We start from the raw sequence: 72,089 nt of genomic DNA, 5'->3' as shown, positions 1-72,089 counted from the left end.
GACTGACTACGTGTCATTTCAATCTCTTCATTCAAACACCGCGTGTAATCATCAAACGTTATCGTTCTCGCGAAAACGTTACTCTTGACACCTTTTACTTTTTTCGTATCTTTCTTGCCATCCACTCGCAAGGCATACATTTTTGCTCTAAGCCCTACAAATTCGGTCATAATCACACTGTTGTTTTCATCTTTCATTAGACCGGGTACCGTTTTATTCATGAGCGGTATACCGTACACATTGTCCGCAGTGTAATCGCTCGTATCAAATTTGTCGAGGTTGCGCTTTATGTTCTCGTACACATCTTCGCATTCGATGTGGTATATTAGGCTGTCTGTGTCGGTGTACATTACTCGGCATCTGTCACGATACAGCGGTGACATGTACTCATGATGAAATTCATATAAACATGTTTTGGAGATGTCGAGTATGCACATGCCAACATAGATTGGTTTATAAAATTTTACCTCGAGTTTGCGTAATTCGACAGCGATTAGATTTTCAGAAAAGATGCTTCTACTGTAGAAATTTAGTTTCGCAATCATTGCCTCTGCACCGTATCTTCCTTCCCAATGTGTGATAAGTTTTACATCAACCCGATTACGCACATTTTCCATCGCTTTGCCGAATACTGCATTATTCATCAATTTATATACATTTTTTTCAAAATCATTTTTTGCTTGCGTTCTAAATTGTGTATTTAGTTCGATATAATTTCGAAGCCATGGAGATTGCGCGAATTGTAATATGCGATGTATTTTTGCAACGCGAAGGCCGTGACGCGTACATTGTTGCAGGTTGCGGTAGTGTATCACATATCGCTTCTTGTCGTATAGCGTTGCGAGAAGCTTATCTTCCCGCTTGCCTGGCGGCTTGTCGCGTGTCGGGCAAAACGGTAGGTCAGTGTGCGTGTCGTGAAGATGTCGCGGATATTCTAAATCTACCTCGAGAATGTAGCCTGTGGGTGAATCGAGCGCGATAGATGATGTGTCGAAATTAGATACATCGTCGACCCATTGAAAATCAGTATAAGGCAATGGTTGACACATTGCCCATCCATACAAATTATTTACATCGAAATTCATTAGATATGAAGATGGTTTCAATGGATCGTACGACTGCATGTACTTGTTATTAGCGTGTGCATATCTGTTTGAACATTGACTCAGACCGCCGCGTATACCCCGTTCGATAAACATTACCATATCAATGTCTGTGAGCAGTTCGAAATTTACACGTGTATGCTTTAACATGGCGTCCCACGTATACCCGGGGAGAGTATAGTAATACGCGGGGTCGAGCCCATAACTCTCGATACATTTATCCCGGAAATGTTCAAAAATGTCAGCTAATAACATAACATCAGTTTTTAAATATAAGTCGCTATATTCGCCCAGCGTTCGAATGGAGAACCGCTCCCAGACGTTTTCGGCGTGCGCGTAATCGTTCTCGGATACAGTCTCGCCGGTCAATGAACTGTAAAATGATTCGCGCGGTGGTAGACATGTATCATGTAACCTTTCAAAACAGTCAATGTATTCGTATGGAAAGACACCTTTCCGTGTTAATAATTCGAAATTTTCGGTGGATAAATTTTGAAATTTCAATTGTAAATTTTTGAGTTTATCTTAACTTAGAAATGATGCCAATTTGTCGAGACTAGTATTGAGAAATTTATATGAATCAATAAAACGTAATTTTATGCAAGCTTTCCAATCTTTGTCATCGTTGGTACTATTGACAGTTTTTGTAAATGATATATATTTTTCTTTAGTTATTGGAAGTAATTCGATTCCCCCTTCGAACGCTGTAGCTATTTCCTTAATTATGAAATGTGAGTCGTAACCGGATAAATTATGAAATACTATTGGAATACAAAAAGAGTTTTTATAATTTAAGTTGCAATTTGAGTGTGCTGGACCTCTGTACCGCCCGGTCAGATGGCAATGATCGCGTACGTGTATCGTTATCTTGCGTGAATGGTTTCTCACATATATGACAATGCGTCGCGCTATGAAATTTTTCCCACTCGTCTGATGTTAAATTTACCATGGGGACGTTAGTTACTAAAATATTCTTTACGCGTATCGCTAAATTTTGTAGTTGTTCGGAAAACCACGAAACGCAATCTACATTACGACGAGAATAATACTCGGATAATGAATCGTCATATGAGCGATGTACATAATATGCTATACTAAATACTTGGTGATGTTGATATAAATTCTTTTCTTCTTTCTTCTTATCCGTCTTTGTCAGCACACATTCGAGGTCTGCGTATACGACAAAAGGAAGTCGCTCTTTGCGATTAAAGTTGTTGAACGCGAGCCACTTGTCCTTATCGCTCGGTAACCGGATAACGCAGTCATTCATCTTTCCGCAGTCTACTGTATGTGACTGCAACTTGTCTTCCGAACCGAAATAATGCAGACATCTGTAAAATAACAATTATAAACAATTGCACATTTATTTATATAATTTGCAATAAATTTACATACCGATCGCAGATATATTTTCTGTCGTTGTTTTTGCTCAATTGCGAGCTCACGAGCCGGGATAGATTCTTGATCCAGGCGAAATGTCCAACGCTGTTGCTATCTTGCACGTACAGCAAGTTTACATGTATGTCTTTCTTCTGCTCGCTGAGACGTATCGAGACAATGTTCTTTTCTTCGATGCTGTACACATTTATCGAAATGTTGTTTGATAGTTCAAACTTTTTAATTTGATTCACAGTCACTGGAAACTCAAAGTCCTGGAAATTTAGCACTTCCTTGTAATGAGGATATGAAGATTCCCGTTCCACTTTTCTTTCAACAGGATATAGAGCAGCGACAACTGCCCATGCAAAACATGCATTGTATTTTGATTGCACATTCACCACTGCTCTTTTGTTCATTATTTCTCGCGGTAATTTAACATGGCATCCCGCGCGCATTGAATTATACTTGTTTATATTTACAATTAAATTGATTATTCGCAACAATGCCCAACCACTATCGCGTTCCTGAAATTCTTCTAGTGATGCTAGCGTGGGCTCGATAATGCGGCGCTCGTACCATTCACGCAAATCGGAGGTGCGAAAGATTTCAAAGTTTTTCGCATTGATAGTTTATTAGCACGCTTATCGCCCGACACGAACTCGCCATTAAACATAGTGTTCACTTTCACACTAGGGTATTTTTGCAATACTTTTTGCACGTGTCTGATCACAATGTCTTTGGCATCTTCGAGAAATTGACGAGGTTCGATGTGGTTGCTGTTTATCACCGCACCAGTCAAGATGCGGCTCTCGAACGCCGTATCAATCTCTCGCCATATGAGTCTATCTTCTCGCGCACTGCTTCCGGTACCTGCGTGTACAAAACGTCTGCGTACCGAATTCTTCAACCCTTCGAGACGCGCGATTTGGGAGACAAGCGATTGTCGAACTCCGATCGGTAATCGTAGACGTTTTATTCGACTTTGTTCTTCCAGTGATTCGATGTATTCGTCACATTGCTGCTCCCACACAATATATTCTTCCACCGAATTCACCCTTGTGGCTTGCTCCAACAAACTTGCTTCCAATTGTGCTATATTTCTTTACTCGAGATGCACTTCTTGAACCTCTGACAAAGATACTGACAGAGTATGCCTCCTTACCAGCATTTTTATTTGATCACTGACACTTGAAAAACTCGAATATTTTGCGATTTTGTCACGTGCGGCTCATCGGCCTTGAAATTGATACATTTTGCGTTTAATATTTCATTAAGGATGATGTCATAGCAGCCGTGCATCGGCGCTTGAAAATTTTGAATATGTTGCATTTTGAACACCTGGGACTGATGTCATAGCAGCAGCTGTGCATTAGCGCTTAAAATTTTGAATATGTTGCATTTTGTGCATTTTAACCTTGACAATAATTCTAACATTTCATCTGAGGATGATGTCACTAGCAGCCGTGCATCGGCGCTTGAAAATTTTGAATATGTTGCATTTTGCACATTTTGACCTTGACAATAATTCTAACATTTCATTTGAGGATGATGTCATAGCAGCCGCGCATCGGCGCTTGAAAATTTTGAATATGTTGCATTTTGAACACCTGGGACTGATGTCATAGCAGCAGCTGTGCATTAGCGCTTAAAATTTTGAATATGTTGCATTTTGTGCATTTTAATCTTGACAATAATTCTGACATTTCATTTGAGGATGATGTCATAGCAGCAGCCGTGCATCGGTGCTTTGATTGGTTGAAAATAATATCGGATCAGCAATAATCCCCACCCCATCACAATGGATATTATGGATAAAATTTAAAAATAATTTAGTATCACATTGATCACTCGATTGAAAAGGTTCTTTTAAAATGTACTCCGACAGCATGAATTATTACGTTCCAGTACAAAAGAGCAATGTTTTGTGCAAGAAGAAATGTGACAAGTAAGTTTCAATATTATCTGTTAAATGAATTTTTCAATAAACAACTTTTTTTTGTTAAATAATTATTTTCAATAAAATTTTTGTAGCGCTTCATCTCATCGTGCGGCTCGTATACTTGGAAGAAGATACGTCTTAACCCCAACATCATACAAATATTTGGAAATAGGAATCAGTGTCGGAATAATATCCTATGTGGAATTGGCTCTCGGTGATAATCGAGGCAATCAAATAATATTGCCCATTGAAACATGGAAATCTCTAATGCGGAAACAAGCAGACATTGAGCAGCTAACTGAAACTCCGCTATGGATTAGTGATCTGACACTCGAAGCGGTTAACATGTATACTTCAAAAATTATAGAAATTACATCATCTGATAATTCTTTGTACATGAAACCATCAACGTTACTACATTTATTCGATTTCGAAAAATATATTGATCATATGTATTCCTGGCTGTGTGAGAATACTCATAGTGTTAATGAAAAATTTAAGCAATTTGTAAATATTTTACAATGTGATAATATCCGTGATGTGAGCAATGCCGCAAAGGCGATACGTGATAGTAATATGTTTAATAGCGAATCACTTATAGATTGTGAATTGATAACTTGTGCTATAAATGAAATTATTTATAATGCTTGCAACAAATAAATTATTTTACTGTTAAACTGTGTTAATTATTTCTTCCCTGTCTGATATACATAGTCGACAAAACTCTCTGGAGATATAGAAAAATGATGAGCTAGATGATACTCCAGTTAGAACAGAGAGATGAAGAGATGAAGAGAGATGTAGAATTAAAATCAAGAGGGGAGCAACATTATAATATATGTGTCGTGTCATAGAGTAGCAGACTTATATTCGCATGCTCGTGCTGTGCGGTTGCATGAAACTGTAAGATATACTCTAATTGAAGGGAAAACGTGTTGCAACTGTAGATGCTCCCTAAATCAAATTTTATCGTGCAGTGTGACAGTCCTATTTGCACACATTAAACTGTTAAAAATTAAAACACTTAAAGTGCTGTGAAAATGGCGAGTGATGTGAAGATGCTAACTCAGGACGAATACATTGCATCGCTGGAAAAAGATGTGTTAGAAATTGCTGCTGCGTTGGAAAAAGAAAATTTTGCAGTGTGTCCGACTGAAAGTGATAAAGTGAGTTATCTGTTCTGGGAGTTGGAGTGCGATGGATGTATCGATTTGCTGAAAGGACAATACCCACAACCATGGAGATTTTTTTGGAAATTTTATGAAATAAAAATAAATCCAAAATTATTGATCGGAGATTTGCAGTCACGGACCGCTCGAATCGCGCGACTTGAAGAAATAAGAAGATTGCTACGCAGACGTTACTTAAGCGTAGATACCAATGTTCCAGCACTATCGACAAACACTCCAGTAAATTCAATCGTGCAGGCAATACACGGGCGCGAAATAGGTTTCAAAAAACGTCACATGAAAAACCTGTATGATTGCATCTTTACGCATAATTTGTATCATTCTCCACTAGATTTTTTTGAATGGCAAGTTCAAAATTTCTATGTAACAGAACTCAATCCTAGTTGTATTGCAAACGAGTTTTCTTGGTAATCTGTGTAAGTCTCTTTATTTTTATAATAATAAATAAATTAAAATATTTAAAAATTATTAAATTAATTAATAAAAAACTTTTTTCTGTTATGCAGGAGCCTTTCACGGCCGCTGCACCATCGTGCCGCGCCGACGTCCGCCGACACCCATCACCTCATCATCACCATCACCATCGCTCAACACCGCCCCACATCCCCTATTTATATTTTACATTTTATATTAATTTATATTTTATATATTGTATATTTTATATTTTAAATTCACACACACACACATCACTATACTGTATACACATACCTATTTTATAAATAAACATTATTTTAAATATTAATTAAAAATATTAAATAAATGTATTTATTTTAGAATAAATCCTCTCTCCTTTCCTCCTATTAAAATCTTATTATTAATTAAAAATTACTATAAATATTATTATAAAAAAAAGTCTCTCTCGCGTCCGCCTCTCGCGCTCTCCTTCGCTGCATCAGCTCTCGCGCTCTCCATCACCGCATCATCTGGCGACCGCTATCTCTCTCGCTCTTGCATATACGCCTCGCTTGCGTCATCTCTCTCGCGTGCGCCTCGCGCTCTCCTTCGCGAACGCCTCGCGTCATCTCGCTACCTAGTCATCTCGCACTATCTCGTGACCGCTATCTCTCTCCTTCGCGTGCGTCATCTCTCTCTCGCGTTCGCCTCGCGCTCTCCTTCGCGTTCCTCTCTCCGCGCGGACCCCTCGCGGACCCGGCACCAAAATCGCGGACGCTTCCCCCTCCCCGCGGACCCCTGGCGGACCCGGCACAAAAATCGCGGACGCCTCCCCCTCCCCGCGGACCCCTCGCGGACCCGGCACCTAAATCGCGGACACTTCCCCCTCTCCCGCGGACCCCTCGCGGACCCAGCACCTAAATCGCGGACGCTTCCCCCTCCCCGCGGCCCCCTCGCGGTACATCGCGGTACATCGCGGACGCCTCCCGCGTGACGTCATTCCCCCGCGCCATGGGTTCCCCTCGCCCCTCACCCCCCCTCATTGCCCCTGGGTTAGAACCCGCCTAGTATATCTACTTATATACTAGGTAATATTACTGTCTCACAACTAGATAACTGAAGTAAGTTTGTGGCTAGCAAGTAAAAATTATTTAAATAAAAGATTAAAAAAATTGATTTCTCGAATTTTTACATTTTACACACCATATACCTATATTTTTTTTTTAATTTTTGATTATTGCTGTAACTGTAAATTTTTTTTATTAGTCTATTAATTATTAATATATTAATATAATATTTTTTTACTTTACCTTTTCAATCGCTGAAAAATCTCGGTACCTTCGAAGATTCGATCCTGAAATCTTCACATTATGATCTGTGCGCGTTATTCACTGCGCCAAATTCGAATTGATACATTCAGTAAATTTGTTACTTATATAAAAAGTTTAAATGGTATACAAAATGATTTTCATTTTTAATTAAAGTTTTTTGCTAGACGAGTATGAGGTGATAATTAGATAAGTTTTAAATAACGCCATCTATAAATTAGAATAACTAGATAATATATAGGTAGAAATTGGATGCGGGGGCGGGTGTCGCCCGGCTGGCGGCCGCACGGTGAAAGCCCTGCGGCCGGGAGTCGGGGGGCATCCGTCCCCGCCCCTGCCGAGTTCCTCCCCTAGAGGAAGGCCTCGGCGATGCCCCCGGGCCGATGGTCGAATCCCGTAAAGGGTGGGAACCGCGGCCCGGGGGCACGGGGGGATCACAGGGACTCAGATACACCGAGTCCCATTGCACGTGATCCCCCCGGGAAGGAACGCGGTAGTGGCAGCCCTCTCACCGGTGCCCTAGAGCGCCGGGGGGAGGGCAACACTGCCTGCGGCGAGGGTTCCCCCCCTTCTGGGGGGAGCTCTCGGAGAAGAGCTCCCGGAGCGTCGGCCGAATCTCTCGTCCCTTTGGGAGGGAGAGGGAGCCCCGTTCCGGGAGCGGGGGGTGGCGGCTCGTGCGAGAAGACTCGAGCCGTGACCCCGCCCCCCAAACTTTCTGGGAGGGCGTGACGTGGAGGCGGTGCCCCTCTGTGTCACAACCGGGAGGGACCGCACGAACAATATGCGGGGGAGAGCATCCTCCTCTCGGGGAGGATGCTCTCCTGAGAAGGTAGGGCCAGGGGATGGCAAGAAGTAATGCTTCGGCAGTTCCTTGCCATCCCCGTAAGCGCCAGCGAAGACACCCGCTGTGGTTTTAGTGAGGTAGGTCTTGGACCCCATCTCCGATCCATACGTGGATCGGTGATGGGGGACAAGGAGTCCCACATAACCCTCATCCCCTACCCGGGGGGTGAGTGGTACCATGAGGTTTCCACAGTGCAAAAAAAAAAAAAAAAAAAAGGTAGAAATTGGATATGTAAACATGATTTTTTTTTTACTTAAAACTAACTAGTATTTAGCTAGAAGATATCTAATAACTATATAATTTTTGTAGTTGAATACGATATCATGGTTAACTCCAAATAACAATGTAATCACTGACTAAGCATTTAAAGTATGACATACATCGAAAAATCTGGCAAGTGATAATAATATTACTAGCTAGATATTCAATATAGTTTAGAATAGCTAGCCACAAGCATTTGCCTCAGTTTCATGAGACAATTTTCCACACGGGAGTAGTAGTAAATACATAATAAGAATACAAATATTGTAACAAAAATTACTTAATTAATATCTTGCAGATAGAGTCATGGGGCCCTGATGATTCCCCGGTCAGAAATATATTACCGGAAATATTCTTTTTTTACGTAAGGTATACCTAATAGGGTACCGATGAAGTACTACTGGGGTTACTCTGTTCGGTAATACCCGGCGTCAATTCTATCAAAAACCGATTACTATTTTTTCAACTAGGGTTGACCTGAAGAAGAACCGATAAGATTCACATTAGGTAAAACCCGTTAGTTGATACCCTACAACAACCATATCGGGTCCCGATGCATGTTGGGTAAATCCGACGAAATTTCTACTCGGGAGGAGGCCTAATAGAAAACACGCGCATTCGAGTTCGCATTCTAGTAAACGATACGTAGGAACAGATAGGAAGGGTAGCATTCGCTGACAATGGGCGGGTAATAAAACAAAATATGTTCGGGCATCGGAGACTGAGACGCAATATTTAGACAAATGTCGTTGCCGAGACCGTAAATTACGCTAAAGTTCTTAAAAAGATCGAGTTTCTATTTCGCTATGAGGTAAAGGGTAGAAGATGTGGGAAAAATATAAAAGAATTCAAGTAAAAAAGTTTCACACACATTTATTATAAATTTTTCATATATATTGATATTACAAATACATAAAGTTAAAAGCGATACATAAAGTATGTTATTAAAATTACTGAATTAAATATGATATCGGTTAGCAACTACGTTAACACGTTTCTTATTTCAACGAAGAAAGATTTTGCGAAATAAATGTACGATTAATCGGTCGTTGTATTCACAATTTTCGGTAAATAGAGTAAGAAATTGATTAAGATCGTAACCGACAGACATGTAATATAGAAATACAGCTATATTGTCCGCAAGTTTGTGAGAAAAATCCTTGTAGTTGTCGGGTATTCCATCGATGGATGATGGAGTTTCGTCGAAGACGAAGGAGAAATCCGGGCTCCAGAGGCGGTATTCCGTAGCTGTCGAAGTAGGTGCCTGTTCCGTGTTCATCGAGGAAAAAGGCGATCCAATGTTCTCCAGGTCGTTTATGATCGTCTGTATTAGCGACGATAGCCGTCGACTTCGTCCACCCTCGGAACTCTGTTGGCGGGATAGACATCCACATGCTTGGCATCGATATGGCGCAATGCTCGTAGAATTTCGCAAGAGTTCATTTTTTCGACACAAAGACGAACGCGTCGATCCTGGTATTATTTGAATAACTTCGGTTTTTATTTCTCCCGCAAATCTTTCTTCTTTTTCTTCTTCTTTTTTAATTGTCTGCTCGACGCTTGACAAATTTTTTGTCTCTATTATATTATCCGTTTGAGTTTGAATATTACGAATTAGAACGGGATTGACATTTATGTTGCTAGCAGCGTAATCCTTGTCGCAGTCAGTTTTCACGTTTTCGTAACCATCATCATCGTCGTCGTCGTCGTCGTCACTCAAATGATAATTTTCGGGAGAACTACAAGTAGTGGGCTGACTAACGCTGAGAGTATCGCTGCTGCCGGTATTATTTTGATCGAGTAGCCAGCGTTTCAATTTGTAAGCGTTATGTAAGGCGCAATGAAATATCTGTCGAAATCCGTGATGAGCGCAATATTGTCCACACTCTTCCTCCAACAATAGATTTTTGAATGCTGGAGAGATACCTTCCAAATTATATATCTCTCTGGAAAGTAGATTTCGCAAGTAATGTGCTTTTTCACTGCCTCTAACGTAAATGTGACGCGTGTGCCTTATAATTTCACGTAAATGCCGCGTAAAATATTTTGGATTAGCCTCGCCATCGAACCATTCGATCCCATGATAATTTCGTGCGAGCCAGCAGTTTTGTAGTCTTACTTTTTCGGGTAATTCAGCGAACGGATAGGGCGGTATCCATAATCCAATGGTCGATGATCGGTGCGTCAATCGCGACAACCTTAGGACTTCCTTAGGAAGAAACTTCTCGCTCGCATCGCAGAAGCCTTGAATGTCAATGATTATATTCATATTGCGAAGAAAAACTTATACGCTTTCGTTGGCGAGGTTTAAGTTTTTCACGAACCGTCGACGAACGCGTTTCGAAGGAAACTGATATTTCTTTTTGTTACAAGTTGTTATAAGTTTTTCTTCTCGTGAAACACGTGGGCGAGTGGAAGTGGAAGAGAGCGGGGATAAGAAAAATACAAAAAATTTTGTATCGTACGTTGCGACGAGAGACATATAAATACCGCAATAAAAAATTTAACCGTAAAAATCGACGATGACTTGACGAGACGAGTCTATTTCTATTACATTATCAAATTCGCCGTAAACAATACAGTTAATTGTCTCGGTGAGCGCTTTTTCGAATCGTACCTCTAATCGTAAACTGCCGTGTCTCACAAGATTCCAATCCCCGGCGCAATTAGCGGACAAATCGGGTGTGAGATCAAAAGCGAAAAGCGTGTATCCTTTGGAATAATCGTCTCTACTTATGGAATTTCTCTCGTTTAAGAAATGGGTGCCCGTTCCCGAGAAGAGCGTTTGATAAGCATCGACGTAAAGCGGTTCTTCCGGCGAGAAAACCGGTTGTAACGGCCTACTAGGAATTTGCGTGCCGTCGACGTACAAAGAGAAGAAATTTATGCCATAATTTTTAAAATTAAACGGATTTAATTTTCTATCCCCGTTAAATGCTTTATTATTAACAAATCCGACTATTATTCGTTTCGGTAGTTGTCGGAGTATTACGTTATCTAATGATTTGCCCACAACACCGCTGTGAATCGTGAATGTTTTAACCTTGACTCTCGTAAGCGGATATTTAGCTGTAACTTTACTCAGCATTCTAGCATGCGCGAGTAACACGCCGGCGCTTATTTTCGCCCTTCTCACTAGCAAGCTGGCATCGAGAATATGTATTTTTGACGCGCTGTTGCTTTCCATGAGGCAAAATTAATCTTTGGAGCGGACGAGTCTCAGTCGTACTTCCACTCCGTTAATTAAGAATTTGTCTTGATTGAAAACGTCGCAATGGAGATGTCCTATAAGATCTATCGCTCGCCCGTCGCGAATGTAATGGGCGCGTCTCGCGAGAGCGGTATTGCCTTTCGATTCCAGCGATTCGGCCATGCGACCCGGTGTATCCGCGTCCCATAGACATGACGTTAGATGGGAAGTTTTTGCGGGTGAAGAATAATTTAACAATGCCACGATGTACGCGCGGTACGCGTAAGCGTTGTTTGGAGGCGACACGAGCTTTTGATTGAAATACACGTCGACCTGATTGAAGATGGAATGAAGAAAATGATTTACGGGACCTACGGCAGTATCTGCTGTTGTGCCGCTTGTTCCTGGAGCTCGAGCCGCTGATTCGTCGCCCGATTTCACGCGTACGCGAAGACTCAGCAGAGTATGCGTGAGATCTAGATATTCTTCTCCGTGACCGGGGACGACGAATTCTATCGGTGAATCGTCCGAGAGAGAGGTCACGGGCTTGTAATGAATCCATTGTGAACTCTCGATACTAGTTTGTGTGGGCGGCAGGAAAAAGAGATCGAGTTCAGTTTTAAACACTCGCTCGAATGTGTGTGAAGAAAAGACATACTTATTCTCCGACAATTGTTTCGTCGTCGCTGTCCTCGTCGCGGTTAAATGCGTGTAAATTAAAATAGATTAAGAAAATATATCGGATACGGTACGTTTCTTGCCGATTTTATGTCGTTTCGTGGACGTCTTAAGTCTTTTTACCGTCGTACGGGCTTTCTTCCTCTTATTCTTCGATGATTTTGTATTCATCTTCTTTTTCGTCTTGCTTTTCGATAAACTTTTCTTACTCGAGCGACGGCGTTTAACGATGCGCGTGTCAAGCCCAACAAAGGGAAAATGAGCTACGTGCATTTTCGCATCCAATTTATATCCCGAACCTTTTATGAGGCTAGTTATTTTTTCTTTAGCTTGTCTTTTAAGATTGTTACGCGATTCTTTAAAGCGATGTTTGGCCGCTACCTTAAACGGAGTATTGTTTTCTTTACCCACAGCCCGCGCAGCAGTACCTAAAAAAGGCAGCACGCGTCTGAATAATCCTCCGAGAAAACTTCCGATACCGTGCCCTCGTTGATAGGGCGATCCGACGAAAACTCGTGGAATTCCACCACCGCGAGCTCCTCCGTTCTGTAATTCGTCGTAATACGTCGAGTAATAATCCATCAACAGAGAACGAACGAACGAATATTTTTTTTCTTTTCTTTTCTCTTTCTCGTTTTCTCTATCATAGACACCGAGTATTCTTACGATATCTATTCGATACGTCTAAAGTGCAATGTCTCCGTCAGCGTCCCGAATTCGAATGGTATACTTTGGCCCAGCTGATCTCTTATATCTATTTCGATCGTACGGAAAATCGTTTGACGCAGCGTGATGTATTGAGCGGGCGAGAAATGTCTTATCTGAGTTGATGCGAACGCGTAATCATTTCGCGAGTCAAGCGCGACTATTCGAAGAAGGGGAGATTGTACATCGCCGGTAATGCAAGGTTCGCAAATGTCGCAATAGACAAAGAGATTGTCGGAAATACCTCGCAACAAACTACCCGGTTCGTCGGCTATTATCATACGGAAGTGCGTGAGTTCGTAAAATAGCAGAGAATGCATCTCTTCATCATAGACCCACGAAGGTAAAACGTCGGGTATAACGGAATTACTTTCGATTTTAACTAGCTTTTCGTTGTTATTGTACATTTCGATACCGATTTCATTATAAAACCATGCGGGTAACGGAGATGGTACAATGGGTTCGCTATCGAGTTGAACAAGATCTCTGCGCTTGATGTGTATATCAAAGCCGAGTATGCGGCGAAGTTTGTCGGATAAATTTACATAATGTGTCATACTACATTTATTTTCTTCGCAGGCAAGTTTCATGAAAACTTTACCACCCATGAAGACGTTGAAATGCCAAACGATATGCGAATCGACAGATTTAGCGGCGTAATTCACACTCTCGATAATATCGCGCATACTTAAGTAAATACCCGCGGGTACCTGAGATTTCATAGCCTTAACCGCCTTATCGCGCTCGTTTATATCGATGAATCTGATTAAACCTTCATTATTTCGTATATGTAAAAAACTACACGGAAACTGAATCTCCGTGAGCGCTACTTCCCAACGTCCGTGTAATTCTATACGCTGGGGTAATTCAGTGATGAAACATGTGGTTGTATTTTCCGGAAAGTAACGCATGCTACTGTTGCTCGGGAGAATCATGTAAAATTCTTCTTCCCTCATTTTAACTCGAAGATCTTAAACTCGAAGTGGGTATCCAAGAGTCGAATTTGGAGGGATATCCTTGCCAACTAACTAGTAATTGTTTAATGTTGCCACGTCCCCTGCTTTTTATTACCCGCTCAACGATAAATTCTTCCCCTTGCAAATCTTTATTGACCGGAGTTAATTCTTGTTCGTAAAAAATTCCGTCTATATCCTCACCCGCTAAATCGCTTAATTCATATACGCGTGGTTTTCTCCATTCTAGAACGCGGCGAATTCGAAATATTTCTTCGTTCCACTTTGCCTCGTATCCTTTCTCAAAGACTACTTTTGCCCTACTGACACGCACGTGATCGCCCTCGTAATATTTAGCCTTTTGTTTATCGCCACGATTCTTTTTCTTCTCGTTGTCGTCCTTCCATCGGCGATTCATATTTTCACGCGCGATGCGTGCATTTTCCCGCATAACGGCTGCGGGGTGCATTTTAATAGAGGTATGACGAGTATGGCTGTAAGCGCGAACGATATCCTGTAAAACATCGATGTAACGTCGCCTAATTTTATGTGTAAAATAACGCCACATCCGTTCCTTGAGCGTCCTATTAAATCGCTCCACTACAGCTGCTTTAATATCGGGATTACGGGCTACGCGAAAACGAATGTCTTTTTCTTTTACGAATTTCTGTACAGGCTGCGCTATAAATTCTTTACCTTTATCCGTCTGCAGATAAACAGGTTGGCGGTCTTTGTTTTTCAAAAGTACACGCTGAAAGGCTTTTGTCACGCAGGTAGCTGTTCTGTCGCGAAAAGGTTCTACCCAAACGAATTTATTAAGGACATCTATAATTATCAACAAATAAGAATATCCGTCATTATAGCTCTTAAGATTACGAAGATGGATCAAATCTGCTTCTCATAAATCGTCGATATTTGTCACGTTGTAATGTAAACGAGGACATTTTCGTCGTACTGGTCGATGTAGCGTATACGCATCTTGCGATTTAAGCCATTCGACGACATCGTTGCGCGTAAAATGGTTTAGCAGCTCGAGATAAATTCTGCGTCGCGGAATAGCCTGCGTAATGCGAAGGAGCGTAATACAATTTTTCGAGTTCCATTATTCGAGTTTGCTCCAACGAAATAAACCCTTCTTTTTCTTAGGCGAAGAATTCGGCACTAATGTTTTATTATCGTCGCTGTCGTCAGTGGCGGATAAAAACACCGTGTCTCCTTCGGTCTCGTTTAACTCCCGATCGTATGACTTTGAACGCGACAGTAAAGTTTTCGGAGTGGAGCTTCCACGCGGTAACGTTTTCTCAATACGCAGGGATCTACGTGCGGACGTAGTCAATAAATCGCGATTCCCTATAAGATTGGTGGGTGTACCTATGTCGCGTAGTAATTGCGCAAACTGAAATCTCCCGATTGCTTTTATCGTTTTTCTCTCGCGTATCGCGTCGTTTATAAGATCGCTAATATTCGATCCCGTTACAACGACACCGTCTATAGTCACGAGTCCGCGTTTATCCCAACTAATTTTCGATGACGGGGTATCTATCAAATATTTCAATAAGGCGTTTGCTTTGGAACGATAAGTTTGCGGCACGCTGTTGAGTATTTCTTTGATTTTTTCCGTTGATTGTGCACGTTTCTTCCCGAAACTACTTTCGTTAACCGTATTATCACTGCTGATTGAAGTATTTCCATAAGATTGTATTTCCATAAGTTCGTCATCCAAGGGCATCTCGGTATCTTTATCCTGATCGTCTTCGCCGTCATTGTCAACATTACTAGCGTCGTCGGCATTATTTCGCGTATCGTTGCACGAATCATTGCGTAAGTGTCTTTTCGTTTCTCGAACAAAGTGAAGATAACGCTGAAGTACTTCTTTATACAATTTCCATCTTTCGCCTTCATCAGGAGAGTCGCGAGGTTGAGAATGCGCCACATTTCCGCGTCGAGTCGCGATAAGGGGGTTCCAGGAGTTCGTACGTGTTATTATTATTAGCATTTTCCTCATTCGATATCATTGTATTTTCTTTCTTCGGCGAGTTATCCAGCATTGTTGTAGTCTTCGCTATTTCCGGTTGTTGTTGATAATGTTGTGTTTGTTGCATTCTTTCAAGATTTTCCGTAGAAATCAGTACCATTTTTTTTGCTCTGTCCATTATTCCATATGGCGAACGAGAACGCTTCAAATCTTTTTATTACTTCTTTTCTAGTCGCGGAAAAACCAAATATTTGCAGAGTTGTATTTTTTTTACTCACCGATAATCCGGGATAATACAACGCTGAGCAAAGGAGCAATAAGGTAGGGCAAAAAACCTCCGCGCTGAACCAACAGATTTCTTTTGGTTTTCCAATTGCCGCGTTTTGCCGCGACACGTCGAAGGATAGATGTATGCTTGGCTAAACGTGTCTTTTCGTGATTATTGAGCGACACGTTACCTTCGTCAAGAGTATTATAAATACACTCTTGAATACACTTTATGATATTATTGTCGGCGGCACGTAAGAACGACGCTCTTTGATTTCTTTTCAGATAACATAGAGTTTTTAAAAGGCAGCCGTTTCTCTCACCGATGGAACGTCTGGCGATTTTTATCGCGTCGTCGGATGAATTTTTTGACGTCGTCGACGTCTCTTTTTGCTGTCTTTTTCCGCGTATTACCATTACGCTAAAGTTCCGCAACTGACAAGTCTCACATGTAAATGCTGACCTTTTATACGTCCTCCGTTACTGCTCGACTAATCGATCTACGAGGAATGTAGACGTAATGCAACGTATCGCTGGGAAAAATGCACGTGCGAAATCGATATTCGTCTGGAGTCGATTGTTTCAGATCGAACAATAAATACCCGTGAGCTCGCGAGGTAGCGTCGTAGTATGTTTCTTCCAGAAATTTCGGATCGTCGGGATATACTTGACGCGCGAGATGACGAATTTGAGCACGATCGTGCGGATTTTTGAAAACTACTATATAATTAGCGTTGAGAGATATATCGCGTTGTCCGCGGCCTTAGTGGAAGAGATTTTGCGAGATGAGTATAACGCTAAGATTCTTATGATGGCTTACTTTGGTAAATAGATCTACGATAGCATCGCACGATGATGATTCCCTCATAAGATCGTCAATTATCACTAATTTTGGAGATAGCGGATCGTTTGAATAATCTTCCGGACGCGGTAACTCCTCGCGAAATTCGATTATATTTTTCTTCATTTTTAGCAATGTATCACCGTATCCGTTCTTATGTACATCGTTTATTTCTTCTTCTTTATTTTCACTCGTGTCGCATTGCAGACGCTGATACGCATCTTGTCATTTGGCGTAATAAAATAAAATTCTCTCGAATCGAACATCGGACATGCCGAATAAATGACGAAGAAAAGTTTTCACGAAAATTGTTTTTCCGCATCCCGTAGGTCCGCAGACGATCGACGTCCACGGATGTTTCCATCGTACGTCCATTTCGTGAAATGATTAATTTAGGTTCTATTCACGAGTTCATAAATGAAAAAGTTAACGCATACGATTTAGTAACTATTGTGTGTGTGTGTGTGTGTGTGTGTGTGTGTGTGTGTGTGCGTGTGTGTGTGTGTGCGTGTTAAAAACGTACGCGCGTGTCGCATATCTTTTTAAAAGAGGTGGTTTTGTCCGGGTCATAAGCTTAGCCTCGCGTTTCGGGGGCCACATCCGCGGCGACTGCACGCTCGCGCTAGCGTTTTCTTACGAGCGAAGAGCACCGCGGCCCATTTAGCTGATACGTTGCCGCAGGAGCGACGCGAGAAGTGTTTCCGCGGAGATGCGCTCGCGCCAGCGTTTTTCTCCGAGCACCGCTACTTATGAGTTTATGTACGCGGTGCTCTCCATGCCGCTCACTCGTGACGGAAATGATAAGCTCGTTTAACGTTCAAGGATCAAACTATAATTTACGTCGCAATGTTCTACGCTCGCAGTAGGCACAAGGAGGCAATATTATAGGGAGGATAAAAGAAAATGTTCTGATTGAAGATAGAAACAATTTCATTTATTATTGATAATAATTTTTGTTTTTTATAAAATTAAGATTAGCGTTTTAGCAAAATAATACGAACAATTTCATTAAATCGAAGCGAAAGTATAATAATTCTACAAATACAATGTCAAAGTAAATATCTAAAAATGTTAAGTTATTTATTTGCGTTTGTACATTACGTGCAATTTCCTGATAATTGCCTTTGACAGTAAGTTTCATAATTTCGCGATCAATGTAAGACAAGGGAAGTTTTAATTCTATTTCGTTAATTAAATATCTTGCAGTTACATTAACAGTATCGACTATAGAAACTAACTGCGTCAAATGTGCATCCACGCATTTTCTAATATTTTCCAAGCCGAGAAAAGTAGTTTTCTGCATCACTATCGCAACGGCGTAAGTTTTTCGTTTCTTCAACGGCGGCTGCGATTCTTCTTCCACCTTATCATTCGCAACATGATCCTTGTTTTCCTTGTATGTCACCAGTACAGCCCTCGCTCCGTAAGCAGTAGTGAAGTTGATCGAAATATTCTCGATAATAATGGGATCAGGTTCAATCTTTTGAGTCTCATTCAAGTATAGATTCATATGCTCCATATTGGCTTGAAACTTCTGCCACGTGTCGACGTCGAAGCAAATTCCATCGGCATAATTGCCTGATAATTTAACAATCGGTACGAAGCCACCGCCGTCGTTCCTCGATTGCAAACCAATGTGTATCTTCTTAGTGTGCGAAGAATTAAGTCCATACGTTGTAAGTAACAATAAATAACGTTGCTCGTTTCTTCCGGCGTTATCGATGTCGATGTTGTCGTTGTTATCCGTCTTGCGAATATTGCGATCGCGTTCAGATTTCGCAAAATTAGTTACTTCCTTACGTGTGGCCATTATTTTCACTTGTAAAATCACACGAATAGTCACGACACGCAGCAAAATGGCGAAATCACGTGGAATTCTTTCTTCGTACCACAAACTTATGTTTTCGTACGCTCGAATTCGAATGAATACGGAAGAGCGATTTGCTTATATTGCCAATCTCCCTCTCTCGCAAAAATTTAAAAAATCAAAGCGGGGAAGACAATTTATATGTGAAAAATCAGGATTTTTCATGTTCAGTCCTGTGTAAATAAAAAACTTCCAGAAACATTTAGAAATTTCTAGAGATGAGATTTGAGATCGTGTAACACGAGAGAAGAGGACAACAAAATTTGTGTACGTAAGTGAATAAACGAAAAATTATTTTTTTATGTAAAATCGAATTATGTTTAAACAAATCGTTTTAAACAAAAAGGAAACGCGTGAGAGATTATATTTGATTTGAAAATATTTTTTGCTCTAAAATATGGTAATAAGGATTTGCGAGTTCGAAAACGCCGGATTAGGTCGAAGAATAGCGTGTAATAATCCTCTGTAATAAACCCTGTAATTAAAAGTAAAATAAATGTTTGCGGACAAGAAAAAGTAAGATCGGTGATTTAGACCTCGTAACATTATATGATGGCATAAAAAAATCAGGCTTATACTCTATACAACTATTTTTGGTATCTGAAGAAATAAGAGTAAATGCTTTTATGATTTTCCCCGACCCGGCTAGGAAAATAGTTGTAAAACTCAAACACCATCTAGAATATTCGTCGGAATGAAAATCGACGTTTGCCAATTAAATAATTAAAAATCTTTTCAGCCACGCCTAGTTGTTAAGAAAAGCACAATTCGATAGGTAAGTAAAGTAGACTAAGAAATGTGCGTATGCTCTATGTCCGCCTTCTTTTCGAAAAACAAAATAAGCGCTAGCGGGAGAATTGAAAATTTTTCCGAACCTCCCACTTTTTTAAAATATAAACGAAGAAAATGTTGAATTTTTCGACGCCTTCTTTTTTTTGGTGGGCGTGGATATGAAGTATAAATTCTCCGAAGCGTAATAGAAAATGCACATTTTGAGTTTGACATCGTCCTAGCTAATCAGTCTCGTGGACGTACACGTTTCAACGTATCGCGTTAGTGTTGTGAGTGCAAACGTTAAGTGCAAATAAAAAATGGCAGCTCAGAAAAAGTTAATTTCTGAATGCATAACTTTGATCGCGAATTTGTCGCCGACGATAAATGCCGCGTCGTATTTATCACGGCTGACGGAAGAGCCGTGTAATAATTATAATATTTTTGGAAAATTCGCGGGCTTGATCTCCAATTCGTTACTTGGAGTATTATATAGTTTGGGGCATTTCGGCGGCAATAGAGAATTATTAAACGCCGCCGCTGAAATAATATTAATGCGCGAGGCTTTGCAACACGAAGAAGATGATGCGGGTGGATATGCAGCCTCTCTACTGGCGGATTATCAAAAAAAACAATTAACAGGTAATTATTTTATTCCTTTCGATGAGAAAAAATATGAAACAGTAATTATATTATAAGCCTAAATTTTTAATCGTTATTAATTATTCGTAGCGAGGAACACTCCTGTAAAATTAGCCACAGTACATCCCACCCGAAGACGCAGAGCGGAAGAAGAGCCCGAGGCAGGACCTTCGCGTAAGTTTACAAACGTTAAACATATATAATAATAATTCGTAAAATATATAACAGTTACTGATAAAAGATTAAATGTTTTCAGGAAGAGCACGAATACACCCTCCGGAAAACTTGCCGATTGCTGTTATCGATATATCTGGTAAGTTAACATTTTTAAAAAAATAATAAAATATTTTTTTAAAATATAAAAAATTAGTAATCTTAATATATAAATATATTATTTTAGATGACGAAGATGATATTATTAATAATAATAATAATAATATCGACAACGACGTTGATGACGACGACAACGTCGCTTCTATAATCGCTGTAAGCTCAGCGGATAGCGAGGTGTTCACCCAAGGTAAGACGCTATTTAGAAAATATAAGTAGCTTTGAAAAATTTAAATACAAAGTAATATAAAACTTTTAAATTATATATTATATATTATTTTTATAACAAAATTTTAAATGTTAAAATAGTAGAAATGGAGCGGGAAGAGGAATCGGAGGAAGAGGAGCGAGAAGACGAGGAGGAGAAAAATTACGAGGAGGACGAAAAAGATGATTTCGATCCTCGTGTGGAAGGTAACGGAGTTATTTTACTTTTTTCAAATTTTTATGTTCGAATTTAATCTTAAACGAATTTAAATTTTTAGCAATTCGTCGCTTGCCGGTTGACTCCTGAATATTAGTGCCGGGGGAGCAGGAAGCGTTACTCGAGATACCGATTACCACCAAAAGGTGAGTTATCTCGTTGTATTATAACGCTAGCAGTTGCGCGAAGATTAAATTCGAGCATAAAAGAAAAGCAATATCTTAGTATTTTATATAATGTATATTCAATTTAACAATTTTCTTTTTTCGATAGTACAAAGTGGCGGAGGGGGTAGAGGAAGCGAGCAAAGCGACGCGCCTGAGAGAGAATTATTATCGCACTCGCAGAATAATGGAGAAATAATCGCGAGGGAAGAGAATGAAGAAGATAATATTTCGTCGGAGACGGAAGAGGGTGAAGAGGAGGTGGAAGAGGAGCAGCATAGACAATCGCAACAGCAGGCGCGACAACAGCAACAACAGGTCGGCGATAATTTTAATTATATAACTCTGATTAGAGAAAATGCGCGTCGATTTAGAAGATTCGGGGTAATCGGTAGAGAAGCGAGTATCACGATACGTCCGCTACCCGAAGGCGGGGATATTTATCGTTCCTTAGAAAACGCGTTTCGAGAAATTCACGCGTATGCAACAAATTCGAGTGAACCGGGCGATTATGTAGGATTATCGTTCGATTCGCCGAATTTATCGCACGGTCCCGTGGGTTTATCCTTTCGTCCGGTGCGCGACTTGATCCACCATTGAGGATATTTGGGGTCTCGTGAGCGCGGTAGCGCAGAGCGCGGGAGGACTCGACATCGCCGAACAATTTAATGTACATATTTTCAACATCGCTGTTCCTTCGGGTCGCGGGCGTGTCGCATTAACGCGTGAAAATATCGCGAAGCGCTCGATAATCGAAATAACTAATTCTGACAACTTGTGTTTTCCGCGCTCTCTCGTAGTAGCGCAAATTTATTGTGAATGCGGTAACATACGTATGGGAGAATTACACGATAAATGGAATAGAGTTAGGCATCAGCAATCGGCATTACAACGCGAATGCGCGTTAGAATTAACAAGAAATGCTGGTGTAATAATACCCGAAGAAGGATGCGGGATTCATAAAATCGAGCGCTTCCAGCGATATCTTGCCGCTGACAATATCGCTATCGTTGTATATAATTTTAGTACTTTTGGTCGCGGCGAGAAACCGTTTTACGACGGCGCAGCGATACTCACTTCTCTCGAACGCGAATCCTCTCATCGGCTAAATATTATGTATTATGAGGATTCGTGTCATTTCAACCCTGTATTAAATTTAAAAGCCGCCGCGGGTTCTCGTAATTATTGCGTAGCGTGCAATGTAGGCTTTCGAAACGATAGAGGTAGTGGTCACCGGTGTTCAAGTAAATGTCCGCGTTGTTTTGCCGTGCCAGCGTGCGATCACTTCGACGCGCAAATCGTAAAATGCGACGCATGCAATCGGACGTTTTACGGTGCATCGTGTTTCGAGCGTCATTTTAGGGAAAAATCATATGACGGTAGATCGCTCTCGAGTGTTTGTAGCGTCATACGATTTTGCGATGAATGCGGCTGTGTAGTTAAAGCGAAAGCGAAACACGAATGTGGCGTTTCTTACTGCAGATTATGTCATTCGGCGCAACCTCGAAATCATTTATGCTTGTTGCGGAATAATTATTCAGAGCAAAAAGGAGTTTATAACTATTAATTTATAATTAGCAGGATCTCCTACGGTTGTTTTGAAACCGAGGGTGACTTTGCCACCACGAGAGGCTCTCTCGACTTCTCACATACATTGGCTCGCTTCCCGCGTGTTAGATGTAAATAGAGCTGTTCATTGCCTTATATGGGCATATACTTCGAGTCTTAGATTTGATTGGTTCACACACTAGGAATCGTGACAAGTAGGTGAGGATCGAGGGCTTCGTGGTCGATACCACCCCCGAAGTCAGTCAGTCTGACGATAGCGCGTAACTTGTACGGTCTCTGTGAGCCGAATTGACAATTTACAATTAGAGAAAATATAACGGAGCTCAACTCGAGTTCAGTGTACATCTATTTTTCTTTCCTCCTCGTTATTGTTCCTATGTCTCTCGACGTCGAAAGCTGTCGCAAATAGTTCCGGTAAAACTTCTTTAAGTAACTTATGACTGTACTTAACATAAATTTGGTCCTTCGAGCCGAATCGCGAACAAACGAGAGGAGTTGAACGTCACGACACTTCAGTGGACACGTTGTGACCTTCCTCTAATATCAATAATTGGAGTGGTTGTACACGGAGAAGGTGTATACGCCGGACCACAGTGAATTGTTACTCCGAATGTATGCGAGGACGATACCACGTAAACCGACTAGTGTTATCGCCTCCGCTACAATAATTAGTCGTCAGACTCGTTACTCGGACTCATTAAGCTTGAAAGAGAGACATCTCCCTTTCTCTCTCTCACTCATTCGCGCGGAGAGAAAGAGCGCGCCTTCTCACTTCTTAACCCGGAAACCGTCAGATCGAAGCGCCAGGTATTGAGCCGCGATCACTCTTAATATCAAGGGGGTGTCTCCATTCTCCCACCACATGCTGATTGCGCCTACTTTATGCGCGCACGGTTCCCGCGACGCGGAGTAGTGTGATCCTTATCTAATATCGCACGCTCTCGCTCGCTCACGTTGACTGGATTACAACTTCAGGTTTTGAGTGAAAACGCCGTACTTTATGCATCAATTGCGTGTACGGCCAGTGCGGGGGATTATAATAACTGCACTGAGAAGGATCTAAGTGCCCTATCATTCACGTGACTTCCAGGAATTACGGTAACTTTGACTGTAGTTACACTTAATTGTTAACTCACGTAAATTAATACGATGGATTCCACACTCGATGGGGATACACCTGAAGGATTATTGGAGGGGCAGGACACTACACTCACGTTGATACAGCGGATATTAGTCAACTTCCATAAACTTCCAAAGGCGAGGAGGACTGCCGCAGCTATGAGGAATCGCATCGACAGCCTCAAGACCTACTGGAGCACCTGCCAGTTACAGCATGCGAAGCTTTGTGCCCTCATGGATGATGCGGCTCGGAAACAACAGGACTCCTTTATTAAAGATAAGTTTTTATTAATAGGCGATACTGTGGAAGAAGTGCTAGATACTTTGTCCGAACATCTCGAGCGATTACAACCGAGTAACGTTCAATCCAATTTAGACGTGTCTAACAGCTCCCACGAATCTCGAATTGCAACAGTACACCTCCCAGAATCGATATTCCCAAGTTCGCGGGAGAGATTACCAAATGGGAGAATTTCCGCGACATCTTCGAGTCTCTGGTTTCGAGTCGGTCTGATTTATCTAATGTCCAAAAATTACATTACCTTAAAGCTAATTTGACGGGAGAGGCCAATTTACTTTTAACTAACACGCAGGTCACGGATGCAAATTACGCCGCTGCGTGGGAGCTGTTAAAAAAGCGATTCGATAATCCGCGCGCGATCGTAAATGCATATTTGCAGGCGTTTGTGGATCTTCCTAGTGTGGGTACACTCGCGCTTGGTGATTTAAAGACTTTGCGCGATAAATCAAATGACATTTATATCGCGTTATTAAATCTGAAAAGACCGGTTGACCAATGGGAAGACTTGATGGTCTTCATCATAGTCTCAAAACTCGATAAGATGACTAGGCGCGAGTGGGAGCTCACACTGGGAGACGATGTAGCGATACCGTCTTTGGCGAAACTCAATACATTTCTTACCTCTAGAATCCGCGCGCTTGAAGCGATAACTCCTGGTAGTTCTAACATTAGATCCGAGAACAAAAAGAGCGTAAAATCAGGTAACGTGAAGACCCATCAGATTTCCTCCAACCAAAGTGTTTGTGTGGGATGCGAGGGTAACCACCCATTGCACCAATGTAAGACGTTCTTCAAGTTATCGGTGGCCCAACGTGTTGAGCTGTTGAAACACCATAAGTGCTGTTTTAATTGCCTGCGCAAGGGGCACTTCCCACGTGAATGCAAAAGTAAAAATGTATGCACTCTTTGTAAACAACGACACTATTCATTGATTCATCGCGAGCAACCGGTCAAAAGTGACGCCTCTCCTCTATCCAGTACTTCTGACAAACCTTCCTGCCACCCGTCTATTGTTAATTCGACAGAGACCCAGCTCGGGGTTGGGGAGAGTATCGTGAGTAATAACTTTTCTCATCAATCCGTTAAATCTACTCTATTACCGACAGCCTTGGTTCTGCTACGGAGCAACACGGGTCGCTCCGTGCGCGTGCGGGCATTACTAGACCAGGGTTCACAGGCTACTTTTGTATCAGAATCAGTCGCGCAGCTAATTCAAGCAGAAAGAGAGCCCGTTTCTGTTGCAGTTTCGGGCGTCGGCGGGACTCAGGCAGGAACCGTGAAGACCGTCGCTAAACTCAGTATTGAACCATGTTCACGCAAGGGACCTATATTACCTATCAACGCGTTAGTAATGAATAAGCTCACCGCATACGTACTCTTACCTGATCCTATCGTTACTAAGACGGAACTATTAGAGAACCTCACCTTAGCGGACCCAAATCCCTCCAGTAAGCAGAGGATCGAACTGTTAATTGGTGCAGACTATTTCGGATCAATTTTACTTGACGGTTTAATAAAAGGCGCGTCCGGCTACCCCACGGCTCAACGTACAATATTCGGTTGGATAATTTCGGGTCCTCTAACCAACACTCAGCGAGAGGCCACTAAATATCGGATCAACGTTAATCATGTTCTAGCGAGGGATCCTCTTCATGACGCGATACGTAGATTTTGGGAATTTGAGGAAATTCCTATACAGACTCTACTGTCCGATGAAGAGGCACAATGTGAGGCACACTTCGTTAGTACACATTCACGACAATCGGACGGTCGATCGTTAGCTTGCCATTCAAAACCCCGCCTCCTATTCCTATCGGCGATACGAAACTCGTCGTCAAGCGCATTTTCTTATCCAACGAAAGTCGACTCGTACGACAGCCCACCTTAGCCAGGACATATTCCGCGTTCATGCACGAGTATGAGGAGCTCGGCCATATGGAGAGAGTCAATCGTAACGAGGCCGCTCCACTGCAAACTTTATATCTACCCCATCACGCGACTACCAAGGAGGACAGTCAAACGACAAAGGTTCGAGTAGTTTTTAATGGGTCTTTAGCTTCCTCTAACAATACCTCGTTGAACGAACATTTATTAGTCGGTCCGAAACTCCAAACGGATCTCTTTTCGTTGATTATGAAATGGCGCTCGCATAAATTCGTGTACACTGCCGACATCGAGAAGATGTTTAGGCAGATACGTGTTCACCCTTCTGATACTGATTACCAACGGATCTATTGGCGCGAGAGCCCTCACTCTGAATTAGTAACATTTCGATTGACAACGGTGACATATGGAACTGCGTCCGCTCCGTTTTTAGCTAATTGTGTATTAAAACTCGCCAGAGATGAAAAAGCGAAATACCCCTTAGCTGCGCCAGTACTCGAGGAAGACGTCTACGTAGACGATATACTTTTCGGTGCAGAAGATATCGTGCTTCTACGGCAAACTCGAGAGCAGCTCATCCAGTTGCTCAGGGCGGGTGGCTTCCGCCCACGCAAATGGGCCAGTAATGATTCTTGCCTACTGACCGACCTTCCCGAATCAGATCACGGATTGGCTACGGATAAGCATTTGAAGGAAGATTCGACCCTTAAAGTGCTCGGTATTACGTGGACCCCTGCCTCTGACTCCTTCAAGGTGACTACACAAGTAGCTCCAGTCACCCAATTTACCAAGCGTTCCTTCCTATCCTTGTTAGCGCGCGTCTTCGACCCATTGGGATGGGTGGCGCCCGTGACCGTTACTGCTAAAATTCCGCGTTACTGCTAAGATGATCCGTTAACGGCAGAGCTTCTCAGTCATGGTCTGTCTTATCAAACGCAATTAATGGCCCTAAATGGAATCACCCTTCCGCGCTGGACGGGTCAGGGCAGCGAATCTCAACGAATAGAATTACATGGCTTCGCGGATGCCTCGAACTGTGCATATGCTGCTGTGGTTTACTTACGGGTAGAATCTATATTAAGTCAAGTACAGACTTCGCTAATATATTCGAAAACCAGGGTTGCACCGCTAAAAGTGCAGAGCATACCACGATTAGAACTTTGTGCAGCTGTCTTGCTCACGCGAGCACTCGAGTTCGTGCGCAAGTCCATGAGGTTTACACAGGTACCAGTATATTGCTGGACCGACTCAACGGTCGTACTCGCCTGGCTGCAATCCACTCCTACGCGATGGAAAACGTTTGTAGCGAATCGGGTGTCAGAGGTGCAGACAGGGTTGCCGGGTTCGACCTGGAGTCACGTGCCCACCACGGAAAATCCTGCAGACTGCGCGTCTAGAGGTATAACGGCGGCTGCCCTCATCTCGCACGAACTGTGGTGGCAGGGACCGCCATGGTTGAAGCAAGGTCAGACGGAGTGGCCCACCAGTAAACACCAAAGCCGCGACGAAACATCAGCGGAAGAACGAAGAACGATTTCTACTCACGTGAGTCAACCAAGGACAACGTGGGACCTGCCCGAAAAGGTCTCCTCGTGGGGTAAGCTTTTGCGCATCACGGCTTATGTTTATAGATTCACCTCTAAGGCCCGTGGAAGAGCACTTGCTTCCCAGGCACGGCACCTAGCGGCACAAGAGATCACACAAGCCAAGCTGTTCTGGGTAAGGGAAACCCAGCAAGCACACTTCCAGACGGAAGTTCAAACCCTTACAAGCGGCAAAACCATGAAGACGAGTAGCGCTCTACTAGCCTTGACTCCTTTCTTGGACAGTGACGGTATCTTACGGGTGGGAGGCCGATTGCGACACTCCGAGCTAAAGAACGACGAAAAGTTTCCTATCATCCTTCCCAGATGCAAACTTGCGGAGCTGATTGTACAACACATGCATCTCCGGGCCTTACATGGAGGAACACAGCTAACGTTGCGAATTCTGAGACAACAATATTGGATTTTGCGCGCTCGAAACCTTGTTAGAGTGTGTATTTCGAAATGCGTCACGTGCGTCCATCAAAAGGCCTCTCTATCATATCAACAAATGGGAGACCTACCTACTACACGCGTTAAACCGGCCAAGCCTTTCGCGCAGACCGGCGTTGATTATGCGGGACCCTTTTTCATTAAAACTTCTAAGGGTAGAGGCATCAAAACGCATAAAGCATATTGTGTCTTGTTTATCTGTTTGTCCACGCGTGCGATATACCTTGAAGTGGCAGATGATTATTCCACTAATGGATTTCTCGCTACCTTTGACAGGTTTACGGCCCGCCGAGGCCTTCCAGCGGCGGTATACAGCGACAATGGCACGAACTTCCAGGGAGCCGACAGGGAATTGACCAGGAGGATACGAGAGCTCCTAAGTGACACAGATTTACAAAATCATTTCGCCTCAGAGGAGATTGCTTAGCACTTTATCCCCCCGGCAGCACCTCAATTTGGAGGACTCTGGGAGGCAGGTGTTAAGAGTGTAAAGCATCATCTAAAGAGAACCGTTGGGGAATTTATTCCTACTTTTGAAGAATTCGCTACTCTGCTCTGCAACATCGAATGCGCTCTTAATTCTCGACCTATCGCTCCATTGTTTGACGATCCCGAGAGCTTCGATGCTTTAACTCCTGGTCACTTCCTCGTCGGGTCTCACCTGAAGGCGGTGCCGTCTCCTAGAGTAGGAGATCTAAATACAAATAGACTTTCGAGGTGGCAGGCGATTCAACAAATCACTGAAAGGTTTTGGAAGGTCTGGTCGTCGGACTATCTCAATTCCCTACAGCAACGTTCAAAATGGAGGTCCAGACGACCCAACCTTCAAACCGGAGATCTCGTCTTACTGCGACGTCCTAATCTACCACCTACCAAGTGGGAAATGGGACGTGTACTTCAGTGCCACCCGGGTGAAGATAATTTGGTTCGTATAGTCACCATTAAAACGGCCAAGTCCGTTTTTAAACGGCCAATAACTCAATTGTGTAAACTGCTCGTTGAGTCGTCTGTAAACCTTAATGATTAGCGTAGTCAGTTATACCAGACCCGATAAGTGAGTTGTGTGTTCCGTTAGTTATACTATAAGATAGTTAGATGATAAGTTTGTAATATAAGGGATGAGATGGTTATGTGGAAAGAGTACTGCGTGGTCATAAAAAAAAAAAAAAAAAACGCTTTGCGCATTCACGATAGAGTCCTTTTGATATTGGTATGTAACCATCGTCCATCAAATATGAACGAGGCGGGTGGTATGTTGCGGAATAATTATTCGGAGCAAAAAGGAGTTTATAACTATTAATTTATAATTAGCAGGATCTCCTACGGTTGTTTTGAAACCGAGGGTGACTTTGCCACCACGAGAGGCTCTCTCGACTTCTCACATACATTGGCTCGCTTCCCGCGTGTTAGATGTAAATAGAGCTGTTCATTGCCTTATATGGGCATATACTTCGAGTCTTAGATTTGATTGGTTCACACACTAGGAATCGTGACAAGTAGGTGAGGATCGAGGGCCTCGTGGTCGATACCATCCCCGAAGTCAGTCAGTCTGACGATAGCGCGTAACTTGTACGGTCTCTGTGAGCCGAATTGACAATTTACAATTAGAGAAAATATAACGGAGCTCAACTCGAGTTCAGTGTACATCTATTTTTCTTTCCTCCTCTCGTTATTGTTCCTACGTCTCTCGACGTCGAAAGCTGTCGCAAATAGTTCCGGTAAAACTTCTTTGAGTAACTTATGACTGTACTTAACAATGCTATATGAGACCTCTTCGTCGCGACGTTAATTCCTCCGCCGGATCGTCGTCGACATCACCTCCGGTGGTAGAAGCGACGACAGTAGGTATATCCGACGAGGAGCGCCAAGAAAGCGCAATTGATAACGAGGAAGCGAGCAAATTTGCATATGAAGGCAGAAAAGGACGCGTAGCATTCGTGTTTTACGATTTTGAAACACAGCAGGACGAAACGATCGAAAGTACGACGTCCGTAAAAAAACACGTTCCGACACTCTGCGTCGCGCAACAAATTTGCGAAGTGTGCGCGCAAAACAACAATATGTCAGTGCGTTGTCACTGGTGCGGAGTGCGAGAGTTCGTGTTTCGTAACGATCCGGTGAAACATTTTGTCGATTTCGCAACGCGAAAGACGAAATATTTCAAGCAGATCATATGTATAGCACACAATGCGAAAGCGTTCGACGCTCAATTTATTTTGAAATATATTGTAGAAAATCGCGTCAATCTCGAGCCGAAAGTGATTTTGAACAGGACAAAGATCGTCGTATTAACGGTTGTATTAATCGATAGCGTGAATTATATGCCGATGCGTTTATCTGATTTACCGAAGGCTTTCGGGTTGAAGGATACGCCGGATAAAGGCATTTTTCCGCATTTATTCAATACTATCGAAAATCAATCGTATGTCGGACCATTACCCACCGCACATTACTACTCCCCTGAAACTATGAAATCGAAAGAGCGCGAACGCTTTCTCACGTGGCACACGGACATGCGGCTAAAAAACGCCATGTTTGATTTTCAACGCGAGATAGTGCAATATTGCCGTACCGATGTTGATATACTTCGACGAGAGTGCATGGCGTTTAGAAAAATTTTTATAGATCGCGGAAATGTATGCCCGTTCGAGGAATGTACAACTATCGCTTCGACGTGTATGACAGTTTTTCGGAAAAACTTCTTACACTTGAATACAATAGGTGTCATTCCAGCCGGCGGATACAGAAAAGCGAAAATGTATTCGCGTAAAGCTCTACAGTGGCTGGTATGGAAGGAGCGCGAGCTCGGTCATCCTATAAACCATGCAGACCGTGCGCGCGAATATCGTACGATCAACGGCACACTCGTTATTATAAAAAATGGTTATTATAAAAAAACATCGGAAACGGGAGTAACGTCGCGTCAATTCCACGGCTGCTTTTGGCACGGATGTACATCGTGCTTTCCGATAAATCGCGATAAAACGCTTTCGTCGGCTATGGACCGTAAAGACACGATTGACTCGCGATACGAACGAACTCTCGCGATTTCGTGGCGACTGCGACAACGGGGGTACTTGGTGACAGAAAAGTGGGAGTGTACCTTCGATCGAGAAATGCGGGACAATCGCGAGATGCGCGAATTTCTCGAGAGCCATCCCTTGTGGAAACAGCACCGCTCGATCCTCGCGACGCATTTTTCGGTGGACGTACGGGAAATATCGCGACTCTTTACAAAATCACGGATGCGGAGAAAATACTATACGTAGACGTATGTTCTTTGTACCCGTATGTATTGAAGACGGGTGCTTACCCTATCGGCCATCCCGATATTTATGTCGGCTATAAATGTTCCACTTTAATCGGAACGGCACCGAATTATAATTTTGATTCTGTCGAAGGCCTCGTACGCTGTACGGTACTTCCACCACGCGATTTATTTCATCCAGTACTCCCGTATCGCGTGCACGGAAAATTGTTATTCGCCTTATGTCGCAGTTGCTGCGAAACATTTTCGCAGACGTGTACGCACGAGCGTTCTTGCGAACGCGAATTCGAGGGCACGTGACCTGCGAATTACGCAAGGCCATCGAAAAAGGTTATCTCGTGACAAAAGTAAATGAAATTTGGCAATATAAAATTAGTCAATATAATCGCGAAACACAGCAAGGTGGATTGTTCGCCGAATATATAAACTCATTTCTACAACTTAAACAGGAAGCAAGCGGGTGGCCGGGCGAATGCGAGGACGATGACGCTAAAAAGCGATACCTGCGGGAGTACGAGGAAACCGAGGGTATTGTTCTCGATAAGCGTAACATCGCGCGAAATCCTGGTTTACGCTCGGTCGCGAAGCTTTGTCTGAATTCATTCTGGGGTAAATTCGGCCAGCGATCCAATTTACTAAACACCGAAGTCGTTAAGACACATCAGCGTTTTATGTTGTTATTAACAAGTCCCGAACACAAGATAACCGATATATTACCTGTAAACGATGAGGTAATATATGTTTCGTGGCGGTTGCGACAAGAGGCTGTCGTACCCTCGCCGATAACCAACGTAGTGATAGCCGCATATACGACCGCGCAAGCACGTTTAAAATTATACGAATATTTAGAGCGTTTAGATCGTCGCGTGTTATATTACGATACTGATTCCTGTATTTATCCGAGCATCGGTGATCCGACTGAATATGAACCTCACACAGGTAATTTTCTAGGCGATATGACCGACGAACTCGAGAGCTACGGTCGCGGTAGCTACATCGAAGAGTTCGTGTCCGGTGACCCAAAATTTTACGCCTACATCGTGCGAACACCCGAGGGTCGAGTATATGAAACTTGTAAAGTTAAGGGAATAACCCTCAATTACGAGAACTCACGACGCGTTAATTTTAATAGCATTAAAAAATTATTATTAGCGCGAGAAAAGAATCGAGAAAAAGAACAAGAAGATTACGAAGAAGAAGATGAAACTACAATAAATTTACGTTTTAGCGCAATTCGACGCACAGCGTTTCATGAAATTGTAACGCGGAACGAGACAAAAATATGCGCACCAGTATTGGTGAAACGTAGATTTATTAATAGCCGTTACTCGATTCCGTACGGATATTTATCATCGGAATAATTCTTTTCTCGCGTATTTTCTTCAATATTTTTATATAAGTATATTATACATTTATTAGGAAAGCAATGTAAATTTTTGTAAAAAGTATTTGTATATAGTATTAGTAATAATTCTCCGCAATTGTAACAATAAATTTAAAAATAAAATATCATATTTCTGTAATTTTAAATGTAATACGCTATAAAAAAAAATATTTTATGTATCATGTTTATGTAATAATATCGATTTTATTTAAAAATTATCATAAAGTAAAATTTTGTACCTTAAATTGTCTTACATTTTCATTCTCTATTCTTCCTTTACCTCGAAATGATTTTATTCTTTTCAGCAATAAAACCTTTACGTAGCGTCACTAGAATGCGAACTCGAATGCTGTTTCACGTGTGAACACGTGTTTTCTATTAGTTCTCTTTTTGTTACCCGAGGTGACGATAATTAGCCTAAATTGAAAGCGGAGGCTAGCCGTATGTACTTTTTGCATATCTTTTTGTTTTCTTTATTAGCGACGATGCTGACGCTACCCGTCAATGCGATGCCGAGTAACGACGGGCAGCCGGAATTAGTGCATTGTTTATTTATCTTTTTTCAGCGCTATACACGATCACCGGGGCCCAACCGCTCTATGACGGCTTCGTTATACCGCGTTTTTTTATCGACATTTTCTCGGCTTTTTTCAGAAATGCTGTCTACTCACCCCCTACCCTTCCAAAAACAAAAATCAACCGATCAGAGTGCTGGACCACTATAGTTAGAGCCTATCATAAACGGGGTGGGGTGCCATTATCCCCACACCGGCTTCGGTATACCAAGATATTTTATCGCCATTTTGTCGGCTTTTTTCGAAAACCCTACCTACTCTCCCCCTCTCTTTCTCAAAAACAAAAACCAACCAATCAGAGTGCTGGGCCACTATAGGTAGAGCCTATCAGAGCCCTGGGCCTAATGACCCCTATTAGCAGATCGACCAATCACGGATCGAAAAGCCCTGTCTAGCCACGCCCCTCTGGCGCCAGTGGCCGAGTGGTAGGGGTTTGTTTTGACTCGCTATAGTGGCCCACATACTACTTGCGTCTGAATTTTAAATTAATTTCTACATATATTAAGAAACTAGATAATAATAAATTTAAATGTGTTTTATGTCCGAATCAAATATACGAGAATTATAATTTTATGACAATAAAAAATCATGTACATACACATAACATAAAAGTAAACGATGATGAAATGGTAAGGAAAAAATATTAATACTTACTTTTGGACTATTTTTGGATATTTATTTATTTAAATATAAAAATCTTAAAACCAACAGGAAAGCAGCAGTCAAGAAGAAGCCGCAGTTAATTTACACGAGGAAGAGGAAGAAGAAGAAGAAGAAGAAAAAGAAGAAGAAGAAGAAGAAGAAGACACTTGTTATAGATCAAAACTGCGATCTTACATACCTCAGAACTCAGTATGTATTTATTAAATTTTATATTGAAAAATATATTTAATATTTTGAAAAATATTATTTAATGTTATCTTAACTATCTAGTGTAATATATATATACAGGGTGTCCCAGAATTCGCGGACACGAAATGCACAGCGTGATTTTCCGTGCCAAAAGAAATAACTTTTTTCTACGACAAAATTGTGTTTGAACACTATTTTCTAAATGAGAGTAACTTAAAGCTAACGAATAAGCGTTCCAGATTACACATGAATCAGGAGCGGCGCGCACACGGCGTGCGTGACGCGTGAACGTGTATGCTATTTTACTATTTCACTAAAAATTTCATAAGAATTATGTATATTTAAATGTCGTTTTTTGAATAACTTACTTAACAATAGTTCTTATAAAATTTTTAGTAAAATAGTGTACACGTTCACGCACGCCGTGCGTGCGCCGCACCTGAATCATGCGTAATCTGGAGCGCTTATTCGTTAGTTTTAAGTTGCTCTCATTTAAAAAATAGTGTTCAAACACAATTTTGTCGTAGAAAAAAGTTATTTCTTTTGGCACGGAAAATCACGCTGTGCATTTCGTGTCCGCGAATTCTGGGACACCCTGTATATATATATTACACTAGATAGTTAAGATAATATTAAATAATATTTTTCAAAATATTAAATATATTTTTCAATATAAAATTTAATAAATACATACTGAGTTCTGAGGTATGTAAGATCGCAGTTTTGATCTATAACAAGTGTCTTCTTCTTCTTCTTCTTCTTCTTCTTCTTTTTCTTCTTCTTCTTCTTCTTCCTCTTCCTCGTGTAAATTAACTGCGGCTTCTTCTTGACTGCTGCTTTCCTGTTGGTTTTAAGATTTTTATATTTAAATAAATAAATATCCAAAAATAGTCCAAAAGTAAGTATTAATATTTTTTCCTTACCATTTCATCATCATTTACTTTTATGTTATGTGTATGTACATGATTTTTTATTGTCATAAAATTATAATTCTCGTATATTTGATTCGGACATAAAACACATTTAAATTTATTATTATCTAGTTTCTTAATATATGTAGAAATTAATTTAAAATTTTTCATTTTTTTCAAAGGATTCAATTTGTGTTTTGTTGTTAAATGGTCCATTGTCTGTGCCATAAACTTATAAATTATAGACACTCTTCTATCATCGCACAATGTGCATTGCAATTTTGCCGAATTTTCTATTGTATTAAAACATCGTAGCCAATTGTTTTTGTCTTTTAAAAATATGTCCTTATGGTACTTGCGCATATGTTCACGGATATGTGTAAAATCCTTCTTCAATGTGAATATAATATCAGGACACCTCCTACACTTGACATTGCAGTAATTTACAGCGTCATAATAGACCCATTTCCAAGTATGAATATTTCTATCCATAGTATTCTGTAAACAATAACAATACAATTAAAATCAGTTAATTTCTGTCATAAAATATTATTTTCAAAATAATATATTTTTGAAATATGCAAGTGATGAATTTTTGGCTCGTCTTTAAATTTTAAAAGTCGACACTATGTCGTCGCGGACTCTATGCGGAGCATAGTTATATTATGTGTATTAAATAAAAAAGTTTGCACACTCATATATGTAATGAAAATAATCTGCAAACAATGTACTGTACAAAACAAACAAGCGATGAATTCTTGACTTTTTTAGAATACTAGAACAACACAAGCGCGCGCTACGCGCGCGCCATTCTTCGATTTTATATAAAAGAATGATATTTTTATATAAAGTTTGTTTAAACTTGATTAATATTTTTTGACAGAAATCAGCTGATTAAACCGTTAATTTGTTTTAATTAAATTTTAAAATAATAGTATGAAATAAAACTTATAAAATAATAATATGTTTTAAATAAAATGTTATGTTATAAAATTTAATTAACGCTTTATTAATATCTTTTGGCAGTAATCAGCTGATAACTGTCAAAAGATAATCGAGTTTAAAATACTATAACATTTTATTTAAAACATATTATTATTTTATAATTTTTATTACATACTATTATTTTAAAATTTAAATAACAAATTAATGTTTTAAACAGCTGATTTCTATCAAAAATATTAATAAAGCGTTAATTTTCTAATTAAATTTTAAAATAATAATAGGTTATAAAAATTAAAATAGTAATATGTTGTAAATAATATGGTCTAATGCCTTATCTGTGATTAATATTTTTTGATAGAAATTAGCTGATAACTGTCAAAAATATTAATCGAGTTTAAGGAAAATTATAACATATTATTTAAAACATATATTATTTTAATTTTTATAACATATTCTTATTTTAAAATTTAATTAGCAAATCAAATTAACGCTTAAATCAGCTGATTTCTGTCAAAAAATATTAATAAAGCGTTAATTAAATTTTAAAATAATATTATGTCATAAAAATTAAAATAATATAGAGGGTAATATTGGAATTTAAAATCTAGTATGGATTTATTCCCAAATAAAAGTCTTGGTGGTGTACCAAGCAAAATTCGTGCCCCGTGCACAATTAGTTAATTTCAACAAAAAATTAATTTTCGTTGGAATCGACGCACCGACATCCGCGTATGGCTCGAATAGCCTTTCTATTTTCTAATTTAAAATAATATGTTTTAAATAAAATGTTATAGTACTTTAAACTCGATTAATATTTTTTGACAGTTATCAGCTGATTTCTGTATCATTCTTTTTAACATAAAATTGAAGAATAGCGCACGCTTGTTGTTCTAGTTTTTTTCTAAAAAAGGCATGTTAAGTCGATTCTCGCAAGTATTGTTGCCTCAATTGTTGCAAGTATTTTTGCGATGTTAATTAGCTGCCTCGATTTGCGTTGTGCGTTTTATTCATATCATCGTGAGGGTCAGCAGTTTGACAGTTTATCCAAAATAATATTAAATTAAATTATAATATATGTTTTAATACTTTAAATTCGGCTTCCGGTTCCGGAGTGTGTGTGAGTGACAGGTGTGAGAGAGTGTGTACAGAGTTGGTTGAGAGAGTGGCGGAAAGAGTGAAAGGAGAATAGAAGAGTTGAGTGCAAGAGGTGAGGGGTCAAGAAAGGGTCGGTGATGAGTAAAGGTGAGCAAAAGAAAGTGAAGGCTGAGGTGGTGTAGACAGGAGAAGATTAGTGGAGGTTAGGCGAAAGAGTGACGATAGACACGAGGTAGAGTACACGTGGTAGGGGACGTGAGAAGAGACGGGTCTACGTTAACGGCGCGAGCGCCATAGAATAAACGGGAGTTAAGAAAGGCGTTGGGAGTGGAGATAGAGAAGATTAAGGGAAGCAGCGCAGGGCGCGAATTTTTGAATTATTTGAATTTTTTTAATCTGTTGAATTAGAATCGGAAATAGAGAGAATAGGTGAGAAGAGATGGGTGACGAAAGTAAAGAAGGAAAATTGAACGACGGAGAGTTAAAAAAGATAGGAGGAGAGGAAGGAAAGAGGAAGGTGACCGCAAAAAATAGAGGAGCTAAGCAAAGAAAGAAGAGGTAGTACGGGAGGTATAGAGGATTATATGAAAAGGAAAAGGGAAGGGGGAGAGGAAAAGAATAAAGAGGAAGAGGAATGGGCACTTAGAAGAAGCAAGAAGGTGGAGAGGTTACAAGAGGAGGGTATGGGAGAGGAGAGAGAGGACCTGGGGGTAATGATTAAGGAAATGGGGATTAAATTAATGGAGAGGCTTAGTGAGGAACTGGGAAAAATGAGGTTAGAGCTATGGCAGAGGGAGGAGAGGTGGAGAGAAGAAAAGAAGGAGATGGGGATAAAGATGCAGGATTTGGAGAAAAGATTGGGGGAACTAGAAGCTAGGTTGGAAAAAGGAGCTGAAGTGAGAGGGGGGAGAGGATAGGGGGGAGATGGTCTTAAAGGGAGGGAAGGTTTAATGGCGGAAAAAGTAAAAGGTATAGAGAGGAAGATGGAACTAAAGGAAAAAGAGGAAAGAAGGAATAATATAGTGATTAGAAGAATGAAAGGAGGGGAAGGAGAGACGAAAGAGAAAGTAGCGAAAGTGCTGGAGGAGATAGGTGTAAAAGCAGATATAGAGTGGGTTAGGATGGTGAGAGGTAAAGAGGGGGGGAATGGGATAGTGATAATAAGATTGGGTAGTAGAGAACAAAAAAGGCAGATAATGAAGAAGAAAAAAAGATTAAAAGGGAAAGCGGTTAGAATTGAGGACGACCTTACATGGGAAGAGAGGAAAATGAAATGGAAGATAGAGGTAATTGCAGATGAGGAGAGAAAAAAAGGAAATAGAGTTTGGACAAAATATGGAAGGATAAGAATAAACGAATGCTGGTGGAGATGGGATGAGGAAGGAGGTAAGCTTATGAATGAGAAAGGAGAGGTTAGAGTGGCAGGCACAGTGGAGGGGGAAGAGAAGTAGAGTAGAGGAGTGGAGAAGGGAAGGGTTAAGAAGAGGGGATGAAGAGATACGGAAGAAGAGAGGTGGTGGAGAAACAAAGGTTAAGAAGGGGGAGAAAAGGAAAAAAGATGAAATAGTGGAGAAGGGGGAAAGAAAGGATAAGAAGAGCGAAGGGGAAGGGTGGTGGAAAGTGAGATTTTGGAATGTGGCGGGGATTAAGAATAAAGAAGAAAGTTTCTGGAAGGAGATTAAAAGTGATGATAGAAACGTGGGTAGACAAGAAAAATTGGGAGAGTAAAGAGAATATTGCCGAAGGGATATAGATGGGAAAAACAGCTAGCAAAGAGGAAAAATAAAAGAGGGAGACCGATGGGAGGGATAATTATTGGTGTTAGGGAGGACCTGGGGGTAGAGGCAATGGAGGTAGAAGAAAAAGATGAAGGGGTGATGGCATTAGAGGTACGGATAGGTATAAAGAGGTGGAGGATAATCGGGGTCTATGTAAATGGAGATATGGATAGAAAGTTGTAAGTGCTGAAGGAGTGGTTGGAAGAGCAGAATGGAGATACGTGGACGATAATAGGAGGGGACTTCAATGCGAGGACGGGTACAAAGGGAGGAGGAAGAGGTGGAGAGGGAGAAGGTACAGAAAGGAAGTCAAAGGATAAGAAGGTAAATGTGGAGGGAAAGAAATTAATAGATGGGCTAGAGAGGGTAGGATGGGGGATCCTAAATGGGAATAGCCGGAGACGAAGAAGGAGAGTTTACGTATACGGGAGGGAGAGGGGAGTCGGGGATTGATTATGTAATAGGAGAAGAAAGGGTGGTAAAGATGAAGATAGGTGAGTGTGTGAAATTTGATCATCAACCAGTAGTAGTGTCGTTAAATGAAGAGGGGTGAAGGGGAGAAAGGGGTGAAAGGAGAAAGGAAAAGGGGGAAGATGAACAATAAGGGGAGGGGAAAAGGTTAGAGACAGGATAGAGTGGGATGTAAGAGAAGGAATTAGTGTAGATGAAGAGCTAGGGGTATAGACAGAAATGATAGGAGAAGAGTTAGAAGAGGGGGCAAGAGAGGAGGGAGGGAGGAAAAAGAGAGGATGGTGGGATGAGGAATGTGAGGACAAAAGAAAGGAGGTAAGGAGATGTTTAAGAAACTGGAGAAGGATAGGTGGAGGGGGCGAGGTTTATAGGAAAGGCAGAGCAGAGTATAAATTATTTTGTAAAAGGAAAAAGGAGGAAAAGAATGAGAGATGGATAAGGGAGGCGCAAGAGGCGAAGACAGAGGGAGATGTATGGAAGATAGTGAATAAAGAGAGGAAAAAGTGGAATGGGGTAAATGAAGGGATAAAGGAAAATGAATGGAGGAATCACTTTATGAGGTTGTTAGGAGGGGTGGAGGACAGAGTGGTAAAGGAAAGAGAGGGGGATAGGGAAGAGGACTAAGAAGAGGGAATAGGGAAGGGGGATACCCTCCTTACCAGGAATGCTGTGTATAAATTAAAGAAGGGGAAGGCGTCAGGGACGGATGGCGTGCCAAATGAGGTGTGGAAGCTAGGAGGTGAAGCGGTAAAGGAATGGGTATGGAACTTCTGTAACAGGGTGTGGAGGGGGGAAGAATGGCCAAAACAGTGGAGAGAGGGAATAATAATTCCGTTTGGAAAAGGGTGCAGGGAAGAGTGTAGAGGGGTACAGAGGGGTGACTTTGATGCCGACATTGTATAAGATGTATGTAGGCATACTGACGGAAAGGTTGAGGATGGAGGTTGAGGAGAAAGGAATGATTCCGCCAGGTCAAACGGGGTTTAGAAAGGGGATGGGAGTGATTGATAATATATATGTATTGAATTTTTTGATGAATAGGTAAATAAGTAGGAAGGAGGGGTATTAATAGCAACGTTTATAGATTTGAAGGCGGCGTTTGACTCGGTGGATAGAGAGATATTGATGGAGGCCCTGAGGGAAAGGGGAGTAAGGGAGGGTTTAAGGAATAGGATTGAGGAAGTCTATAGGGAAACTAGGAGTAAAGTAAGGGTAGAAGAGAAAGTCGGGAAGGGGTTCTGGACGGCGAGAGGAGTGAGGCAGGGGTGTCCAATGAGCCCGATATTATTCAATCTGCTGTTAACAGATGTAGAGGAAGTGTTAAGAAAAAAAGGATGGGGAGGAATAAAGTTAGGGGACGAAAAGGTGTATTGCCTAGCGTATGCGGACGATATGGTGCTGTTAGCAGACAATGAAGAGAGGATGATTCATAGGATGGGGAAAATGGAGGGATATTTAGATAAGAAAAGATTGGAGGTCAATGTAGGAAGGACTAAAGTGTTGAGATTCAAGAAAGGGAGAGGCAGGATGAAAAAAGTCAACTAGGGGCACAGGTGAAGGATAGGGTTAAGAAAGCGGGGGCGGTGATAAGACAAGTTTGGGGGTTGGGCAAAAGGGGGTTTAGAGAGAATTGGGAAAGAAGGATTTGGATGTGCGAAAGATTGGTTGGGACGGTGATGGAGTTCGGAGCGGTGATATGGGGGTGGAGAGAAAGTTGGTAGAAGGGAGGGGGGGTCTTCTCGCGAGAAAATGCTTTGAGGAAATAAAGAAGAGGGTGAGGGAGGGGAAAGTGTTGTCAGGATGGGAGGAAGAAAGGAAGGAGTTTTTTAAAGGAAAAGGAAGAGAAGTGCAGATGATGGAGGAAAGGAGGGGAAGAGGAGAAGAAATGTACGAGGGGTGGGAACAGGTGGATAAAGAGCTACAAAGGGAGGAGAGAGGGGAGAAGATAAAGGAATCAAGGTATAACAGATGGTATGGGGAAATAAGGGAAGAGGGGATACCAGGTTATCTGAACAAAGGTTGGGGGGAAAGCAGATGGAGGAGGGTGATTAGACATAGACTGGGTAATGAGTTGAGAGAAGCGAGATATTGGGAGGAGGAGGAGAAAAGGATATGTAGGATATGTGAGAAAAGATTGGAAACATGGGAGCACGTATTGGAGGAGTGTAGTGAGAGTGAGGAGGGAAAATGCTGGCGGGAGAGACTAAAGGATATTTGGATCAAGAGAGAAAGGGAGAATGGTGGATGAGAGAGTTGGAAAGGAAAAGGGAGGAAAGATTAAGGGAAAAAGGGAGGAAAAGGGGGGAAAGGAATAGAGAAGATTATGATTGTAGTGTGAATGTGGAACCGGGGGTCATGCGAGATTAGGATTAAGTTTAGGATTAAGATTAGAATTGAGATATCGCTCTCTCTCGCTATGCGGTTAAGGTTGCGCAATTAGTATAAGTTAGGCTAAGTTTGTATGTCAATGTAAGAGGTTGGGGTACGCTCCTCTCAAAAGCGCCTTCAATCCCCAAGGGGGAGAGAATAAATCATACAATACAATACAATACTTTAAATTCGATTAATATTTTTGAGTTATCAGCTAATTGTTGTCACAAAATATTAATCGCGGACAAATAAGTTTATATTATAAGTATATATTATAACATATAATATTATTTACATATTTACAACATATTATAATTAAAATAATAATATTTTGTAAGTAATACACAGAGAGAATTTTCTCTTAGAATTTACCCTGAAAATCTTGGTAATTGTGAGATAATATGATATGGAAAGAATTTTATGAGAATTTCTCTGATTAATATTTATCACAATAAAAATAATAATATTTATTACAATAAAATATAAAACATGTTTGATTAATTTTACTATGCAGTTTAGTAAATATTTAGTAAATTATGATTAATTTTACTATACTATGCAGTTTAGTAAAATTAATCAAACATGTATTATATTTTATTGTGATAAATATTATTTTTATTGTGATAAATATTAATCAGAGAATTTTTCATAAAATTCTTTACATATCATATTGTCACACGATTACCATGATTTTCAGGGTAAATTCTGAGAGAAAATTCTTTCAGTGTATAATATGTTATAATACTCTCCTCCGTGATTAATATTTTTGACAGAAATCAGCTGATAACTGTCAAAAATATTAATCGTAATATATTAATCGTGTATATTAATTAAATAAATGTGTATGTAGGCAGGAATGAGGTTTGTTCTTTTTAGTTGCACTGATGAATTAGTGCAATAAGTTAGAGTGAAACAAAATATATTTGTCTCACTTTAACTTATTGCACCAGTGTGCAGTAGTGCACCAGTGCAGCTAAAAAGAATAAACTTATGGTGTCCGGCGTTAGATGTGTGCGAATACGTGTATGACTTTCGGCACCATTCCTGCCGGTGCGTGTACATAAATGTATATACTCGATGCTATAAATATAACGCACTATGCGAATCGAGACAGTCAATCAGCATCGCGGAAAAGCGACAACAATGTCAAAAACATGCCTTTTTTAGAAAGGGGATTAAGAATCGATACTGTGTAGCCGCGGACTCTATAGGGCGTAGACTTCTATTATGTATATTAAATAAAAGAATTTGCAGGCTCGTATTTGTTTAATATAAAGAGTGAACAATTCATCGCTTACTTTTTTCAATAGTACATTGTTTGTATATTATTTTTGTACCATACAGATACGAGCTTGCAAATTCAATCTGTTAGTAAAATTAAATATTAATAATAAATTAGCTAATAAATTAATAAAAAAATAAATAAATTTAAATATAATTTTTTATAACTTATAATAATTTGAAATAATAACTGAAAAATTAAATATATAATTGTTTGTTTGACCCTTGTCGACCATGCGTGGTCCGACAGCGGGCTCAACTTTTCTGTCGGCTAAAGGCCGAGAAGGATTAAGCGGGAGAGAACGAGTTGGAGAGAAAGAGAGCGAGGTACAGAGAGAGAGAGAGAGAGAGAGAGAGAGAGAGAGAGAGAGAGAGAGAGAGAGAATAAGATAGAGAATAAGATAGAGAATAAGATAGGTGGTCAAATTGGCGGAGAGTCACTTGGTCGTTATGGAAGTTAATCAATATATTTCCGTCACAAACTAAAACTGTTAATTACACGTTTATACTTTGCTCGTACGCGCAACTCTGATCGACGGCCTACTGTTTCCCGGATTCCGGCTACCAAGCTTCTCGATCCACCCAGCGGGGGGGTGGGGATCCTGGAAGGCGACCGGGCATCGAGCAAAACAACATCCACACAATGGTCTCTTAAGTTTATCAAAACATCCCCACATCGAAATCCAAGGACATTTAACCGAAGCGCGAACATATACCGCCCGCCTCGTCCTATTGACGAAACTGCGATAAGCCATAAGGACGCCGCCCGCCGTGAGCCGACGGCGCTAACAGTTAATATCACAGGAGAAACATACATTTTGAGATAGTCTCGCACGCTATTAGAGTTCGTGTTTTGATCCGTTTTGCGGTTCGACCGGCAACGGAACGATTTTAGAAATCGGTCGTTTTAAGACGGAGTTTGCGGTTCGCACGCTAACCACGCGAACCAGTCCGTCCGAGCCAGGGTGGAGCGCGACGATACGAGCCAGGGCCCATTTTGCCGGGGGCAGTAGCTCGTTCTTTAGTAGGACTAGAGCGTCCACCATCATGTTAGGTGCTCGTTTCGGCCATTTTCGGAGCTGTTGCAAGTGGTGGATGTATTCCGAGGACCACCTTCGCCAGAAGTGGTCCTTCATTGCTGAGGTCAAGGCCCAGCGCGACGTCAATCGGTTGACGTCTATGTCTTCACGGGACGGTTCCGGTATGTTCACCGGCGGCTCCCCTATCAACAGGTGACCTGGGGTGAGAGCAGTCAGGTCCGTCGGATTGGTGCTGAGGGGGTATAAAGGCCTCGAGTTGAGGCATGCCTCTATCTGCGCCAGTAGCGTCGCCATTTCCTCATAGGTGAGGCTAGTGTCCCCGATGACGCGCCTCAGATGGTACTTTACCGCCTTCACGCCCGCTTCCCAAAGGCCTCCAAAGTGAGGAGCCCCGGGGGGGATAAATGACCATTTGGTACCGCTGTTGGCGAGCGAGGCTGCGCACTCCTGGTAGAAATCGGAGGCGGCTCGGAACATGGACCTCAACTCTTGGGCAGCGCCCCGGAAATTGGTCCCGTTGTCACTCAGGAGCAACTCGCAATAACCTCGTCGCGCTGTGAAGCGTCGGAAGGCGGCTAAAAAGGAGAGAGTCGACAAGTCAGAAACAGGTTCCAAGTGGACCGCCTTTGATGACAAGCATACAAAAAGGCAAATATAGCCTTTGGTAGCTTTATGACCTCGCCCCTTCCAAGTACGGAGGGGCACTGGGCCAGCGTAATCAACCCCGGTGGATCGAAATGGGCGACTAGGTCGCGTACGCTCCGCCGGCAGTTGGCCCATTTGCTGTTCGGCGGTGGTTGCTCGGAAACGGGCGCAGCGCACGCACGCGTGGATCACGGACCGCACCAAGGAGTTGGCTTGCAGGATCCAATAGCGCCTGAGGAGGAGACTCCTAGTGAGCTGTGGACCCCCATGAAGCGAGGCCGCGTGCGCCTCTCGTACGAGGAGCAGCGATAGATGGCTGCTCTTCTGTAAAATTAGCGGATGCTTTTCGGCGAATGGGAGCAAAGCATGTTGCAGTCGGCCTCCCACTCGCAGCAACCCATCGTCGTCCAGCATCGGCCTCAGAGGAAGGAGAGGAGAACGAGCGGGCAACGTCCTCGCCCTCTCTAGGCACAAGATTTCTTCCGAGAAGTCTAGTCGTTGGGCGATCCACACCCAGCGGATCCGGGTGTGGTCCAGTTCGTCAAGGGTTAAGAACCTTGTCCTTTTCGGATGGCGACGTCGGACGTTCTCTAGGAATCTAAAACAAAAGGCTGTTACGCGCAGCAATTGGAGCATACTAGAAAACCGGAGTAGGATTTCATTGTGGTTGTCGTCTTTCGGACGCGCCAGGTTGGTCACCACTGCGCGCAGTTCTTGATCTTCAAGGCCAAGGGTAGACGGGCTCGACTCCGTAGCGTGAAGTCCTGACTGAGCTAGTCAATGTGGGCCTGACCACCACTGTTCCAGACCGGCCAGCTCTGTCGGCGTTATTCCCCGGGTTGCAGCGTCGGCAGGGTTGTCCTGGGTCGGCACATATCTCCAATTTTGGGGAGGCACCAGCGACTGTATCTCCGTCACCCGGTTTGCGACGAAGGTGTTCCATCGTGCCGGGTGGCCTCGAATCCAGGCCAGTGCGACTGCCGCGTCGGTCCATGCGTAGACGGGTACTTCCTCCATTTTAAGGCTCCTAGTTATGTTGCGGATTAGTCTGGCGAGCAATAAGGCTCCGCTCAACTCCAATCTCGGGACTGATATCTGTTTGACAGGAGCGACTTTGGTTTTAGCGACTAGCAAGTGCGTGGAGATGACCCCGGAAGCGTCCGTGGACCGTAAATATACGGCGGCCGCATATGCGCGGCTGGAGGCGTCGGAAAATCCGTGAAGTTCGGCTCCCTCTTTCCCTCGGTAGTTCACGAAGCGAGGGATGGTCAGCACGTTTAAGTCGGGCAAGGTGAGTGCAAATTTCGTCCAGTTCAGTTGGAGGTGCTCGGGTAGTGGCTCATCCCAGGTGAGTCCTGCCATCCATAGATCCTGGATAAATATTTTGCCAAAGATAAGAACTGGCGACGCCCAACCCAAGGGGTCAAAGAACCGAGCCACTTCCGATAAGACGTTTCGCTTGGTGCTGGTTGTTGCGGTCGTCACGGACGCCACCCGTAAGGCGAAGGTGTCATCGGAAGGTCGCCAGAGGATGCCAAGCGTACTCACGCCCTCCCGATCGTGGAAGAGCTTATCGGGATACTCGGTTTCCGGACACAGCTCGGGCATGTTGGCCGCCCATTTGCTCAGTTCAAATCCTCCGGTGGCGAGGATCGCGACTAGTTGACGTCGGACTTCTAGCGTCTGCTCCAGAGAGTGGCCACCGCCTAGAATGTCGTCCACGTATGAATGGTCTCGAATGGCGTCCGCCCCCAGAGGGTATTTAAGTCCCTCATCCTCTGCTAGCTGCAGCAGGGTTCGCAGTGCCAGGTATGCAGCTGAAGCAGTTCCGTAGACCACGGTTACAAGACGGAAGTCCTGAACTTCCTGGGCGGGATCCGGCCGCCAGAGAATACGCTGCAAGTCGGTGTCTTCCGAGTGGACCAGAATTTGCCGGAACATCTTGACGATGTCGGAGCTGAAGGCAAAGGGATAGAGACGCCAGCGCGTCAAGATTATCCATAGCTCCGATTGCAGTTTCGGTCCTGGAAGCAGCAGGTCATTGAGAGCGTAACCTGAGAGCGTGCGGTGAGACGCATTAAATACGACGCGTATTTTGTCCTCTGGTCCCGACTTCTTGAAGACCGCGTGGTGCGGCAGGTAGTAGCTGTCCTCGCGATGAATCTCCGACGTCTGAACGGAAACCATGTGACCAAGGCGTTGATATTCGTCTAAAAAAGAAATGTACTGCTCCCGCAGTAGTGGATTGCGCATCAGGCGGCGCTCTAAACCGACCAGCAAGTGTAGAGCCTCTTTGCGATTGTTTTTTAAATGTACATCGTTGTTCTTTCGTTTCGGCAGGCGCACGATGTATCGTCCATACGAGTCGCGGATATGCGATGTTGCAAACAGGCGCTCACAATGCTGTTCATCTGGTCCTAGTATTGGCTCCGAGGATACTTCCTCCAGCTCCCAAAATCGTTGGAGCGCCCGATCCACGTCGGCGCACGAAATCGCAGCGTGGAATGCCGAGACGTCGGGGCGAGCGGGCAACAAAGACACCGTGGAGGTGCAGCCCATTAGTACCCAGCCCAAGGCGGTTGCCTGGGCTGTCGGTGATCCAGTCGGTCCCCGCTTTAGGCCCTCCCTTAGTATTTGTCCGTAGACGTCAGCTCCTAGCACTGCATCCACTGATGCAGATCGGTCATAGTGGGGATCTGCCAGCTCCAGGCCGGCCAGGTGAGGCCAGTCGCCACGCCGTACGGTCTGCGAGGGTAGCGCTGTGGTCAGCTTTGGTAGCACCAGCGCCGTAGTCAGATGAAATCGGTAGTATCTCGAGGTGGGCCGATCATCAGGTCCACGGAGTGCGAGGCGACGCCAGAAGAGACTCCTTGAATGCCCGATACCGGGATTCGAACACGTTCCCGAGGCAGTCTCAGGGCCCGGGCGACTCGCTCAGTGACGAATGAGGCCTCAGACCCGGAATCCAAGAGAGCCCGAACTTCTAGTGTATCTCCTTGGCTGTTTGAACAGGATACCTGGGCAGTGGACAGAAGAACCGGTCCCCTCGTCGAGGCGGCGAGGGCGACGACGTTGGTGGCCACCGGCGGGTCCGACGGAGCCTTCCCGGTGTTAGTCGAGATGTCCTTGGCTCGGGCCTTGTCGTGTTTGTCAGGGTCCTGAGCTGGCGAACCTTCGGACAGGTGCAACAAGGTATGATGCTTGCCCTGGCATTGTGTGCACCGAAATCCGGACGGACAGTTCGCCACAGAGTGCTGGTCTCTGAGACAGTTGAAGCAAGCTCCTTGCTTCTTCACATGTTCCCGGCGCTGAGGCACCGGAAATTCCTTGAAGCGCAGGCAATAATTAAACAGGTGGTTACCTTGGCACACAGAGCATTGCTTGCCGCGCTTCGACGTCCCAGCCGCCGATGCCGTCAGCGCGTTTACCTTGGCCTTCCGGTCTTGCCCCTTAACCGAAGAGATTGACGGGGTGAGCGCTGACCTTGACGTTGCAGCATCCAATGCGCGGATGCGAGTTTGCAGAAAGTCTTGCAGCTGGCTTAGCGTTGGGAATTCAGAGCTGGTTTGGAGAGAGGCCTCCCAGAAGAGTCGCGACGATGAATCCAGTTTCTCAACGACCACGTGAACAAACCAGTCGTCCCATTGAGCGACTGGACGCCCGAGAGATTCAAAAGACCGGCGCGCTTGTAACGCCGAGCTACTTAACCGTTTGAGCTCTGCCGCTGATGGTTTGGTGACCGGCGCGCTATTCAAGAAGGCACGCATGTGGGATGCCAGCAGAACTCTCCTGTTGTCGTAACGCGACACAAGTTCCGACCAAGCCGTTTCGAAGCCCTTGTCACTTAATTCAATGTTGGCGACGACCGCTGCAGCCTCGCCAGTAAGACTGGCCTTCAGGTACTGCAGTTTTTGGACCGGAGCCAAATCTGGCACATCACCCACAAGCGATCGAAACAGATCTCGGAAACTTTCCCACGCTAACTGATCCCCGGAAAAGGACGGCAGGGTTATTTTCGGTAGCTGAATTTGTTTCAGGAACGAGGCAGCTGTGGAAGCAGGGTCCTGCTTTCCCGCTGAAACTTCATCTTTAATCAGGGAGGTGATCCGAGACTTAATTGCCATGTAGTTATCTTCTGTTTTTGTATAGGTATCATCCTTCATATAGTCCTCCACGTCCTGTTCGTCGTACTCGAGCAAGCTGTAGTGACCTTCTTCGTATCTCTGCCAATAGGACTCGAGCAGCGTGAGCCGTGTTTTTAAATACGACTGCGTCACCTTTTCCTTGCCTACCTTGACAAGGTTATCCCAAAATCTATCGATAAAACCCTTAGTCGCCTTGTGCTTCCTCATTATTGCTTCCATCCTTGCGACAGATTGGTAAACTGTGATGCTCGTAGGCGCGGGTAGCGCGAGGCGCGGAGCGTGAGCTCGTAGACGCGGGTAGCGCGCGGCGCGGAGCGAGAGCTCGTAGACGCGGGTAGCGCGAGGCGCGGAGCGAGAGATCGTAGGCGCGGGTAGCGCGAGGCACGGAGCGAGAGCTCGTAGATGCGGGTAGCGCGAGGCGCGGAGCGAGAGATCGTAGGCGCGGGTAGCGCGAGGCACAGAGCGAGAGCTCGTAGATGCGGGTAGCGGGAGGCGCGGAGCGAGAGTTCGTAGGCGCGGGTAGCGCGAAGCGCGGAGCGATATTTTGATGAAATCGCTCGTGATTATGCAACGGGGGGTTGCAAGTGTGTTTTGAACACTTCACTTGACGGACCTCTAATCACTTCACATTCACTCTCATTTACTGAGCACTTACATAGTTTCAGCGTGAGCGCAAGCTCGTCCTGCACTCTGCCACGTGGCACGTGCTCCCAAATTCGCGGAGTCTCTCCTATCTTGTTCATCGCTACGCGTGGAACTTAATCCGGCTCGAAGGACCAATGTTTGTTTGACCCTTGTCGACCATGCGTAGTCCGACAGCGGGCTCAACTTTTCTGTCGGCTAAAGGCCGAGAAGGATTAAGCGGGAGAGAACGAGTTGGAGAGAAAGAGAGCGAGGTACAGAGAGAGAGAGAGAGAGAGAGAGAGAGAGAGAGAGAATAAGATAGAGAATAAGATAGAGAATAAGATAGGTGGTCAAATTGGCGGAGAGTCACTTGGTCGTTATGGAAGTTAATCAATATATTTCCGTCACAAACTAAAACTGTTAATTACACGTTTATACTTTGCTCGTACGCGCAACTCTGGTCGACGGCCTACTGTTTCCCGGATTCCGGCTACCAAGCTTCTCGATCCACCCAGCGGGGGGGTGGGGATCCTGGAAGGCGACCGGGCATCGAGCAAAACAACATCCACACAATGGTCTCTTAAGTTTATCAAAACATCCCCACATCGAAATCCAAGGACATTTAGCCGAAGCGCGAACAATAATATTGAATGTTAATGTTAAAAATGGCACGTATTGTTACCATTTTTCCGCGTATGTGATTGGTGATCGATTCCGAGAGATCGAGACCGCAGTTATGAGAATGACAGTTCGTACCGTGTGACAGCTTAATAGTGATTAAGGTTATAAATATGTTGTAAAGATTGTAAATATGTGCGTGAGATTGCGATGTTAATATCTCGTTATCGCGGATGATTATTTTGTGAAATATATGCGACATGTGGCGAATATTTGTATATATATACAGGGTGTTTCTTAAACATATGTCAAAAATTTAAGGGATGATTTCTTGGGTCATTTTATGAATAAATTTATATCTTTGATGATTTTTTGAAAATTGTTTTGTTTTGAAGATACAAGGCGATAAAAGTTTATAAGAAAATAATTAATATCTGTAAAAGTTATTAATGTAGTGTTCAAAGAACTTCTTTATTGTCGTTATCAATAATGCCAGAAAATGTTGTATTAATAAAAATAAAAATATATTAAAAATATTGTATTTCTTGTAAATTTTTATCGCCCTGTATCTTCGAAACAAAGCGATTTTCGAAAAATTATCAGAGGTATAAATTTTCATAAAATAACCTCAGAAATCATCCCTTGTATTTTTGAAATATGTTTAAGAAACACCCTGTATATAATATACACTACCGTCAGAAAGTTTAAGACCAAAGTAATAAATAAAGATCCTCGAAAGAATAATTTATTTTTACACGTTAAAATATGATATTCCGCTGATTGTTTATTTTTTTTATTAATAGCTAGAAGATCATGTTATAACACCTTAAAAGTAAAAATAGCTTGCATTATTTTTTAGAAAGAAATAATAAATAAAATTTACAAATTTTTTTGGTCTTAAACTTTCTCACGGTAGTGTATATATACAATATATATATATGTATACAAGATGTCCCATTTTAATCTATCACCCCTCGTAACTTTGCAGGAAGCGATCGTAGAGATCATGTGTTTTCTTTACACCAATTAATTGGTCTTAATATTCTGTACATAAAAGTATTACAGTAAGATTACCGAAAAGTGAATGTTTCACAAGATATTTTATATTTTATGTCAAAATACTGTAAACTTCAAGCCTCAAAGTACTTAATAAAAAATAACTCATATATTGGGTTTTGAAAAGCTCTCGAGATAAGCTACAAGAATATGCAATGAAAAATAGGGGGTTCCATTTAAGAAATTGAAAGTGACTTTGTGACCGGTCGCTATGACACGAGTCGACAGATTTCAACATTTCCGCCTATACGGCTAATAAGAGGTTCCGAGTACACTGACTCACCTTAGATATATTTGCTTCAGGTTGTTTATCACGGTCGCCAGAAGTTTTATCCTCCCAAACTCCAAGGGTATCCGAAACGCCCATGCGCCACGTCGACTAATTTTCCTCCGGGTGTAAGTATCTTGGCCACGATACTCTCCCGCTCGATTCAACGTCGTTCACTCTCCCGGTATGCCGCTTTATTACATTGATATATTGACGGCGGAAAATGACTGGACACGGAAAGGAAGAATCATCTGAAGGAAGAAAGAGTTCAAATACGCACTTCTATTTCAGATATTAAAAATAGTTTATTATTATTCGAGGTACATTCCTCACACTGGAATCCGGATTCTCTTATGGAAAAACACAGGGCAACATTGACCCCAAGGTCGCTGCTGTACGACGTCTCGTTACAGTCAACAAATTCTTCGCACACACGGCGAATACACGTGATCACGCTTTCACTTTACGTGCGTCGCGATGACGTCGCGCTAACAATGTTCGCTAAGCGCCGCGGTAAAGCGTGGAGACTCAATATATTCACGGCTCCACAGCGCGAGGCAGTTAGCACTCGATTCACGATTACGCGAAACACTGGACCGCGGATATACCCGGAATATCCTGTTATCAGAAAACCGGCGGCACGATAACCCCGAGACTACCAGGCTGACACGTTCAGCTAACTAGCTTTATCTTCATTAACGAGAAATAATCCCGGGACAATGGATGTATTACGATGACTCGCGAATTTACAATTCGACTTACAAGTATTGCCGAATGATCATGACTTTGCCGACTGACCGACACACCGTATCTTTGATCTACTATTGACCGACTCCAATTGACCTCGAACCGTGCGTGGTTGACGTTTATATAACCTCATGCTCCGCCCACAGTTGTTACGGAGCATCGCCACTGCGCAAACGCTACGAATCCGGGGAGACAGATTTAATTCACGACCAATATTACCCGCGACAAACTTGACCGCTTCAATTACAATCTATACCCCGTCAAGATTAATACCAAGTAAATTATCGCATGCCGAACTTGACCTTTACCATTACGACCTTAACCCTGTCACAAATTATTCAGAGTTAATTAACGCATGCCGATCTTGACCCTTACTATTACAACCTAAACCCTGTCATAAATTATCCAGAGTTAATTAATGCATGCCGATCTTGACCCATCACTTAATACCGACGATAAATAATTGCATGTCATTCTTGACCTTTCATACTCTATCGCATATAAATAACCGCATGACACTTATGAACAATCCGATGGGTAATATTAGTCATACATCGTCACCAGAAAATCTGTATCAAGTAAATAAAAGTATTTCGCAGAACCGCATACACATCTCTGCAGAGAACAGTAACGCTCCAAACATATGCATGCCCTTCTACTCGCGTCGTTCAACCATTCATATTTCATGCTTAAATACTCTCTAGTCGCCTTACAAATACATTATAATTAACATCTAAACAACGCATATAAATAACATATTATTGCAGCTCTCACAACATAGGAATAAATAAGGATCAATCAGATAATATAAGTTTCCCAAATATAATTCAAAATAACTGTAAATTTAATAGCAATTATAACAATAGTAAGTATTATGAAAGGTAAGTACAAATAAAAGATTTAATTATGAAAATAAAATTATATCGTGACATAATTAACTCCCTCATGGATAAGATCAACAAAATTACACGCACAAGGTAAGTATCAAAAGGAAACATATCTTTATTGTTAGGAATAATAACGCTGCCGTATATATATAAAATAAACAAAAAACATATCACAGCTTCATATCGCAGACCAGAGAGATAACTAACGAACTGTAGTCAACATAAAATAATCGTACATTTGAGATTAATGTGGCAAAAATTACCTACATAAGTCATCAAGTAATATAAATTCCTTCGCATAGATATTAAAAAGACATTAATCCTATAAAATTACGCTTAACATTAATACACGCATATTACGCGTTCAGTCTATGACTCTCAAAAGTCATGTAACATTAGTTATTCTATTTCGTCGAAGATCCGGACGACGATGGACCACGAGATCTGCTTCGCTCCCGATGCTCAGCATGGCTGGTCCTCTGCAGTCTCACGCGAGGCTGCAACTCCACACCAGGAATTGGTATGCGTCGACTGGGCGAGGAGGTCATCTCCGTCGCCGGTCGCAACTTTCACGTAACCTTCAAACGACTATCCAAGGTCAAACCAATGACACCATCTTATGTCCCCCTCACAGTCAAAAAACTTTTGTATGAAACATTTTTCTCTACGATCGCTTCCTGCAAAGTTACGAGGGGTGATAGATTAAAATGGGACACCCTGTATATATACAGGGTGTCCGATAATAGTCACATCAACCGTCGTGTGCAGGTAGAGCTAGTTAAACCGAGTAGAAAAGTCCTCTACCATTTTCACTCATCACATTCGACTTATTATATTGATGGTTCTCGCAGGCAACCACGATTTATCAAGCATTTTATCAATAATTTAGTCGACCACTCTTGCAAAAACTATATGATTTCAGCTACTCAAAATTTCAATTTTATAAAGCAATATTTCTTTTGCAACAATCCAAAGAGAAAAAGGAAATAAAAAAGCTGGTATGTCCGCGGAATTCGATCTTTCGTAACTTTGCGACTCATACTCAAAGAAAAGCACACTCACCGATAGAGAAGATTTTGTTCCTGGAAAATCCTCGCTTTGGTTATCTCCGTAAACGTACACGGGTTTGCACACACTTTCACTTGTGAACTTTTTTTATTATACACAGCCACGGTTTAATATGATAATAACCGAGAAATGACGCAGGACATTGCGACAAGAGAGTGCAGGATCACGATCGAACATGTGATTGCGTCAGATATATAGTATATATAACTTGCGCGATGAGAGGGGGAAAGACAATCATGTAGCTGCTGCCAAGATAACAGCGCCGGCGCGCGTAATACACGGCGCGACGCCGTGCCATAATCAAAATGCGCGGTACTCGTTGTTTCGGAACCGTTAATAACGCAAAATCCTTTTACAATGAAAATTTTCTCTCGTCGTCTTAAAAGGAGAGTACGCTAGGATTTTCATTTTGTTTATTTTTATTTTAATTAATTTGTATGTAAAAACCTTTCATAAATATCGTGTAAACGTTTCAAATGTTCATAAATATCGTGTTACGTTTCTATGTTATGTTTTTTAGATGTTTTAATGACGTTTCAGTATTATTTAGAAACTGTTTTGAAACTTTGGAACGTTTCTACAACATTTCTGTTGAGTTTTGTGCTGTGTGGGTTATAAACGAAGTCCTCGCGTTTATAAGTATCTGTCCATGTACTTCCAGTTACCATTATCGCGTACTCTGAAATACATATTATCAAAGATTCCTTTCGATACTGGAATAAATAAATTCCTTTTGGAACAGCTAAAAGTAAAAACTAATGAGATGCATGAGTTGGATCGATATTGTGCATTACTTTTTGACGAGATTTCAATAAGTCACGGTTTTCGCTACAAAGCACATAAACAACAACTTTCACTTTTGAAGACTTAGATGAGTTAGGTCGAACTTCTAGGGCAACAAACCATGCTCTCGTTTTTATGATACGTGGTCTGAGAAAATCATGGAAACAAGTAATAACTTTTTATTTCACAACTATTACAATCTCGAGCAGCAATCTAAAACTTATCATAACAAATATTATTGTACAATTGCAAGAGATTGGATTAAAAGTAAAAGCAACTATTTGCGATCAGAGCGATCAACTCGTTTGTCGTTAAGTCTCAAACCATAGTAACCATTTATGATGTTCCTCATTTATTAAAATGCACTCGAAACGCCTTGCTTTGATGTGAAATTAGATTTGCAGAAAATAAAATAGCTAAATTTCAATACATTAGAAATGCTTTTGATGTTGAACAAAATTTTCCCTTTATTATCAAGAATCTTTTGTTAAGATGAGGATAAAAACTGCAGCGCGTCAGTTGAGTCATAGTGTTGCTGCAGCTATTCATTCTTTTAAGCCTATTCTACAATGAGACAGAAGTCAGCAATCAGACGATATAAGCGAATCATAAGCCTGTTATAAAGCACTCATAAGTTGGAACGCAGCTGTCATAAAAGATTGGCCAAAATCCAATCCTTGTCACTTATAGCTTGTACGGGACTGAGGTTCTGAGTCCTGTCTTGGAGTGGCGCGCCTGCGCAAGCGGGCGAGAGACGAGAGAGAGAATGTAGATTAGGCTTGCACGACACCCCTGCCCGATTTAAGTGTATTTAATTAAGAAGAATAAACCTTAATTGTAAATGAAAGCTAATACAATCTCTATACCTGAATTTCCTAGAAGGCACAAAGACAACATATTTGGCAACGAGGGTAAAGGAAGTCTAAAAATCAACGAAATATAGGTAAAGAAAATCGTGAGGTGAGGTTAAAAAGTAAAAATGACCACGATAGGTAACCTAAAACCGTTTGATTCAACAATAGGCGACATCGAGGTATGGATTCGCACTTTTAAAGCATTTTTGCTAGCGAATAATATGGATTACACACCATTAAAACCAGAGGAAGCATCAAGCTCCACAAAAACCTTAATGGCGAGAAAATGTGTAGCAACCTTGCTGTCTACATTAAGTTTGTCAGTGATGGGAACGTTAATGTCTCTACTCTCTCCAGATCAACCAGAAGACAAGACGCTCAAGGAATTATTCACACAATTCTCAGAAAACACTACAAACCAGCACCAAAAGCACTAGCGGAAAGATATCGTTTTATGAGAAGAAAACAGAATCAAGGTGAATCAACCGCGCAATTTCTTACAGAACTACGTCGCCTTGCCACAAACTGTAAATTCGATAATGATTTAAATACACGCCTAAGAGATCAATTTATATTTGGTTTACGTAATGTATCAGCATAGAAACAACTCTTCACCAAACTAGATGAAATAACATTAGAAGAAGTCGCCGCTTCAGCAACAGCACGGGAACTCTCGGAACAAAGTTTATCACTCATTTGTGGAGAAAATCAACAAAAAGAAGAAGTCAATAAAATAATGAAAAAAACGCAATCGTCGCAGAAGAATAATCAAAATAAAAAGAATGGAAGATCCTTTAAAAATTGGAAACTTAGCAAAGATTGTACAAGATGCGGCTCGACGGAGGACAACAATTCAAGAGATTGCCCACACAAAGAATCTAAGTGTTATGCTGGTGGAAAAGTAGGTCATTTAGCGATTAAATGTAGAAGCAACTTACAAAATCAACAAAATCAAAAAATAAAGAAACCTCAATATAAACAAAATAATACAGTAGATATTCGAACAGCAGAAGTTCTCACGTCAAATCAAACATCAAAAAAAAATCTGGATAATGGTAAAGATAAACGGAACTTCTCATCAGATGGAAATTGATACTGGATGTGAACGCAGCATGATATCGAAGACATTTTGGGAAAAACTTGGAAAACCTAATTTAGCCAAGTCAACATTGCAGTTTAAAACATATACAAATCAAATCTTTCACGTTATAGGTGAATTGGAGTGTAAATTAAACTACAACGAAACGATCAAACACACTTTGCCAGTAACACATGGTTCTTCATTATTTGGCCGCAACTTACTTCGTAAAATTAAAATAGATTGGTCAGAGATAGCAGCTCAATGCAATTGTATTGAACAAAACTTAACACTACAAAATATTCTCAAAGAATTCTCAGATATATTTGGTGAATTGAAGGGACACTTCAAGAATTTTAAAGCAAAAATAATTTTGGAAAAAGATGCATTACCTAAATTCATGAAGCCTCGCCTCATTCCATATGCCATTCAAGAAAAAGTAGATCACGAGTTAAATCTAATGGAAAAATCAGGAATCATCGAACGAATTGATTACAGTGAATGGGCATCACCTTTAGTAGTGGTACCTAAACCAAATGGAAGTGAGGATCACCAGAGATTTTAAAAACACTGTAAATTCATAACTACATATTAAACAGTATCCTCTTGCAACGCCCGAACAAATTTTTCATACGGCCAGTGGTAGTAATATATTCTGTAAATTGGACGGCAGCAACGCGTATCATCAAATGGAAGTGGAAAAAGAGTGTAAAAAGTTTCTGGTAGTAAACACCCACAGAGGATTATATCGTTACAATGTCCTTCCACTAGGCATTGCATCCTCACCTGCTATTTTTCAAGAGTTTGCAGACAGAATGCTACGAGATATCCCGAGTACGAGTACCTACATTGATGACACACTTGTAGGTGGAAAAAGTGAGAATGAACACTTACAAACTCTGCGAAGAATTTTCAAGCGCGTATGCGTGAATATAATTTTTATTTATCAAGAGAGAAATGTGAATTATGCAAAACGCATGTAGAGTTCCTAGGACACATTCTATCTAAGAGAGGCATACACACAGATCCAAATAAAGTAACAACAATACAGATCATACAGCGTCCGCAAAATGTCACGGAGTTTAAATCGTTCTTGGGTCTAGTAAATTTTTATAGTAATTTTGTCCCTAACTTTGCAAACTATTGTGAACCTCTTTACAGACTTACTCATAAGGACGTGGAATGGAATTGGACGAACAGATGTGAAACAGCATTCAACCGAGTAAAAAGTACTCTAGCTAATGCACCGATCCTCATAAACTTTGAACCAAACATACCCATCGGAATTAGCTGTGATGCATCGTCAACGGGAATAGGTAGTGTACTTTTTTACCGCATTCAAGAAGGAGGAAAGAAAATTGAAAAGCCGATAGCGTTTGCATCCCGAGTTTTGTCACCGGCGGAGAAAAATTATTCACAGATCGAGCAGAAGGGATTTGCCATCATCTACGCATTAAAAAAATTTTATCGTTATCTTTGTGGTCGCCGGTTCATCCTGGTAACGGAGCACAAACCGCTATTAGCAATTTTTGGCCCGAAGTCATCACTGCAGCCATATGCAGCAGCGAGACTCCATCGTTGGAGCGTACATATGTCACAATTCGAATATGACATCGAATACAGACCTACATTAGAGCATGGCAATGCTGATGCTATCGAGACTCCCAGATAAAAATACGTCAGATGAAGAAGAAGACACGAAAGAAGTAACTTTGATTGTTACGGAAAACATAGAAATGCTACCCATAACGCACAAAGAAATACGTACTGCTACGGCAAGAGATAAGGTACTCTCGAAAGTAATATCATTTATTAGCAATAAATGGCCAGGCTCTGTCGGAAAGGAAGATTTGGAAATGCAGAGCTATTTTAGGAAATGAGAAGAGCTCACTACATATGAAGGAGTAATCATGTGGGGAATTAGAATAATTATTCCTCACGCACTTCAGCAGAAAATACTTAAAAATCTTCACGAAACGCATACAGGAATATTAAGAATGAAGGCACTAGCGAGACATTCATATGGTGGCCAAACATGGATCGAAAAATAGAGGGAATGGTATCAAGTTGTCCCAGTTGTTGTAGCAACAGATCTGACCCTCCGAGTGCATCTTTGCACCCTTAGCAGTTCCCGGAAAGACCATGGTAGCGGCTCCACATTGATCTTGCAGGATCAGTGCAAGGCAGGATGTTCCTAATAATTATGGACGCACACCAGTGATGCAAGATTTCACGCGCGACAGCCACTTCGCGACAGCCATCTTGCAGTGGAGGGGGTAGGTCGGCAGCTCAGAGCGCACCGAAAAGATGAGAACCCTTGTCCTTCGAACATAGAAGAGGACAGATATATATCTTTTGTCCTTTATTTTCTTTTTATAGATATAGAGCTACGAATTTCGAGCGAATCCGGAATACTGGCGATAACGAGTAGGCGATGCGACCCAATATGCAAAAAGAAAATATAAAATATAAAATATATATTTAATATTATAAAATAATATTAATAAAATTAATATATTTTAAAGAGAAATCGGACACAAAACGTTTGTAATAATGCTTTTACATTTCGTTCGACTCATGCTTTTCAATACGTCAGGATCTTCTCCTATTTGTTGAAAAAATGTAAGAATCTTTGTTGCATTTTGATAAGAAATGTTTTTATCAGCAATTAATGCTGCATATCTGATTTCCGCGGATTTTTTACGCTCATTAAATGGCAAAAGAGATTTATTTTGCATATTTAAATCTTCTTTGATTGATTTTTTTCTAGATATTTTTTATATATATTTATATGTGTTTTGGATTCTACATGACGATGGATTTGCGATAAACTACTAGCGATAGATTTATCGCAAATCAAACAAAAAAATAAACTTTCGTCATGTGGCACTTCACGCAACCAAAGTTTAAATTCTTCAATATCTAACCATTCTTTTTTAAATATTGATTTACGCGATTTTTTTATTGGTATTTCAACATCATCATTACTATTATTATCAGATGATAATGTATTCTTTTTAATATTATTTTGATGATACGCGGAGTCAGCATGTCTTAATATGTATGTTGAATTGCACGAAAAAGTTTTATTGTATATACTGCAATAAAATACAGACTACTATCAGATGATACTTTACGTACTCAAGATTTGTATCGGTCGTCTGTAAGCCAAGCTTCTGCAAAACTTCGCTTACGAGCTTTTCGGGGCTTCGTCAATTCAACACACATTTTCGTTACTTTATACTATGTGTGTGTTAAAGCTAAATATATATACTGATCAAGAGCTAATTGCTCGAAAACGAGAGATGTTTATAGTAAAACGGTCTACAGCTGACTCGACGAATTTCGAAGACATAAATGTCAAAAACCTGTCGCTAGATTGTTATTGTGTCAAACAGCTGATTGGAGAGCTGCTTGACAAGACGAGACGCGCGGTAAAACGATCGAGACGCGCAAAAAAGATAAACACGGCTCGTCGGAAAGCCGAATATAATGATTGAAATACATTTCCCAATATACAATATTTTAAATTTTTTGACGGAAGAAACCACCACCTTCTCGCGGTTTCCATTGAGCAACAATATGTACGTCGTATATTAGTACAAAATAAATAGGGAATAAAAAGAATAAAATCTTAAACAATATTTATAAATTAAAATATTATTTTATTACAATTATTTCTTTAAAGATAAAAAATCTTTTTTAATAGAAGGGCGTATATATTGGCCAAGAGTGGATTTTTATATATAAAATATACTTATAATTATTAATTATAATTATTATTAATTAATAATTATTTTTAATTAAAATTTTAAATATAAGTTACTTAATTTATGTTTAAAATATATTGATTTTATTAATATTATTTTATAATATTAAATATATCTTTTATATTTTATATTTTCTTTTTGCATATTGGGTCGCATCGCCTACTCGCTATCGCCAGTATTCCGGATTAGCTCGAAATTCGTAGCTCTATATCTATCAAAAGAAAATAAAGGACAAAAGATATATATCTGTCCTCTTCTATGTTCGAAGGACAAGGGTTCTCATCTTTTCGGTGCGTTCTGCGCTGCCGACCTACCCCCTCCACTGCAAGATGGCTTTCGCGAAGTGGCTGTCGCGCGTGAAATCTTGCATCACTGACGCACACACGAAATGGCCCGAGGTGTACGACATGCGGGCGGACACTACGAGCAAAAAGTGATTAAAAAGTTAAGAGATTGTTTCGTGAGATTTGACATTCCGGAACAGATAGTCTCAAATAATGGAAGTCAATTCGTGTCATTGGAGTTCCGGAGATTCTGCAAGAATAATGGAATTAGACATACGACCAGTTCAGCGTATCACCCGCGTACCAACGGAGAGGCTGAACGCTTCGTACAGACATTCAAGAAGGCAATCCATAATTCGAAAGGCGACTTAATTTTTCGTGTTTAACGTTTCCTTTTTAGTTATAGGTGCACGCGACTACAGGAACATCACCGGCAGAATTACTTATAGGACGCAGACCGCGGAACGTATTTGATTTAATAAAGTCGAATGTTCATAATACAGTATCAGCAGCGCAAACTCGGCAAGAAGAGAATTACAATACGCGTGTGAGGATTCGCAAGTTTGAAGAGGGAGAAGAAGTCTGGGTCCGTACATTTTCCAAAAACGAAGCGAGGTGGTCACTAGGAACCATTATCAAAGCTTTGGATACAGTCACTTATCTTGTTCAAGTCGGAGATCAGTCCTACAAACGTCATGTCGATCAGATCCATAATGCCATGCGAATGGGAGTCGATTGACCACGTTGATATTAACCACAGACTCTTTTGGCCACGTTGCTATCGACCACGTTACATTTGACACGTTGCAATTGACCACGTTACGATTGATCAAGTTGCATTTGACCACGTTGCTATTGACAACGTTGCTATTGACCACGTTGCATTTGACCACGTTGCGATTGACCACGCATCGCGATTGACCACGTTGCAATTAACTACGCGTTGCTATTGACCACGTTGCGTTTGACCACGCATCGCGATCGACCACGTTGCAATTGACCACGCGCTGCAATTGACCACGTTGCGATGGATCACGCGTTGCAATTAACCACGCGTTGCATTTGATCACGCGTTGCGATTGACGACGTTGCAATTGACCACGCATTGCGATTGACGACGTTGCGATTGACCACGCGTTTTGACAGTGCATGAAGAACTTGTTTATTACCGAAATTGAAAGTAATTACATTGAGTAAATTAATTAAGTAAAAAAAGAATTACTAAAAATCTTGTTATTGATTTGAGAAGAAAACAGCGTTTCCGCAAACAATCAAAACCTTAAGCATCCGTGGTAAAATGCCGCAATATCCTGCCGTCGTCTTTGCAGAATTTGCTCGGTTGATCCAAATATTTACCAGAAAATAAACCAAAATTCAATTTCGCCCTAAAGAAATTAAGATTGTTGTTGATTAGATTTTGGTCAATCGTGATAAATCGCAACGTGATCAAATGCAACGCGTGGTTAATCGCAACGTGATCAATCGCAACGTGGCCAATAGATTCTGTGGTCATTATCAACGTGGTCAAATGGTATGCTCTCATGCCCGCCACGCCGATACGATGTACTCAGGAAGAAGAGAAAGTCTCACTTGGATAATGGGGATTCATCAGGAAAACGGGTTAAATCGAAACTGGGATCAACTTCCTCGTCTCCAGAAAGAGCCGGGGAACAGGAAGATTTCGAAACGGCCGACGAAACCTCGGGTACTTCCGAGGTGGAGCAACCTGCAGTACCTGAGAACAAACTTCCGAGTCAACGTTTGCAGCGCACTAGGAAACCGCCTAATCGATTGGAGTATTCATCAAAAGAGAATCCGAAAGAACGAGTTTCAAAATAAAAAAGGGAGGAAATGTAATGTACGGAACTGAGATTCTGAGTCCCGTCTTGGAGCGGCGCGCCTGCGCAAGCGGGCGAGAGACGAGAGAGAGAAAGGAGATTAGGCTTGCACGGCACGCGTGCCCGATTTAAGTGTATTTAATTAAGAAGAATAAACTTTAATTGGAGATCAAAGCTAATACAATCTCTATACCTGAATTTTCTAGAAGGCATAAAACACAACATAGCTTATGGCTGCTTATGATTGACCAATCAGAGCACAATACGTGCCCACCATTTTTACCGAGAGCGCCAAGCTACCCAAGACATTTAGCTTAGGAGTTAGGATTACTGATCCTAGATGTTTTTTAAGTGTTGTTCAATGAAATGTTGAAACGTGTTCAATGATGGAAATCGCTGCATTCAATGAAAATATTGATGATTTGGAACTCATCAAACTTGTTGAGGCAAATGATTACCTATACGCGAAGACTTCGCGACAATTTAAGAATGTCGACAGAGAGGAAATCTGATCCCAAAGAGGAGCTATGCTAACAAAGAAAACAACAGGTAATATAATAAAACGATACAATTACATTTAATTAAGGTCTTGTAATTATTTATTTCTGTTTTTATATTAGGCGAGCGTGCACGGAAAAGATGGGAGAGTCTGCGAATTTGCATATTATGGGAAGATATCCTTTCTTATTCCACATTATGCCTCACGGCAGTAAGTACAGTACATTTCTTAATTTTTGTGTTTTTTAAGGCTATGTGCCAAAACTGTGCTAAATGTCAAATATTTATTTGTCCTCAGAACAAAGTCGAACATAAAGTGACAATCCTGCACTCCAGATGAATCCCATTTCATTTAGTTGACGGGACTATCGTTATTTTAGTAATTTTTAAGAAAAATCGGTTATCAGTATTGTTATATTTATTTCGACAATCTCATGAAGTTAACTAAATGTGTTTATATCAGATAAAAAAAAATCTTTTTTTGTTTTAAATGTGAAGATTTGTTTGTTGAACGGATTGCGTATTTATTACATGAGATAACAATGTTTTCATAATCATATATATTTAAGACAACCAGTTGTCTTGTTAAGTAAATATACACTCTGCATTGTATAGAAAAATTCTTAGGTAAGACTGACCTAATTGATCATTAATCGAAGTTCATAAAAATTTAAACATTTAGTTACTTTGTTCGAGCTCGCATCCGATTAAATACGCGACGCCCGCTCAGATAAGTTCGAGATTTGGTAAAGAGTCGTGTACACTTACAAATAACCAAATTTGAGAGTTGTTGTCTGAGCGGGCAAACGTCAACACATGTGCGACCGCGTTTATTTTTCATTGCCGCGCGCGCTCGATCAGCGCGAGAGAAACCCGCACGTCACTGACGGCCAATAGAATCTCGCGGCACGCGACGTCGGGACCGCCAGTGATTGGCAGGTAAGGCGCGAGAGAACGATTAAGAAGGGCCGTCCCGAAGCGCGGATTCTTCTTCAGTCAGCGGTCTCTCGATAAGACACAGCTGTTTTGTGATTACAATTTCGTCGAGTCGCAGAAGTCCGTCGCTAGCGGATTTCCCGTCGCTTCGCTCGCGAAACCGGCGCGAGAGAGTCGCTAGCTCTCTCATTTTCGCGGTGCTCAGCCGTCGCTTCACGGGTAAAGAATTTGAATAAACGTTGGTTTTGTGAGTTGAAGTCGCTTTACAGTGGTTTGGTCTCGCCATACATAATCGCTCCCGCTTTCACCTCTTCTCTCACAGTCTCTCTTGGCCTCTCTCCTTCTCTAAACGCGAGCCCGATCGCGAACGAAACAACTTTAATTGTGTATAAGTTTTAAAAGAAATATTTTTCAGAAAATACAACTTAATTGTTTGTTGGAAAGTAAGGTTGTTAATATGCATAAGGTCAACAGTTTTGAACTGGTAATGCGTAAATGTATTAACAATGTCAAATTAACATTTATTTAGTTAAAATGAACTACTTAACTTTCTAAAACTACTAAGTAATTCTGACCACATATATTGTTTATTGAATTCTAGCTTATCTTTAAATAAAACTAATTTTGTTTGGTTTGACGTTGCGATATTCAGTCATTTGAAAATATATATATGAAATGTAATTTGTGCAGAATATCGCTAGTTAACTGAGCAAGACGATTATGTAAAGCAAGAAGTTGTCAATTAGAACAGACTCTACATCAAATTCTTTCTTTTTTTACAGCATCAACAAAATATTGTTTGAACGAAACGTAATTTAACTAAGAAAGAAACATATTTGAATCAACCAAATGTACATTTGCAAAAACAAAAATTTTTATTCAAATTGTGACGCAGCATGGCGCTGTTGCTATCCGGCGAATAGGATTCTGCGCATGCGCTCACTGCGGTATATGCGTACATGCCATACATGCGTATATTGCGACAAAGGACAAAGATGGTGTGGTAGACAATTGAAGGTCCAACGCAACGGTCCAAGTAGCTGTGAAAGATTAGAGACAGTGAAAGTTTGGTATTGTTCAGTTTATGTGGATGGTATTCAGTACACCAGTGATTCAGTAATAATGACCAACGTCGTCAAATCGTGGGAGCTGAATGCAGAAATCTCTGCAAAAATTATCGAAATCCTACAAGGTACGTATAATTAATATACTACGACTATATAAGTAATAATCGTTATGACATAAATTCTCTGCATAGCTGAAAAGATTTTTGCAGGTCAAACCTCATAACTCGAAAAATACTTAACTGAAGAACATTTTATTATAGTTTATAGTATTCTGGAAAGCTGACCTACAAAAATCTTTCCAGCTATGCAGAGGATTTATATGTCACGATTATTACTTAAATAGTTTTATATATTGTATATATGTACAGTATATGTACGAGGTCTGTAAATAAAGTAATGAGACTTTTTCGAGATGAACTTTTATTTATAATTTAACTATAATTTAACTCTGTCTCCTTCAAAATAGTTCCCTTGGGAAGCCACGCAGCGCCTGAGACGTTGTTTCCAGTCTTCATAGCAGTGCTGGAACTCAGAAACTCGAATGGCCTTCAGCTGGTCGGTTACAGCCGCTTTTACGTTTTCGGTCGTATCAAAGTGACGGTCGTGTGGTTCAAATTCAGCTCGTCTGCGATCAATATGATAGTTAACCGACGGTCAGACCGCACAAGATCTCGAATTCGTTCCACATTTTCGTCATTTCTCGACGTTGATGGCCTTCCAGACCGAGACTCATCTTCAACTGATTCCCGACCTTCGGAAAATGCCTTGAACCACTTGAACACCTGGGCTCTTGACAAAGCAGCATCACCGTAGACCTGTTGGAGTTTTGTCAGAGTCTTAGTCGCGTTGTAGCCAAGTTTCAAACAGAACTTGATCGCACACCGTTGTTCGTAATTCCGCTCGCTCATTATAGTGACGCAGCAAAAAAAATCATTTTGCAAAAAAAGCTCTCACAATCCACTTGTTGACACGAGCGACTCGCCACTCACGCTGAAGCTACATAAGATGTTGAAGTGCGCCCACTGTGGCGCGGAGACGCGCAGTGTTACCAATTCGTGCGGTCTGGTACGAGTCTCATTACTTTATTTACAGACCTCGTATACTGTATATGTATATGTACACAGTATATGTATATGTATACAGTATATGTATGTCTAATATATGTATTATATTAATTTTTTTTAATTATTTGCCGTACCTTTTTGATATACGTGTATATACATGCACTGAGAAAAAAGAGTTGTTAACTTGACTAAATCGTTCAACTAATTATTATTTTGTTAATTGAACATATATAAGTATTTAAATCAAAACACATTATCTTAGATTTAATATGTTGTATTTAATTTAAATACCGTTATATGTTCAATTAACTAAATAGTAATTCGTGAACGATTTAGTTAAGTTAACAACTTTTTTCTCAGTGTGCATATATGTATGTTTACACTGAAAAAAATTTTTTTAACTTGACCAAACCTGTCAACTAAATATTATTTTGTTAATTGAACGTATAGAAATATTTAAATTAAATATAACATATTAAATCTAACAAAACGTATATTTGATTTAAATACTAATATATGTTCAATTAACAAAATAGTAATTTAGTTGAAAGGTTTAGTCAAGTTAACAAATTTTTTTTTCAGTGTACGTGTACAGAATTTACAAAATATGTATACATGTCTAAAAAATATATTTACATGTATATATGTATTATAGCTTTCTTATTTTTGCTTACTATATCAACTAAATGCTCTGATACGAACAAACGAAATTTTGTTTATTCGACAAAATGATTGATAGAGTATTTTACGATTTTATAGAAAACGCCATCGATGACGATAATATATCGAAACTAACTTCAGAATTGATAAAAGAATTATTTCCGAAAATTGGACTTCGTTTACATTTTCTTCAAAAATGGATGGCGACATATGGTCAACATAAAACGTCTGTTAGTATAACATCTAATGTCACTTTTAATATAGTTTAATTTTATCATCTCTTCTTACACTACATAAAATTTTTTAATAATACAGCGCTTAAATGAAGAGAGCGATACGGAAAGCATTGATAGCGATCTTAACAAAACATCTTCGAATGAAAAAAACGATGAGTTCGCTTTGAAGAGGGAAAATGCCTTTTTGGGCAAGACCATGTTTGCTTTAAGAATACAAAATATAAATATTTAATCGATACTCAGCAAAACGATTCAGGGTCAAGCAATTTTTCAGTCATACAAAAAAAGAGTTCATCAAGAAAAAGTCGCAACTAATGTTGTCGACCTTATCCTATCAGAAATTCTATCAAAGACATCTCGGTTATTTTCTTTTTTTCTAATTATTTGTACTGTTTTGGCTATTAATATATGTTTCCATAAACAAGTTATAATTATTGCATATATTGCATAATTTTGATTTTTTTTACAGTTTGACGAATCAGGACTTTGACTATCACTGACACAAACAATTGTCAAAGTTTTCCCTATAGAGTCGGCATACACTTACTATATACCACCTATTGCAAAGAGACACTCGCGCACTCAGAAGTCTATTGTGTCAAGAGGAAAATTGGTCGATAAATACCGAAATAAGATCCGCGAATTAAAAAATCTGTCCGGTTCTAATACTACCTGTAGTTTTTCTGCAAATCCATCATCTGACGAAGATAGTACGTTAGCTTATCTTTAGCCTTGCTGATTTCCGCGTCCAATTGCAATTTTATAACACTACATTTTTTAATGAATATTTAGTATACGTATATATCTAAAGTTTTTATCATTCGTAGATGATCCCGAAACTACCGCGGAGGCGATATCGTGGCTTGAAAAGCACACAGAGCCATAGGAAATAGTCATTGCAAAATGGAAGCTTACAATGGAATACCGTCGCAGACAATATAATAATTTGCAGAAAACCTTAAAAGTCTGTGAGATTTTTTAACATTGGCCAATTTTGAAGCACCCAAAGGGATACGATCTTATAGAAATAGACTATTCTTCCCTAAAGTTAACGACTGAAGAGTTCAGCGTAGAACACTGGTTCACCTTCTATACGAATCTTCAAAACATTCGCCCATTCGGGAAGGACGATAGTAACGCGGAATCATTGAACGAGCTGCTCCAATCCGATAACTTGACCGATGGTTAGTGAAATCTATTATTATAGTAGTCGCAAATTGTTATGCGTATTGTATATATCTAATCTAATACAATTGATTTTAATGCAGATAGTAAAATCTTTCTACAACTACGTATGCTACCACACCTAATACCACCGAAAGGACGAATAAGAGTGAATAAAAATCAATGGAAACCGTCGATAAGTGAATGCAAAGATAGCATTATTATGCATGCAGTGGTAAGTTTCAGTTTTTAAATACAATTTTAAATACATTGAAGAATAAATTCATTAAAGATTATTAAGTGTATACTTTTGTGAGGCATTAATTTATTTATTATAGTTATCAGCCGACACAATCAACATCCAAGAGAGACGAAGGGAAGCGATGAAAAATTTTGGTATCACTCTACAATCTTTCATTATCGTCGTCGGACACATTCTTTCCGAAATCTCCAGCTTCTACGTTTGTATCGACAAAGTGTTATACAAGGTACCGTCGGCCCTAAAAGCTCTAGAAGTATGTTTCAAATCTCTTCATGCGCTCGATGCCATATATCCGCCGGAAAGTGAACACTTGTTGCTACTTTTGCAACGTAGTTTATTCAAGTTCTCCACAAAATGGGACAAAATGACTCCTTATATTATGGAAATTATTACAGAACTTTCGAATTTGGACAAAGAAAATGTTGAGCAAGGAAACAAATAAATCCTTACATTCGCAAATATTTTCCGAACGATAACACGTCACTTTTTTAAAATTAGTTAAATATTTACATATATCAGTTAAATATTTCTTCAAACTCATTGTCAGACAATATGTTTCCTTGCTCGTTTTATACGCAATTATCTTCGGAAATTGCCTTTACGAGTCACATGAAACTCAGACACAAAACGTTAATCGACCTGTTATTGTCCATACCAAAATTGTTTCCGTAATTTCAGTAACTTTTATACATATAGAAAACATTTGAAACATAGTATACATAGTATACATAGTATACATGTCGACAGAACACAGCAAATCGAAAACGACAATATTCTTGTCGAATTTGATGATCGTCAATCTCCGAGTATCTCTCATTTGACTCATGAATCTAGCGCGAGTAAGACTTCTCCACTTCCTCATCTCTGCCTAAACGTTGAAAATTTTTCACGCATAGTAAATCATCGTATTGCATTGTTTGTTGCTGATCTTTACGTGAATCTGACTCTGCCAAGATTGTTTGTATCAGGTTTAATTGACAAACTAAACGATCTGTATGGTTCGACTTTCATATCAATGCTAAAAGAAAAGTATAACTGTGAGGAATGTAAAAAATTACCGTCTAACCTCGATTCAATGTTCAATACAGTACAGTACGCGTTTGATAATTTTTCGACTGACAATGAGTGCAAAACTTTAAAATACTTCGATAATTTAAATATTCTAATAAAACCTCAGTCCATTGTAGTTAGCGCGTCACTAAAGTCTCGTTTTGTTGACGGACGACGCCAAATTGTATCCAATGTAGAGATTCAAGTAATACCGATAAAATCAGTTTTGAGAAAGTTTCTAGAACTACCAAACGTGTTAACTTCTATCTTATCACACTTAGAATATTGTAAAAAAAGTGAGCAAATCATTTCAGCAGTTCAGGGAGAGGTATGGAAAAATATTTTTAAAAAATTTGCAGACAAAATAGTATTGCCGATAATATTATATTTTGACGATTTTGAAATTAACAATACTCGGATCTCACAGAAATGTACATAAACTTGGCGCAGTCTACTTTCCAATTGCTTGCTTACCATTCGAATATAGTAGCATGTTAGAGAACATCTTTTTAGCTCAATTACATAATTCAGTAGATCACAAAAGTATTGGTAACAAAAAAATATTTAGTAATATAATCAATCAGATGAACGAACTCGAAAAAGATGGATTAATCTTTAATATAAACAATCAACAACATACGGTATATTTTGCATTATTGACAATAATTGGTGACAGACAATCTGGGAATTAATTATGTAACGATAGCAACCCCATTGTTCCCGGTCGACCACGGACCGGAAGGCTGCGCCCGGCGACCATCGGCCGAGCAGAACAACAGGCGCTTAACGCCCCGCGTTTAAATCGCTACAGCCGTTACACGGCGGTAATAACGGAGAGCGAGACGCTCCGGAAAACCACGACGCGGATCGAGAATTCCCGAACCTCGTTTCCCCACGAGTCCCGAATCTCACGCGTATAAAAAGACGGGTCCCGAGAGAAAGATCTCTCAGCGACACCGCCGCTCCGGCACCGTCGACCTAAACCTACCGAGTTACCGAACTGAGGCCGAAGCGTTCTCGACCTCTGCTGAGCCAATCTCAGCGCTCGCTGACATCCGATCTCCTGTTCCCAACGCCTTTCCGGTTTCGAGGTGGAAGCGTGCTCCGCCTCTCCCGAGACTATCTCGGGAACCAGATCGCCGCGGTCAATTCTGCTATGTGCACTGGCCCCAACGGGTGGAGCTCCGCCGCCTTCGCCGCGCGTTCGCGGCAGCCAGTGCACTCCTACACACCATCCATAAAAAGACACAACGGGCGGCCGTAAACACGCCGCCCTGCTACGCCACGAACCGCGCGATTCCGCTTAAAGCCGCCGATAACCGAATTCGAAGCGCGCCGCCCGACCGCGCTCTCTTCGATATATCGAAGAGAGCGGCCGCTCGCCGCACCGCGCCGACCCCGCGCCTATACGCACCGTCAACACGACCGAGCGACGACAAACACGTACACACACACACCATTGTATTTCCGAGTAAGCCTCACGCTCGAATCGATACACGCATACACGCACAACCACACATACATTTATGCACACTTGTAAATACGTACACCACAGTAAATATATTTCTTATTTTTCTTTTGTACACCATCGGCGTTCTGTACTTAACCCTTTCTCGAGCCCTGATCCCGGTTGACCTATCCGTGTCTCGCGAAAGCGGTCGTTACAATTGGCGCCCGAACAGGGACCGATCCGACCGGAAGTACAGAACCCGTTGCAATAAATAAAATTCCTACCAAACATGCCGAGAGCGTGGATTTACCAGCTCCCGAAGGAGCAGCTCGTGGCAATAATGTCGACGGGCGGCCTCGATACAAACGGAACGCTCGCCGAACTCCGTAAACGTATGAGTCAGCACGTGCAAGAGCATCCGACCGAATTTGCGACAACCGCGGGCGACACAGACGAGCACCTCGCGTCGTCCCACTTGACCATGCATACGCCCCCGCCGACGATGCATCTGATGGAACCGACCCTCCGGGACGACGCGAAGGTCATCAATCAGATCCGGAAATGGGGCTGTCATTTTGACGGCCGCGATCCCGTCGCCTTCCTCGAACGAGTGCAGGAATTGAACGCCGGATACAGGTTTTCCGCGGCACAGTTAGTGAAGGCGTTACCGGAATTATTAAAAGGGGACGTATTGCTCTGGTATCGTAACACGCGAGAGGACTGGGACTCCTGGGAGGATTTCGTTCGCGACTTCCGAACGCAGTACTTGCCGCGACGGTACCGGGCCACGCTCCGCCGGGAAATTATGGAGCGACGGCAAAAACGCGGCGAAAATTTTGCAAATTACGCTACGGTCATGATGACGCTTATGCGTCGCGCCGGCGGGTTTTCCCGAGCGGAGCAGCTGGAGCAC

The 72,089-nt window shown here is 41.3% G+C and overlaps 5 protein-coding genes across 5 annotated transcripts; 3 read left to right on the top strand and 2 right to left on the bottom strand.

The window, feature by feature from the left end:
- Nucleotides 1-26,142: 26,142 nt before the first annotated feature.
- On the top strand, nucleotides 26,143-27,003 carry LOC145943452 (uncharacterized). The gene has a single exon (XM_083050958.1). The coding sequence runs from the start codon at nucleotides 26,143-26,145 to the stop codon at nucleotides 27,001-27,003; it is 861 nt and encodes a 286-aa protein (XP_082907084.1).
- Nucleotides 27,004-27,060: 57 nt separating this feature from the next.
- Nucleotides 27,061-29,181, top strand: LOC145943451 (uncharacterized). Its single transcript, XM_083050957.1, has 2 exons — nucleotides 27,061-28,534; nucleotides 28,601-29,181. Exons 1-2 carry the CDS (start codon nucleotides 27,061-27,063, stop codon nucleotides 29,179-29,181), a joined length of 2,055 nt encoding a protein of 684 aa, XP_082907083.1.
- Nucleotides 29,182-29,917: 736 nt separating this feature from the next.
- LOC145943450 (uncharacterized) lies at nucleotides 29,918-33,535 on the top strand. The gene is made up of 4 exons (XM_083050955.1): nucleotides 29,918-31,363; nucleotides 31,653-31,769; nucleotides 31,872-32,483; nucleotides 33,461-33,535. Exons 1-4 carry the CDS (start codon nucleotides 29,918-29,920, stop codon nucleotides 33,533-33,535), a joined length of 2,250 nt encoding a protein of 749 aa, XP_082907081.1.
- Nucleotides 33,536-43,923: 10,388 nt separating this feature from the next.
- LOC145943449 (uncharacterized) lies at nucleotides 43,924-45,405 on the bottom strand. Its single transcript, XM_083050954.1, has one exon. The coding sequence runs from the start codon at nucleotides 45,403-45,405 to the stop codon at nucleotides 43,924-43,926; it is 1,482 nt and encodes a 493-aa protein (XP_082907080.1).
- A 141-nt stretch (nucleotides 45,406-45,546) lies between these two features.
- LOC145943448 (uncharacterized) lies at nucleotides 45,547-49,121 on the bottom strand. The gene is made up of 2 exons (XM_083050953.1): nucleotides 47,677-49,121; nucleotides 45,547-47,320 (listed from the first exon to the last, which is right to left on the bottom strand). Exons 1-2 carry the CDS (start codon nucleotides 49,119-49,121, stop codon nucleotides 45,547-45,549), a joined length of 3,219 nt encoding a protein of 1,072 aa, XP_082907079.1.
- Between the last annotated feature and the right edge of the window lie 22,968 nt (nucleotides 49,122-72,089).

Source organism: Prenolepis imparis, unplaced genomic scaffold (assembly GCF_030444845.1).
Source record: "Prenolepis imparis isolate NDT839.2.m4 unplaced genomic scaffold, iyPreImpa1.0 SCAF_12, whole genome shotgun sequence".
In the NCBI taxonomy this organism is placed as follows: Eukaryota; Metazoa; Arthropoda; class Insecta; order Hymenoptera; family Formicidae; genus Prenolepis; species Prenolepis imparis.
This window is presented reverse-complemented; position numbering and strand designations above follow the sequence as displayed.

What these genes read in the sequence shown, in the direction of transcription:
- LOC145943452 (XM_083050958.1), top strand. Translation starts at nt 26,143, where the DNA reads ATGCACGAGTATGAGGAGCTCGGCCATATGGAGAGAGTCAATCGTAAC.
- LOC145943448 (XM_083050953.1), bottom strand. Translation starts at nt 49,121, where the DNA reads ATGAGGAAGCACAAGGCGACTAAGGGTTTTATCGATAGATTTTGGGAT. An exon ending in GCCCGGGCCCTGAGACTGCC is followed by an intron (nt 47,321 to 47,676) that starts TCGGGAACGTGT and finishes ACTAATGGGCTG; the next exon opens with CACCTCCACGGTGTCTTTGT.
- LOC145943451 (XM_083050957.1), top strand. Translation starts at nt 27,061, where the DNA reads ATGGCCCTAAATGGAATCACCCTTCCGCGCTGGACGGGTCAGGGCAGC. An exon ending in GAGGATACGAGAGCTCCTAA is followed by an intron (nt 28,535 to 28,600) that starts GTGACACAGATT and finishes TCCCCCCGGCAG; the next exon opens with CACCTCAATTTGGAGGACTC.
- LOC145943449 (XM_083050954.1), bottom strand. Translation starts at nt 45,405, where the DNA reads ATGCTCCAATTGCTGCGCGTAACAGCCTTTTGTTTTAGATTCCTAGAG.
- LOC145943450 (XM_083050955.1), top strand. Translation starts at nt 29,918, where the DNA reads ATGAGACCTCTTCGTCGCGACGTTAATTCCTCCGCCGGATCGTCGTCG. An exon ending in CGACGCATTTTTCGGTGGAC is followed by an intron (nt 31,364 to 31,652) that starts GTACGGGAAATA and finishes CTTATGTCGCAG; the next exon opens with TTGCTGCGAAACATTTTCGC. An exon ending in TGCGAACACCCGAGGGTCGA is followed by an intron (nt 32,484 to 33,460) that starts GTATATGAAACT and finishes GGCTTTTTTCAG; the next exon opens with AAATGCTGTCTACTCACCCC.